Raw genomic sequence first — 70,716 nt, forward strand, 5'->3', positions numbered from 1 at the left:
TTTTTGTTTTTTTGTTGTTGTTTTTTTTTTAAGTCATCCCTGCCGGGGCCCCGTCAAAACTGTTCGAATTGGGCCCTGCACTTCCTAAAACCAGCCCTGAAAGGGATTCTGCGGGGAATGCATGGTCACCTGTGCTGCTGAGATTGCCATGCTCACCAAACAGGAAATGAAATTCAAAAGTTCCCGGAGCTCTTCCTGTGTACCTGGCTAGTGCATCGGAATTCAAAGTGCTGTCCAGAGTGGTCACAATGGAGCACTCTGGGATAGCTCCTGGAGGCCAATACCATCAATATGCGTCCTCACTACCCCACATTTGACCCAGCAAAGTCAATTTTAGCGCTACTCCCCTAGCAGGGGAGGAGTACAGAAGTCGATTTTAAGAGCTCTTTAGGTTGGTGGAACAGGGTTGGTTGTGTGGACTCATTCATTTTTAAATCAACCTATTGCGGCTAAATTCGACCTAACCCCATAGTGTAGACCAGGACTCAGTCTTGTTCCTTAACCACAAAGCCATGTTTCCCCAGCCATTGTCCCTAACATGGCCCAGTATATATGCATATAGTGTTCCCAGTGACACTAGTACAAATGTGGAGTAATTCTACTGGCTTCTGTATTTACAGCAGTGTAAACAAAAGCAAATCAGCCTCACTGAGATCTCCTTGCTCCCCTCACAGCTGGTTCCTGTGTTGCAGCTGCCTAGAACAGGAGAGGACATGGGCAGATCAGAAAACATTCTCCCTGTGGTAAGGTTTGAAACTGAGAGGACGATCTGTTATTTTGCATGCTAGTGAGGGAAACTAGTGTGTGTCCGTCAGGGCCAACTCTAGGTTTTTTGCCACCCCAAGCAAAAAAAATGTTTGGCTACCCCCTATCCCAGCCCTGGGCTCTCACTCCCCCCCCAACCCCCTGCCGCCCCAGTACTAGGATCTCCACCCCACCCCACCCTCTACCTCCCCAGCGCTGGCTTCCCCCTACCAGTGCTGACTCCATCCGCTCCCTCGTCGCCTCCAGCTGGTCCGGCGCTGGCAGGGTTGGGGTAAGCAGCGGGGCTCCCAGGCCGTGCCTCAGTCCAGAGTCCCTCCAGCCAGGGCTCCCGCCTCCAGGACCGGCTGGGACCTGGGAAGGCAGAGCTGGGGGATCGCCCCGGCAGGAGGGTGAGTCAGGGCAGGGTAGCCCCAGAGGTAGCAGAGCCCCGGAGAGCGAGACGTGGGCCCCACATGGCAGCGCCCCACCCTCTATGACCCCACTGCTGCTGCTGCTTCTGGCCACCCTGCCGCAGTCCCTGTGCGGCTCGGGCCGCTTCACCTAGCCCTGGCTGTGGCATTGAGGGGCAGCCACCCTGCGGCACCTGCAGGTGATGCCATGTGTCCCGCGGGGCGGCACCCAGCCTGAGTGTCCCCTGCTCGGAGCCTGCCAGGCCCAGCCACAAGGTGTGGGTGCTGCTCCCCCATGGCGTGAATTGCAGCAGCCCCAGGGCACCTCTGTGCACAACATGCTGCTGCTGCCATGGCCAGCTCTAGGCTTTTGCCACCCAAAACAAAACAAAAAAAAGATGGCCAGAATGCTGCCCTTGAAAATGTGCCGCCCCAAGCACATGCTTGGTTTGCTGGTGCCTAGAACCGGCCTTGGTGTCCGTTCATCAATACAGCAGGTGGCACAAGCTTTCAGGAGGCTGAACCTCATACAAACTGCCACGCACATTAATATGAGGCTTACTCTCTCAGTACTCAATGTCTAAAGCAATGATAAGGAGATCAGAAAACATCTATATCTCTCTGTGCCCCTGAATCTGGGTGCATATGCATCTCTGCCTGGGTTGGCTTCTTTCTCTCACTCCAGAATCAAGCAGCTCCTTCTCCAGACAGCTCACACTTCATTTGTGGCTTTCTACTAATGTGGGGAGCAATAATCTGATACACTTTTTTGTGGTCCATTTGATATCTACTCTTCCATGTTATACGACACTCATTTAAATTTAATGTAGCACTGAAGCTGCATTCCCATTGTTAGAGTTAATGAGCCAAGTTATTAGAAAGAAGATACATTAGAGCTAAATTTGTTGCAGCAATCTAAAAGATGTATTGGGTCTGGTTCTGGTTCTACTTTCTCACCTGATTTACCCTACGTAACTCCACTGAAGTTGGGGTTAAAACAGTGATAAGAACCAGGCCCACTGAGCATATTCTCCAATAGCAGCAGGGTATATTGATGGTGGAAACATCCCGTTTCACCCCCAATACCTTTTTATTCCTTAATGGTTCATTTTGTGATGGTTTCACCCTCTAGTGGCTGGAGGCTTGAATGAATAATTGCAATCATGAGAAAGAAACATATCCTGTGACCAACACAGCTACGAAAACACTGCAAACAACATAAATGCTACCATGGCTGCCATGCACATGGTCCATTTGCAGTATATAGGTTTACCACAAGAAATTCTGGAACTAAGGCACATGTAAACGCCTTCTCTTTATGCGGTTATGTCACCCTTCCCACAAGACAAGTGAGTAGATGTTAGAGACAGGGAAAGGGATAATTCAGGGAGAAGTGAGTGTTCAGAGTGGTTCCCCATCTTGAGTGATGGGAGAACTTCAGAAAATTACCATTTAGAAATCTTCTGGAATGGGTTTGTCCTGGCTCATACATGTATATATGTTACAGGCACAGCTGGCAGAACTTCCCATTATTAAAATTGCCCAAAACTTGCGATTCTGAGACTGTGTAAATGCAATGCCACCTCTGGAGTGCCCCCCTGTGGCCTGGGCTGGCTCTGCAGTGCCCTGCCTCACTTTCCTCTCTCTGCTGGGGTTCCTTAAAAACTCCACCCAGTCCATATCATTTTAAATATTCCCTGTCTGGAGACCAGAAGGGTTTCAATTTTTTTAATCCTACGCACATTAGTCCTCCAGGCCCCAAACTTTCCCCTAGTCAAGGGATCCACAGCCCTCCTTCCTGGAGCTAGGTAGTACTTCATACCAGATTCAGCAAGGTGTCCCCTTCCGCCACCAGTCCCATAGTTCAAATAGCTCTCTCCCCTTGAATCAAGACTTCTCAGCCCTCCTTCCCAGAGCTAGCTTCACTTCCAAACAGTCCCTTTACTCTTTCCAGAAACCAGTCTTGCTGTGTGCAGTACTCACCTGCAGCTGCTTCCTCAGGCCAGCTACATCCTCCCAGGCTTCTGAGCTACCTGGCTGGAATATTACTAGCTTTCCGTTAAGCCCCTCATTGTGTCTCAAGGCTTTCCCTCAAATAGGTAAGCCTGGCCTGAGTTAGTCACATGACCTTCCTGTCACATGACCAAAATCATTTTCCCACCTGGGGAGGTGAGCTGATCTTATCACAGGTGGGGCTGAAGTCTATCTCCCCTTAAGGGGCCAGCCACCCCATGACAAACCCTATTTTCAGTTGCTTATACTTTTTGCAAACTTTAACTACTTTAAGCTGGAATTTTCTGCGATGGATGTCTGCCTGAAAATTTTGGGGAAATTTCAGCCAAAACTGGTCAGCCATTTCTGAGAACGAGGCTAGAGAAAAATACGTTGTTTTCCCCCATGTTAAAAATTCTTTGGTGTCTGTTCTTTGAGAAGTTCTAGCATTCCCACGCTACAGAGCAGGGACTTGATATTCGGTTAGAGGGTGGCCGTTTGGTCAAGGATGTGCCTTATGCCATCCCCACGAAAATCTGCCCAAAGTTGGCTAAGATATAAGCCTTTCTGGACAAAACCCCCAAACAGTTTGCACATGCTCATGTCAGCGGGAGGATGATCCTGCTATTGTGGGGAACTTTCCTGGCTTATACACTATCCTGATGGAATGGGAAACCCAGAGGCCTGCCTGACCTCGAGGACTCCCCTTCCACTCTCCTGTCTGGCAGAGTCCTTGTAACCCCAACAAGGCTGGGCCAGGATTCCTGGGGGGGCTCAACCCCCAACCTTGTCACAGTCACTTGGGACAGGGGCAAGGGTGTCCCCATGCCGAGGTGTTCTCTCCGCTCTGGACGCTGGGCGGGGGGCGTCTCCCTGCGCTGGGCCCGCTGCCCAGGCTCCCCCTCGCTCTCCGAAGCTGCTCATCGCATCCGGCTCCAAACTGCTCCAGCCCCAGCTCCACTCTGCCTCAGCGCTGCTACTGCTCTGCCTCCAGCGCAGCTCCCTGGGCTGCCCCTCTGGCCAGCCCAGCTCAGACTCCTGCTCTCTCCTTAGCTGGTCCCCGCTCTGGCCCAGGCCGCAGCTCCCGCTCACACCGAGGACGGGACCCGTGGGCTCTTGACTCCCTCATTGGCCTGCCTGCCCTGTCAATCTGGCTGACCTGGAGTGCTGGCCTCTCCCCATTGGCCCTGGGGACTGTCAGTCACAGGGTCCTGATTTCTTTTCTTTCCCTTTTTGGTACTGGGAGATGGCCAGCCAAAAACCCCCACTATATTTCGGTAACGGGCCAACATTTCCATCATTTTGCTCTCCTCCAAAACTCACTTTATGAGGTCAGCCTTGCTCCCAAAGGCAAGACAGATTGCTGCTTGTGCGTTATGGACAGGGTTCTCTCAAGCACCTCTCTCTCACACACACACACCCCTCTTTTTAGGTCTGACATTTTAATCACATAAATGATTAAAGAATTGTTTCCCTCCTCCTTGTTCTGATGCTTTGATTCTGTTTGGTACTGAATCAAAGAGTGTGTGATCATCCCAACAGGATACACACATGCACAGGTGTGGTAAGGAATAATAGCTTCTGGGTGCTCATTTGTAGCTAACAATGACCTCCATCACATCCCGCTCTGCCACATCAAATAGCTCCCCTCACATGAGTCACAGGGAACATTTCTGTAGAGTTACAAAGTCTGAATGATAGAAACAATGGTGAGGAACACAGAGCAGATTCCTGTGGGGGGACTGCCAGGTCCAGACTTGGTGGACTCACTACAGTTCCCCATAGATCTAAACAGATATTCTGACAGGTAGGTTTCCTCCCCTCACTTTTACTGTACGTAAGAGTTAGTTGGATGAATTAATTTTGCCTAATTTTGAAAATTAGTTTAAAATTTTAATCGTGTTTAATGGATATGTTACACAGCCTGAGATGTTCTCTCCTTCTCTCAAGACAAACTGTGAAATGTTCAGTTTTTGCCACAAAGCACCAATACTTTCTCCCAGTTCTAAGTACCACTAAGATGTCAAACAGAGGTGCTGAGCAGACGTAGACATTAGAGGTCAGACGGGAACCTTTTCCAGGAACCCTAGCCCCTGCCCAAACATCCAGTCTGAGTACTATATTCTGCCTACCCAAAATTCCTTTTGCAGTTTGGATTGGATACATGATTTTTGCCACTCAGTCACCTACATTTTTTTTTCATGTTGGTGGGCAGTAGTCAACAGTTGCTGTGTTCTTCCCCAAAAGTGTCTGCATTTTATGGCAGAATGAAGTGATTTGTCTGAAGAAGTAACTGCTCTACATACAGTTCACAAAGCACTTCTAAATCCAAGACATTATAGAAATGCACATCATGAAATAATAATTCCAGCCACTATTACAGTGGTTTGAAAATGGGAAAGGCCCACACAACCTGCAGAGTTCAGTAAGGGCGGGGCTGAGGCTGTCCCTTAATGTCCTTATAACAGCAGCATGGAGGAGGATGTTACTGATTAGCTATAAGTTTTTATTGCTGGTGACTGCAATTAACAAGCAAGTTCCTTTCAGCAGCAAAGGAAAATATAAATATTAAGGTTGTGTGCATATGTCTTTGATTAAAGTGTGTGTGTTGATGCAAATAGGGAATAGCACTCAGTGTCCTGGCGGAAGGGGGATAGCATTGCAATCTTTGGTGTCACCAAACTCCACACTTACTTGTCTACACATAGGGGGGCAATCTCACCCTTTTTAAAAACAGATTAGCCCAGTAAAGGAGCTTCCTACACACTTCCTGGAACAGGTGACTCATGCCTGCTGACTCAGCATTTGAAATTGGCTGATCTTGTGGGGTGAGAAGAAATTGTTGGTACCTCTGTTGAATGTAGCTTGATTGGCTTTGGTTACTTTGCTAGCTAGGAAGAGCTTTGCTTTCCCAGTTTGCAAAACAGGCAAATGTTCTAATGTGGTGTTTGGAACGCCTGCAGAAGAATGAGCTGTAACTAAGAAGGGTGAACATTCAGCTGTCTGGAATGAAAGTCAGGAAGGGAAAATATAGGCTGAATAGCAAGAAGAAAAACCTACTTGCTACCAAGACCTCCTGGGCTGTAAAACAGCCCAAGGGAACAGATGGAATCTTCATCACTAGAAATATTTAAAATGAGATGGACAAAACAGTAGAAAATGTGCAATAATCATGCATTGACCCCAGGGAGAGTTTAATTGACTAAGACTGCTAGTGGTTTTACATTGCTAAGGGCTGGGATTCTGGTATTGTATCACACAATGAATTTTTCAAATTAAGGACAATCTTTCACTCCCTGATTCACGCTGTCCAGGTGTTGCTAGAAGTGTTAGGATTTTCAATACACAGAGAACATCCAGATATTTTCAGTATAAATGATGTGTTTTAGGTTAAAGGAAAAACAGCAAAACAAGAAAGAACAGAAGTACAGGCTCCAGGCAAGAGCAGTATGTGTGTTCCCTCTGTAACATGCTGCATCTACTCTCCTACACAAAATGGCAACAGCCACTGCAGACACCCTAGCAATGTAAAAGATGCAATACAGAGAAAATAAGGCTATAACAGCTGTAGCTAGCTACACCACATTTGGCTCTGCAACTGTGCCCTAACAAGTCTGGATTCGTTGCGCATGAAGCATTCCCATTGACGTTAATGGAAGCTTAAGGCCAGTTTCAAGAGCAGAAAATAGCTTGAAAATCCACACTGCAGCCTGAACATCCACAGTATTACTTCAAGAGCAGCATTGTGTAAAGCATCCAATACAGAGAGATACAGGCTTAATACTAACAAAACAAAACACATTAAAAGGGTACTGGGTTATTTCAGAATTAAAGGGGATGGACGCCCAATTGCTGTTCAGTTCCTTATTTCTAATTGAAGATGAGGGCCTGAAAATAATTAAATACAGTGTTAAAATAGAAATCAGACCTTCCAGAATACTGTTTACTTTCCAGAGACCAGGGGAAGGTTGTATTAAAATTCCAAGCATCAACACTTGTAGCTTTGAGCATTGCTGGCCCAGCACAATGAAGTCATGTTGCACTAGACTAGTGCACGTGATCATAACTCTCTCAGGTATGCTAATTTCTCACAGGGGAAGAAAGTCTCCTTCATTCCAAGAGGTTGAGGCCTGTCTCTTCGGTCTCAAAGGTTCCTAGGTTTGATTCCTGATAAAGACCATGTGTGGGCTCTATATATATGGCCATGGCTTGTTATCTGAACATTTGCATGGTAAACTTATGTGAACATATTGCAATCGTATTAGTCAATAGTTCTACCATAGCATCAAGGAGTCCTAGTCATGGAGTGGGACCCCATTGTGCTAGGTGCTGTACAAACACAGAACAAAAAGACAGTCCCTGCCCCAAAGAGCTTACACTCAGAGTAGAAGACAAGAGACAACAGGTGGCTACAGACAGACAGGGGAGTACAAGGAACAGTGTGGCTCAGCACGTATCAGAGCGCCAGTAGCAATACGATATAGTACTGCAGACAAAGCAATGAAAACTATGGGACCCCTCGTTGCCCATATGCCATGCCATGCAATCAAACCACTGGTTGATATTAGAGGCCTGGGATCCAGGGCCGGTGCAAGGAAGTTTCGTGCCCTAGGCGAAACTTCCACCTTGTGCCCACCCCAGTCCTGCTGCAGCTCTGCCCTGAGGCACCCCCCCTGTGGCAGCTCCCCATCCAGCCCTGAGGCGTCCCACCCTCGCAGAAGCTCCCCCCACTTTGCCCTGAGGCGCCCCCCCCCACCTGAACTCCTGGGCTGCCAGCAGCGTGCTGACTGAGGGGAACCCCTGGGCTGCCTGCCAGCAGCACCGCGCTGACCCAGGGGAACTTCTGGGCTGCCTGCCTGCCAGTGGCGGTGTGCTGACCCAGGGGAACCCCTGGGCTGCCTCTTGGCAGCGGCACGCTGACCGAGGGGAACCCCTGGGCTGCCTGCCGGTGGCTCAGAGTCCCTCTCCCTCCCAGCGCAGCGGCCGCTGAAACACTTTAAAAAAAAATTGAGGGCGCCGCTTTTTGGTGCCCTAGGCAACTGCCTAGTTGGCCTAAATGGTAGCACTGGCCCTGCTGGGATCAAAGTTCCATCCAAGGATCTGAAAACAATGAATCCACACAACATCCCTGTTGGGAAGGTTAATACCATTATGTTTAGCTATGGAGAGTCTGAGGCAGAGGTTAAGTGACTTGCCCGAGATCACATAGCAAGTCCCATGTGCAGCACTGGGAATTGAACCTGTCTCCTACACCCCTGCTCTCTAGCATCTAGCGGTCACAGCTTAAGAGCTAATGCATAGAAGCCACCCATGCTAATGCAGAGAAACAGGGAGGAGGCATGTAGACAAATAAGCTCATTTGAATAGCTAGCTTGATCGCCAGCGGTGATTCATTTGAAAACACATCATCAATAAGGGAGAGAATAGCTCCTAGGCATCTGAAGACAACTCTTTCTACAGGGGAGAGCTAGTGTTCCATGACCTGGGAATGTATATCTTATCCTACATCCAGGCTGCTGCTGTGTGGCATGTATTAAAGTGCTGTGGATGAAAAAGGGGGAGAAAAATAACACACAGAGGCTGTATCCATCTACTTAGAAAATAGAACGACCAGCCACTGCATCCTGCCATGAAAGGGAAGTATCTGGCTAAAGGCTGAATTGGAAAGATTGTGTCCAGGAGCCGTCACACAGGATTCTACCCTGGAAGGGAAACAGACACAAGAGAGGCAGCTGCATTGATCTGGTCCCATTTAGATGGACATGGGAATCCTAAAGAGGTGCTTTTGTGTGTCACGGTAAGCAGCATTGCTTTCCTGTTTCTATCTCTTTGCCCATCCAAATGCACTAAGCTGCCTTTCTAACCCTAACTGAAACAAGACAGATTAGAACCCACGTAGCCAGAAAACCCAAGAAAAGGGCCGCAGAGCCGTGCCCATCTGCCCCCAGCAAGCACCTCATCAATCTGAAGTCAACCAGGGCTTTCTCCCCAGCCAATACAGCACCATGGATCGGTTCCGGATGATCTTCCAATACTTCCAGTCCAATTCTGAGTCGGTGATGAATGGGATCTGTGGGCTGCTAGCCCTGGCTAGCGTGAAGATGTATACTTCCTTTGACTTTAACTGCCCCTGCCTGCCCAAGTACAACATGGCTTACGGTTTGGGGATCATGTGTCTGCCCCCAATGGCCCTCTTTCTCTGTGGTCTCATTCTCAACAGACAGTCTCTGGTGATGCTGGAGGAGTGGAAAAGACCGACTGGAGGCAGAAAGAAGGATCTGGCCATCATCAGGTGAGGGATTCCCATTGTAGGTCGTTTTGCCCCCTTTGTCTCTCCTCCAACCCTCTTGTTTGTTACATCTTTATCTCCCCAATACTTAGCTTTGTTCTAAACAGAGCTCCATAGCAGTTCCCTCTTAAACACCTTGAACACGGACTGCTCATTAGTGAGCTCAGCACTGGTGATTTACAACAGATCATGTGAGTCCGGGAGCACAGCGATTCTGTGAATACCTTCAAGGTAACCACAATATAAAGGAAGGCAGAGAATAATTCTGAGTCCCGGAAAAAGATAACAATACTAATATCTAGCTCTTATACAGCACCTTTCAACAACAGAGCTCAAAGTGCTTCACAATCTTTAATGTATTTATAGCACAAGCAGGAGTGGCCTGAAGCTAGGGAAGGCAAAATTCAGGCTACACAATAGAGAAGTTCTCTGCTGGCTGCCCCTAGCATCCACCGCCTTTACTTCCCTGGCTTAAAGGGAAAAAATGACACACAAGGTCAGATTCTGACCTCAGTTACTCCATATGCACACCGACGTAACTCTGCTGACTGCAGTGGAGTTACTCCTGATTTACACTGGTGTAAGCGAGAGGAGAATCAGGCTCAGGAAGCTTAATACAATTAGTGAAGCGTGCACAAGGGATAAATGATCAAAGGATGTCCAATAGCATTAAACACTCAATTGCAGCTCAGTGTTGGTAACTCCATGGATATATAATATAGACACAGAACAGCAGTTTTTGGCACAACTGGGGTTTGAGTATGATTTTTCTTCCCCTCACTGCACTAGAAAACGGCAATGTTACATTCCTGAAGCCTTTACGGGGGGTTTACTACCAGGGGAAGTTTCCCCACCTTCTGTACCTCAGAAAGTCTCACAAACTATTGTCTTGCACCAGAAGCATTTTTCCTCATCCAGTTTCCAGCAAGTCCAGTTTTAGATGCTATCCAAAAATGAGGCTAGCATGTCTAAGCCCAGACTGTGGTACCTTGACTCAAACTGAGTAGTACCTTACTCCATGAAATCAACAGGACAACTCATGGAGCACAGCGCTGCCCAGTGTGAGCAAAGGTGGCAAACCCTGGCTCCCACCCCAGCCCCAGAAATACGCATGGTGTTTTAAAGAGAAATAGAAGAAATTAACGTGGAAGAGCTTATACCATAAGGCAGAGGTGAGCAGAGTACAGCCAGTGGGCCACATCTGGCCCGCGGGACCGTCCTGCCCCGCCCTTGAGCTCCCGGCCAGGGAGGTTAGCCCCTGGCCCCTCCCCAACAGTGCTCTGGGTGGCATGGCTGTGAGCTCCTGCTAGGCAGCGCAGCAGAGTGGCTGGCTCCACCTGGGCGGCTGCCAGTCCTGCTGCTCTGAGCAGCATGATAATGGGGTGTGAAGCAGGGGGCGGTTGGATGGGGTGGGGAGATCAGGGGACAGGGAACGAGGGGGTTGGATAGGCATGGGAGTCCCAGGGGGCCTGTCAGAGGGCAGGGGTGTGGATAGGGGTCGGGGCAATCAGGGGAAAGGGAGCAGGGGAGTTGGATAGGAGGTGGAGTCCCAGGGGGTGGTTAGGGGCGGAGGATCCTGGGAGGGGGCAGTTAGGGGACAAGGAGCAGGGGGGTTGGATGGGTTGGGTGTTCTGAGGGGGGCAGTCAGGGATGGGAAGTGGGAGGGGGCAGATAGAGGTCAGGGGCAGTCTGTCTATGGAGGCACAGCCTTCCCTACCCGGTCCTCCATACAGTTTCGGAACCTCGATGTGGCCCTGAGGCCAAAAAGTTTGCCCACCCCTGTCATAAGGGCTCAAGACTGCAAATACTCCCTACCAGGCATAGTACTTCCCTCTGTGAGCAATGTTCCCACTGTGGGACTAACCACAGCAGTGAGCATTTGCAGGATCAAGCAAAGACAGCAGACAAGCAAAGACAATATTTTCTGTAGTCTTTACAGAAAGTAAAGACAACAGGAAATGGATGTCGGGGGTGGTCTTGGGGGAAGTTACTGCAAGACAATTGTATGGTCATTTCAATTAATTGTGCATGGTTTTTGATTATTTTGTTTAAAAAAATGTTTAGGGGGTGTTTATAAACTAAAGCAAGAATGACTGTAGTAATTTTTTTGCGGGGGGTTGACATGATGGAGGCAAGGAGGGGGTGAAAGAGCAGAGATGATATTTTGGGGAGGGGCTGAATGGGGGGCAGGGGCAGCTCCAGGCACCAGCACACGAAGTGCATGCCTGGGGCGGCAAGTCACGGGGGGCGCTCTGCTGGTTGCTGCGAGGGCAGCAGGCAGGTTGCCTTCGGCGGCATGCCTGCAGAGGGTCTGCTGGTCCCGTGGCTTTGGTGGACCTCTCGCAGGCGTGCCACCAAATCCACAGGACCAGGGACCTTTCGCAGGCAAGCCACTGAAGGCAGCCTGCCTGCCATGCTTGGGGTGGCAAAATACCTAGAGCCACCCCTGATGTGGGGGAGAGAAAGAGGGAAGAGAGGAGGGAAAGGAAGGGAGGAAAGGGAGTTGACAGAGAATCATGCATGGAATATGCAAGAGTATCCTTAATCAGGCACAATCCTTGTTTGTTTCTTGATGAAACCTTAAATAACAGATTCTTGCAGCACCCATGCATAATCTTAATACTTTGGTCAGTATGCAAAGAGCATTTAGGCAACGGAATAGATTCCCAAAGAACAGGGCCGGCTCTACAGTTTTTGCCGCCCCAAGCAGCGCGCGGAATTGCCGCCAAGGGCGGCGGGGGCAGTCCGTGTGCCCTGAGGGCGGCAGGCGTGTTTCTGCGGCGGCAGCAATTCAGCGGCAGCTTCTATGTTTCACTGAAGCCACCGTGGACAGCTAAACATAGAAGCTGCTTTCAAATTGCCGCCATCGCGGAAACGCGCCTGCCGCCCTAAGGGCACACGGACTGCCCCCGCCGTCCGCAGCGGCAATTCAGTGCACTGCTTGGGGGCAAACCAACAGGGACTGCCGCCCCTTGCAGGTTGCCACCCCAAGCACCAGCTTGGAATGCTGGTGCCTGGAGCCGCCCCTGCCAAAGAAGGGTCAAGACAACATCACTGCAGAGATTCAAGAACAGAGAAGACATTAGCTGGAAAAATGCTGGCAAAAGCCAAGCTGGGCTAAATGGTATTCCTTGGCCAATTCAGTTCTGTGGAAAGTAGGCGGCTTCATCTCCAGGGACATCAGGCTGACACCAGTTCATATTTCCCTCTCCTGCACACAGGTACATGTGCTCCTCCATCATGCAGCGAGCCATGATTGCTCCTGTCATCTGGATCATCGTCACCCTCCTCGATGGGAAATGCTTCGTCTGTGCTTTCAGCAGCTCCGTTGACCCTGAAAAGTTTGTGGGGTTTGCCAACATCACCCCTACCCAGACGCAGCTCTTGCTCTCCAAAGTGCCCTGCAAAGATGACGAGCTCATGAAGAACAACCCTGCCCGGAAGGCGATCTCCAGGTACCTGAAATGCTGGTCACAAGTAAGTCAGAGGGTTTTCTGGGAGCCTTTCAAAGGGTCTGTAGAACAGGTCAAAGAACCACGAGCCTGCTCCTACTCCTCTGGAGTCAGGTAGAGTTTTGGCATTGACTAAAGTGGGAGCCAGCCTGAGCTCCATTTCTCTGACATTCAGAAATACCATCTTCATGATAATTTCTGCAGGAGTCCCCCCATGTTGGGTAGTAGAAAAAAGCATTGGCACCTGGATTCTTGGGGGCATTGGTGATTTAGAAATGTGAATAAAAATGAGGATGCTCATACCAAAAATAGTGATACGCTCTTCTTCTAAAGCCCTTTTCAGAATCAAGGAGGTTAAAACTCTTTTACAAACTTTAAATCTCACAACTCCCTTATGAGGAAAGACACTCAGAGAGGTGAAGTGACTTACCCAAGGTCCATATAGTGAATCTATGGCAGAGCTAAGAACAGACCCTACGCAGCCCCAGGCCTCTGCGGAACAGGAGCAGGGGGGACTGGCCCCAAGTCTCCACGGGGGCGGGGGGGGGGGCAGGCCTCCACAGAGGAGTGGGGCTGGCTTGGGGGGCAGGGATAAACCACCCCCCAGCACTCACCAGTGGCGCAGCTGGGGCGGGGTCACTGCACTTCCCGCCGCTGGTAAGTGCAGGCGCGGTCCTGCTGCAGTCCTCAAAGGAGTGGGGGTGGAAAAGGCAGGGCGGGGCAGAACAGGGGCCCTGGGGAAGAACCAGACCAGGGGCTGGAGCAGCACCCAGCTGCGCAGGGCACCAGGTGCCCCAAATTTCCTGGTGCCCTATGCAGCTGCATACTCTGTGTATGGGTAAAGACGGCCCTGCTGGCAACCCTGTAAAAGGCTGGCACAGCATCAGGTCTGCAGGGACTAACCTTGACAAAGGTCTGTCAGACCTGCCCTATGCCCACTCTCACCCCTTTCCAGCCCTTGCTTGATTAGGAACTCCGGTTGTGCTCAACTGTAGATTAGCGATGGGTGGATAAAATGCCCTATGCCCATTAGGCCATTCAAGGATCTCTAGATGGGCTCAGTATAAACTCTTTGAGGTGTGGTTGGCTGGATTTTGTGGCTAGAATTGGGTTGCCAATTTTGGCTGGACATATTCCTGGCGATTTCATGACATGACGTAACATTCAATTAAAGATTAATCTTTAATTCCTGGAGACACCAGGACAATCCTGGAGGGTTGGCAACCCCAGGCTAGAACCTGAACTAGAACCCAGACATCTTCCCACTTCCCTGCTCCTGCTTAAAATCTCAGTTTGAGCTAAGGGTTATACAGGCAAACAGCAAGTATATTACACTAACGTCAGTGTCACCCCCGGTGCCTTTCATCCTGCCTCATTGCTTCTTTCTTTATCGCCCAGGGCCTTGGCTGGAGTGTTTTGCTGATCCTTATCGTGGTAGCCTTCCTTGCCCGGTCGCTCAGACCCTGCTTTAATCAGGCTGCCTTCCTGCAGACGCGCTACTGGAGCAACTACATCGACATTGAGCAAAAGATCTTCGACGAAACCTGCTGCGAGCACGCCCGGGACTTCGCCCACAAGTGCATCCTCCACTTCTTCGAAAGCATGCAGCAGGAAATCAAACTGCGACGTTTCAATGCGCCCACGGAGGAGGCCGACGGCGGAGAAGGGGAAGAAGATCACCTGCTGGGAATCACAGACCAGGAACAGATGAATGAGCTCCTGAAATCATGGTACTACAGCAAGCCTGCCCTGGATGTGAGCCAGGCAACACAGCGGCAGCAGTCTGCGGGTAGGGAGAGACTATCCATGCCCTGGGCAGATAGCCTAAGTAACAGGGGGAATGCACCACAAAAGGCCAAAACCTCCAGACAAACCGATGTTTAAAAGGGTCCCTGTCACACCGAGAAGGCACCAAAATGTGTCTTCCTTAAAAGCGAAGTCAGTTCCACGTAGCAACAGTGGAGGATGAGGTGACTGATAGACTAGACAGACATGCATACACAAGTGTGCAAACTGGCCCAAGCTTGAAACCTTGCAGCCCAAAAGGCAAATGTTTCAGTACGTTATGAGCAACAGAAGACAAGGTTAAAATGGAAACACTTTTGTAGGCTTATGGCAATGGCCTGTGTAGTCCATGATTTCTCATGGAATCAGCTGGGGAACCCACCCGTTGCTATTAAGCTGTACTCTACAAAGCTTTTATAACCCATGCACACTCAACATAGTGCTCTGCCCCGTCTCATGGTGGCTGGACCACATAAAGAGGTTGACCTGCTACACCACTGGCTATTAGAGATGAATCTTTCAGCTCAGGCAGTATAGGCTCTTGCTTTAAGATCCAGAGGTTCCAGGGTTGTACCCCTCTGCTGATTCACCCAGAGTCACTGTTTTACACTTTCATTGTAATAAAAAATTTCTAAAACCAGATGGTTGTGAGAAAAAAAGCTTCCCGATAAAAGTTTAATCAGTGTAGTAACATCTGCCTGAGTCTGCAGACAGCCTCCTCAAACAATAGCTTTGAGAGGTGTGAGTTGTTCCCACATATGTCACTGGAGAGTGTTAACTTTTAAAACCTAATTAGGAAAGTTAACAGTGCTGACACAAAATTATTTCACTGCTCAGTTTTTAAACAAACAAATTAACACAGTTACCCAAAACCTCCTAATGTCCTCCCATATTCTGAAAGCTCTAACTGCCCCAAAGCCAGCTGTTAACGTTTAAGTTGTCGCAAGATGTTGGCAGGGTCTGATTTCTCCCTTACCGGCCTGTTTCCCCCTTGAGTCCCTGCTGGAGGTCACTCTCCAGTTTCATGCTTTAAGGGATGGAGACAGTGGTGCTGGGGTCATCGCAAGGGAATCTCTGCAGCTCTGCTGGGTGTGTGGAGCTGGAATGAGGACACCTGGGAATCTCACACAGGAGATTCCTTCATAAACCCTGCTCCTTTGCCAACATACAGAACTCTCCCTTTGCTAGAGCAGCTAATGGTGCATCATAACCCAAGTGCCCAGAGCCATGTACCAGCAAGTCTGCATAGAAATCGCAAAGGAATACAATTAATTAAACTCACGTACTGCCAAGGAAGGTTTTGCCAAACCCCCAAATCTATGGCCTGATCCCACTGAATTCAGCCAAAACGGCCTTTGACTTCAGTGCATACAAAAGACTGCACAAGAGAGTAAGGGGGGCAGAATCAAGTCTGACAGTAATGAGTCTGCCCCTTCTGTAGCGCAGTGTGTTTCTAGCATCTCATTGTCATTTCTTTGGTGGCTTGTAATAAAAAAATGTGCCTCTAATTATGGCCTTTTCTTCTTTCACAAATTCCTACAGCCCCAGCCTCCCCGAACTTAGAATCCCTTCTCAATGCCCCACCAGGGCCGCCCAGGAGGGTGGGGGGGCAAGTGGGGCAATTTGTCCCAGGGGCCCAGCATGCCCTGGCCCAGGGCAGTCCGGGTCTTTGGCAGCATTTCGGCGGCTGGGGGCCCTTCAGTGCTGCCAAAGACGCGGAGCGACTGAAGGGGCCCCTGCTGCCGAAATGCCGCCGAAGACCCAGACTGCCGCCGGGTGAGTACAAGCGCCGCAACTCCCTCGCTTTGCCCCAGGCCTCCTGAATCCTCTGGGCGGCCCTGTGCCGCACTCCTTCCGAGCTGGCCCAACTGTTTTGCTTTACTTCCTTGTTTGTGCAGCAGCATCATTGCTCATACCAGTGAATTTCTGGGGAAGCATGCATGTTAATTACCTGCTCCTTCGCAGCAGAAGGGAGAGAGTAGAAAGGGCCCAGTGTAGAGTTTTATTTTGGGGCCTACAATCACTCAGCACTATACTACGTGGAAGGGAAGGATGCATTCCTCAGTCTCCTACTCATCAAGGAGGGGCTATGGAGGGAAGAACAGCAAACTCGTGCCTGCAGTGTATATGATCACAATAAAGCCTGTGCCATGTTACACTGTAGTAAATGAGATATGTCCTATATCTGACCAGCCAGACTCTCTTCAGATGATCATACCTGGGATGGCAGAAGAGCTGAAGGTAACAATGGTCCCAAACAGAACAAAATACAAGACCTACTTTGGACCTCATCTTCCTGTAGCACACTCCCTTCAAGTTCTGCCTGCTCTCAGAGGAGAACAAGGAAGAAGAAAGGAAAAGAAAAGAGAAAGAGATTAAGAACCCACTGACCTTACCAGCCCCTGGATGGGAGGAGAGACGCAAGAAATGGCTCATTGGACCCTGCAGTCTTCAGAGGTAGAATTCCCCCTGGAAATGGCTGAGGTATCACATCCTAAGTGATTAGTCTAAGGGAAACTCTTTATGGAACATCTTTGAACAGGCTCTTATAGCTTCAGCAAATCTGCATTACACCACAGGGACCATCAGAGCATGTGGCATCACAAAATTCCCCTCCTCCTCCCCACCCCCAGTATGTTCTTTTTCTTATTTTAATAACAAAACCACCTGAATTGCCGACCATTCACTGAACCAACCACCCCCTGACTGCAAAGCTGGCTGGAGAACATCACTGACACCTCATTATTAATATCTCCATATGTCGGTGTAGTGGAGTCAGCAGTCCCTTCCATAACTGTATGATCCAGGCCAGAATTTAGGGAGATCCCGAGTGGTAACACAAGGCAACACTAGCAGCAGTCAGTCAATCTAGAAGCTAGAGAGAATCACAGGGTTTATCTGTCCAGCAGCCCCATTAAAGAATCCCCTTTCTATTCATCACCTGCCAAGTCCTGCCTCTTCTCTACCATTTGGGACACTGCAATAAAGGTGCCCATCCCTGTAGCTTTCCCCACCTTTAAAATGGGAGTAGTAATTCTGTAGCTTGCAGGTGTGTTGGGAGGAGTAATTCAGTAATCCCTGCAGACGAGCAATACAAGACCCTCAGACCAAGGTCCTGTGGAAAGACAGAATACCATGATCATTGAAAAACATACATTTCCCCAGTTCCTGACCTTTTGAAATACACATTTCAACACTTCTGTTTGTTTGTTCTTTCACATCAACCTTTTAAAGGCCAAATATTCTTGGAATATATTTTTTAAACAAAACAATTATTTATAAACAGGGCTGCCTCTACTAATCCACTCCCCTGGCTCCCAGCTGGGCTCAGGATCAGTTAATAATAAACTAGTCCTCATTTGGGATAGAGATTTCCCATCTTAATGAGACATTTCTCTAGGTCCCTTTTGTAAATAACTGATGTATACATTTTCATTTTAACACAGAGGGGTGTATTGAACAGACCAAATTTCCCTCATGTTGCGTGGGGTTAGGGGGAGTTTCTAATTTTCCTTTAACAGAGAGAAAGAGCAAGAAATCAGAGACTGAGCATCTGATGTGTCATGTTCACGACTCTCTAGTCAAATTGGTTACTGTATTTCCCTAAGTGGGCTCAGATCAGTAGATTGGCTCAGTTTACCAGGCTACTTTGCATGCTGATTTTCATGGTCTCGTGTTTTAAACTATTCTAGAATGACAGAAAGATATAAATGCAAATGGGAGGAAAGGATTTTATGGTGGTTTATAGAAAGGGCAGAATCAATCACTGATTTTTCAACTCAGTGACCAACCTGAAAAATCTGGAAAAAAATAATCATTATGGGTCAACCTGAAAAAAAAGTTATTCATTTTGTTTCATTTTTGGGTGTCTTTTACCCCTTTTAAAAATAAATCGAGCTGAATTTCAAAACAAAAATGGTCTGAAACAAAACATTACATTCTGAAACTGTTAAAACAAAATGTTTAGACGTTTTGTGGGGTGGAATATCCATTTTTTTTGGTTGAAAATACTGTACTCACTGAATTTAACCTGAGTTAAATAGTTTTGGTTAACTTGAAACTGTATTTTTTGGTGAATAAATTGAAAAATTTTGCCCAGCTCTATTTATGTACAAGACTGGGAGTCAGGAGACCTGGATTGTCATCTCCCCTCTATGTGACTCAGCTTCTTCACCTGTAAAAGGGGGCCTGGAGTTAAAGTCTCACTGCCCCCCAAGGATGTTGTGATGCTTAAATTCATTGATGTGAGCAAAATGCTCTGGGATCCTCAGATGACATGAGCTGGAAAAATGCAAGGTTGTTACAAAGAGAATTTCCTCCAATTCTTGACCCTTGGGCTTCTGTTCATATTGGAATCATTTGAAGGTTTTCACGTCCACCGTTTCTAGATCCCGTATTGTCACATTAACGATCAGGACACTCTGAGAAGTAGACTTGACATAGCTTTAATAAATAGATAATCTAGTACATTGTGTAATAATAATGATACTTAGCAGGTGCTAAAGGGATCTTCCTTCACTGCTGATGGCCACTGGCTCTCTTTCAAGCACCAGATCAAGTTCAAATGTCTCATCCTCACCTTCACAGCCATGCATGACTCCCATTCCACCTCAGAACTTGCCTCCTTTGCGCCAACAAGAATAGCTTCACTGCTCCCTTACTTTCCTTCTCACCCTCCTGTGAAATTAAGACAGCGAACTTGCCGCATTGTTGGTGTCTCCTTCTATTTGTTCTCCTTGCACGTTCCAACAAGCATGTTTTTTTGTTCACAGAAAGTATCGCAAATGCTCATGTGGCTATTCATTCCTCCAGCGATCTTGAAAGCTCTTTGTGAGTCAAGGAATCATCCAATCAAAGAACAGAAAAAATGTCATGTGAGCTAGGGGACTACCAACCACAGTAGGTAAAATTCACCCCTGTGAAGAGTGTGAACACGAGAGCTCAGCATTGCTGAAGTCCCACTGAAGCCTAAAGACCTGGCCTAGGGACTGCGAGTTGTGCATCATTCGGGATTTACGCTGGTCCTCTGCAGTGCACAGGGATGAATTGCTCCCTCCACGTACTACATGGAGCAACAGTCATGGGGAATGTTTCACAAGCCATCTATAGACTGCAAATACAGCTGCATAAAACATCTACCCTGTGACTGTAAATAAAAGACAAACTGATTAAAAACAAACCAGTGGTTGGGGTGTGGATAATTTGCAGGTGTGGAATAAGTTCTTCTTTGTGAACAGTTTACCCAGCTCTAGGAAGTTGTTGTGCCAAATTCATTAGCAACCTGGGGTCCTGGAAGGATGATACCAACTTTGTCTTAAACTCCAAAGCGGTCAGCTGGCAGGATCTCTGAACAAAAGCCCTAGGCTATAGCACAAAGCCCCAAGAGAAGAAAGATCAAGACACTGGCTCATAGAGGGCTTTATTCTGAATCCTGCTGAGCAGCCATTGACTTCAAAGTGTCACAGGTGCTCAGTAGTCGGATCCTCCACCCACTTTTAATGTAAGGCAAAGCTTTCTTGGAGCAATCAAACAGCCCTCTGCAAATATTGGGAGGTTTTTACTAGTTGTTCATTCAGGCTTTGATGTGAACTGCCCTTCATGTTGCCAGAAAAGTCCCACACTAGGTGAGCAGAGGAGCCAGGGAGCTCTTAACCAGCACTGGAATTTGCTTTGCAAAGTTTCTTTATCACAAGCTGCCTCACCTATATTCATCCAGCCAAAACTCCATTCCTGTTTGATGAGACCATGCAATTAGCTACGGAGCAGGAGTCAGAGACAGAATTAAGGATTCCTGGTGAATACCAAAGTGCACTGTACTCAGCGTCCATTGAACAGATCCACAGTGCACAGCATCTCAGGAGGGCCATACTGTTATCACCAGTCTGTTGGAGGCTAAATGGTGAGAGCCAGTAGTGCTGTCTAATCCTGACGCCAGCAATGTCCCTCTGCCATGTACACTGGCCAAACTGGACAGTCTCTGCCTAAAAGAATAAATGGACACAAATCAGACATCCAGAATTATAACATTCAAAAACGAGTCGGAGAACACTTCAACCTCCCTGGTCACTCAATTACAGATCTCAAAGTCACAATACTTCAACAAAAAAAAGCTTCAAAAACAGACTCCAACGAGAAACTGCAGAACTGGAATTAATTTCCAAACTTGACACCATTAAATTAGACTTGAATAAAGACTGGGAGTGGATGGGTCATTACACAAAGTAAAACCTATTTCCCCATGCTAATTTTTCCCCCTACTGTTACTCACACCTTCTTGTCAACTGTTGGAAATGGGCCATCCTGACTATCACTACAAAAGTTTTTTTTCTCCTGTTGATAATACCCCACCTTAACTGATTACTCCCGTTATAGTCAGTATGGGAACACCCATTTTTTCGTGTTCTCTGTGTATATATATTTTCCTACTGTATTTTTCACTGCATGCATCCGATGAAGTGGGCTGTAGCCTACAAAAGCTTATGCTCAAATAAATTTGTTAGTCTCTAAAGTGCCACAAGTACTTCTCATTCTTTTTACTGATACAGACTAACATGGCCACCACTGTGAGACTCTGGGTTGCATTCCTGACTCGGCCATGACCCTGCTGCAAGATCTTGGGCAAACCACTTATTCTCTGTCTGTGCCTATTTATGCACCCATATGGCCCACCCTTACTACAGTAGCTGTGCACCTCACAATCTTTAACGTGTCCATCCTCACAATGTTCCTGTAAGGTAGGGAGGTGCTATTATGTCCCCCTACAGATGAAGCACAGAGATTAAGAGATTTACCTAAGATCACACAGAAAGTCTGTGGTGGACAGGGGTGTCTCCAGGCACCAGAGCACCAAGCACATGCCAGGGGTAGCAAGCCGTGGGGGGCGGCCTGCTGGTTGCCGTGAGGGCAGCAGTCAGGCTGCCTTCAGCGGCATACCTGCGGGAAGTCCACCAGTCCTGCAGCTTAGGTGGCAATTCGGCAGCAGGGACACCAATGGTACAGCACTGGTGAACCTCCCACATGCATGCCATCAAATCCGCGTTACCAGTGGACCGCCCCCAGGTGTGCCGCCAAAAGCCGCCTGACTCCCATGCTTGGTGCGGCAAAAAACATAGAGCTGCCCCTGGTGGTGAAAAAGGAAATTGAACCTAGGTCTTCTAAGTCTCAAGCTAGCGCCTGAACCACTGGACTATACTTTAGTCTCTTAAACTGCCTCAGTTTTTCTATCTATAAAATGGGGACAGTGCCACACAATTATCTTCTAGGTGGCAAGAAAGCTTAACTAATATCTGTGTACTGCTTTAAGAACTTGGATAAAATGTCCAAGAGAAGGGCAACTATTTAACAAGAAAACCAAGCTCATTTTGATTCATACTGCAGGAAATAAACAGGCCTGTACCAGCTGCAGCTGTCATGCTTCACTAACATCTGTCTGCAGTTCTGAACAGTTTGGAGGGACCTGTCTTATTCATTCTGTGCTGTCTGTCAAATACATGCAGAGCCTCAGCTTCCGGTTTTACTCTTGCCATAGAAAGCCCCAGTGCTCTGAAGGTTGAGAGTGACCTGATAAATTGATTTGTGCATTGGTGCAGGGGAGAGGATGCAAGTATACTGGCAAAGTTAAGGTGGGTTGGGGAAGTCCCCCACACATCTCAAAGGCCAGCACAGAAAAGGCTTGGAAACCTCGTCTACAACTGTGATGGTGCATAGGGTACATGTTGCTGCACACAGCAGTGAAAGGCAGGCTGCATCCACACTGCGTGGTGCGTTGCTACACATGGCAGTGAAAGGCTCTGGCAAAGGCAAGGAGCCTCTCCCTGCTGTAAATGGAGACTTTCACTGTGGCTCGGAAAGGTTCCGGAAGTGGGAAGGCAGTGGTGTAGATATGGGAGGCATTGCGTGAGCATGTAGACCGCCGTATAGATATATACCCTAGGGGTTCTGGCATGTCTATATTCTATTCACCTATTCAATGCCTCAGTGTATACATTGCCAGTTTCACCCATGCTATCTGGGTGTGCCATGTCCGTACACTGCACACCGCCGCAAGTATAGGCCTAAGTGAAGACACAAGGATGGAAGTCTTGAGATACTCGAGTGAATGGCACTGGTTAAACATGACTGGATAAAATAGCAAGAAGAGAACATGTCAGAGCACAAATTCCCTAGCCAATGCTATCCAGTGGGATTGGGTTGTTAGCAGGAGGAACTGGGGAAAAACCTCATGTGATAAAGCAAATCATTCACTTTCTTGGCAGGGGTTAGAGGACCCAAGGACAGCACAAGCTGCTGGATGAATCCCTGGATGGATGCTTTTACATATTTCTGCCTGGCTCAGTACTTATATGGCAATCTTCCCCATAGCATTGCAATCATGGGTGTTTTTTAATCATCAGAATACCCCTGAGAAGCAGGGAAATATCATGCCCTTTTTATAGATGGGAAACTGAGGCAGAGGGTAGATTAAGTAACTTGACCAAGATCACATAGGGAATCTGTTAGGGAACTAAAACCAGTTCTCCCAGGTTCCTGACCTGGGCCTTTTCCAATAGATCCCCCCCTCCACCCACACTGATTCTTTTCCTAGCACCCCATTCTTATATCTCCAGAAGCTGCAACAGTTCACATTCTGAGGGCAGGTTGGGATTTAATGCAAACAGTTATTTTGCTGGCTTATGAGACCCTAGAATTAATACAGTGAATTCTTTAACCTTTGTTTCCTTCATCCCCAGTATCAGGTCTTGAGCATATCCACTCTGCCTAGAGATTTACAATACACTGAACTGGGTCTAGCTCCCCATCTGAGCTTAATGCATCCTTTCAGAATGGACAGAATAAGACAGGGAGAAAGGAAGAGCAGGATGGGGAGGTGAGTTGCTTGCAGATTGGTCAACACAGATCCATTTATTAGCTATTCAGTCAGGGACAGTTCAGGAGATTGAGCTGTCCCTGTACCTGAGCTCGTGCCAAAGTGACAGCCTAAATGTCACACAATTTATCACTCATTGTCAAAAGAGATCAGCTGGTAAAATGTTTTAAGTCAGTAACCTCCTGTCCTTTAACAGGGCATTAAAGACTAGAGCCACGTCTACACTATGGGATAATATCGAATTAGCTAAAATTGGTTTTATACAACTGATATTATAAATTCGATTTCATGCGGCCACACTAGGCACAGTAATTCGGCGTTGTGCGTCCATGGTCCGAGGCTAACGTCGATTTCTGAAGTGTTGCATTGTGGGTAGCTCTTCCGTAGCTATCCCATAGTTCCCGCAGTCTCCCCCGCCCCTTGGACTTTGGGATGAATTCATTATTTTCTACTGGTGTTCTGGCGTAATGTCGTCAGTCATTCGCTTCCTCCGGAAACTCAGCTGATAATTCTTTCGCCCCATTTTTTCCCTGGATTGCCTGGAGACGCAGCACGCACATTGAGCCCTCAGCTTTTTTTTCCGGCACGTATTGTGTACTGGTTGCGCGGACAGAGAGGCAATACCATCCGGCTACACAGCAGCATTCACTTGCTTTTGCAATGATAGCAGAGTGTTACGGTGGTCTTTCTGTACGTCTACTGCCGGAGAAGAACTAGAATGAGATGACGGTTATCTTCTCCTCTAGTACTGTTGCTGCTATCATGAGGCTCGCTGGCTGACATCCGGCCGCGGGCACAGCGCTAAAGCAAAATTGGGATTGCTCACTTGGCTGCGTCCTCCCTCCCTTTGGTTTCTAAAATAGGTCAGCCTGCTAGATAAGAGGGCAAGTGTATTAGGGACAGCTGTATCCGGCACAGGCTTGCTCCATGTCAGTTTCCCAAGGGTGCCCTGACACCCACCCGTTGCTTCCCTCTTCCCCCTTCCTGGGCTACCGTGCAGTGTCCCCACAGTTTGTTCATGAGTTAAGAAGGCAGGAATAGAAACCGCGACTTGTTAGTGAGATAAAAATCGAGGGGAGGCACGTCCGGGGCTTGCAGTCCAGGCCGTACAGATCTTTTTTCTTTACACAGGAAAGGGAGGGGTGATGAGTCAGCCCCAGTTGCTATGGATGAAGATGGTTACAGCGTTCTGTCCATCTACTGAGTTAACTGGAGTTTCCATTTTTACCCATGCACCCCCGGCCAGTCTTCAATCTGAGGCAGCCAGAGCATCATGGGCTGGGCGAACGCGATATCAGTCCCTATTGCATATCCTCCCCGGGAGGAGAGAGAGCGGCATACTGCTCTCAGCTGAGCGATCGCGTCTCTACCGCAGCCTATTCAGCACAAGCAGTGACATGAAGAGTCAAGAAATGGTTCTTTCCCTTTTCTGTCCGTGGTGGGGGCGGGGGGGAACTGAGGAGCATTCCTTGTACCCACAGCAGACACTGTGGTTTTGAACCACGACATTGGGAGCTCGCCAGAACGCAAATATTTTCAGAGCCTGCTGGACTGTGGGTATTGCTTGGAGTCCATCAGTACCCCTCCATCCATGAGCGTCCATTTGGTCTCTGGCTTCCTGTTACGTTGTCACGCCCGCGCTGTGTATCCTGGAGATTTTTTTTCACGCGTTTTGGCAACATTTCGTGTTCTGTAACGGAGCTCTGTACACCAGATTTGTCTCCCCATTCAGTGATCAGTGTCTAGTATTTCCCGTACGTCCAGGCTGAGCTCTTTTGGATTTGAGACTGCATCGTCACCCGTGCTGATCAGAGCTCACGCTGGGCAAACAGGAAATGTAATTCAAAGTTCACGGCTTTTCCTGTTTACCTGCCCGCTGCATCCGAGTTCAGATTGCTGTCCAAGCAGTCAGTGGTTGCACTGTGGGATACCGCCCGGGGCCAATAACGTCGAATTCCGTCACTACTCGTTATCTGAATGTTCATATCGAATTTAGCGCTACTCCTCTCGATCGGGTAGAGTACAGAAATCGATTTAAGAGCCTTTATATCGATTAAGGGCGTTGTAGTGTGGGACGGGTACAGCGTTAAATCGATTTAACAGCTCTTTAATCGATTTACGCGTGTGTGCCCCGGCCTAGGTCATCTCAGATGCATCCCGCCACACACAGAATAGTTTGACAGCTTGCTTCGTGTTCTATTTAGAGGCTAAGTGTGAACAGTTTTCCTCCCTCCTTGAACCCCTTTTAGATACCGAAAACTGCTATCATGTCCCTTTCAGGTCTTCCCTTTTCCAAACAAATAACCAATTCTTCAGCCTTCCTTCATAGTCATGTTCTCAGACCTTTTATCTGTCTTGTTTGCTCTCTCTGGACCCTCTCCAATTTCTCCACATCTTCTTGAATGTGGTGCCACAACTGGACAAATACTCCGTTGAGGCCTAACCGACGCAGATAGAGCGGAAAGATGACTTCTCGTGTCTTGTTTACAACACACCTCTTAATGCATCCCAGAATCGTTTGCTTTTTTTGCAACAGTATCACAGTTGACTCAATATTTGCTTGTGGTCCACTATGACCCCTAGATCTCTTTTGCCATACTCATTCCTGACAGTCTCTTCCCTTTCTTGTGTGTGTGAAACTGATTGTTTCTCCTAGTGGGAGCACTTTGCATTTGTCTTATTGAAACTTCCATCCGTTACTTCAGACCATTCTCCAATTTGTCCAGATCATTTGGAATTTTGACTTTGTCCTCCAAAGCATCCACCACTTCTCCTTATCACACAAGATCTTTATCCTATCAGAAAAGCTTCTATTGGTTTGACACGATTGTTCTTTACATCCATGCTGGCTATTCCTATCTTACCACCCTTCAGCGTTTGCAGAGTGATTTCTTAATTACTTGCTTCATCATCTTCCCTGGACGAGTTAACTACTGTTTGTGTTTCCTGGGTTGTTTTTATTTCCCTTTTTATAGATGGGCACTATATTTGCCCTTTTCCAGTCTTCTGGAATCTCTTCCATCTCCCATGACTTTCCAAAGATAATAGCTAGAGGCTCAGATACCTCCTCTATTAACTCCTCTATTAAGATAACATGCGATAATCCTATCTCAGCTCCAGAACCTTTGACCCAAGCAAAGCAACTTCCCTGCTTAACTACACACAGGCAGCATAGGGGGCATAGAGGGCCCCCTCAGAGAGACCCTGGTTTCTACCTCACTCATAAAACCAATTTACATAGGATGGATTGTTAACATTTTATTAACAGATTTCTTCTCCTCAAAGCTTTTAGGAGCCAGCGAGACAAGTTCATGCCAGGTGTTACTCCACTAAAGGGATGGAGGAATGGGCCCCATGTGACTTGCGACTAAAGCACAGGACAGACAGGACTCCTGGGCTCTGTCAGTGACTCATTTCAAGAAAACCATTTAACCTCTATCATAATAATACTTTGCATCTTCCCCTCCAGCATCTCAAAAGTGCTTAATAAACCGTGAATGAAAATGACAAGGCTCATGATAATAAATGAGTCTCCAAAATACCAGTGTGAGGCTGGTCCCCATTTTGTACATGGGGAAATGGAGGTACAGAGAGATGAAGTGTCTTATGGGACATCACATTGCAAATCTGGGGCTGCGGGACACCTCCAGGAACAGAACCCAGCACTCCTGACTCTGACCACTGGGTTTTAACCAACATCTCGCTCTAGTCTGTAACTCAGAGTCTCCATCCCTAAAAGCCAGGGATAATACTACTTAATTACTGTACAAACTCTCATCCACCCATGGCTGTGGTAGTCTTTGTGGATTAGTGTTTGTAAAGTGCTTAGCAAACCTTGGGTACACAGCCCTGTAAGAGTCCAAAATATGACAAGTGTCCCATGTTAGGATATAGATATTCAGGCCTGTATGCAAAGGCCTATACTTTAAGAATGTAGGTGTATTTTTATCACTTAGCTAGTAACAGAGGTATAAAAGAAAGAATTAAAATACTGTCTGCCGGTGTAAGGGCCTTCTCTTACTGTGACAGTCTGAGGCCTGGTTCTTAGGCTAAGGCCTTCAGCTAAGCAGCAGAGGCAGCCACAAACTGGGAAGTGTATGGTCACATCTTCACATTCCAAACTAGTCACATTGAAATAAGGTGCTATTGGGCTGTTAGGAATACTATCCTGTCCTGATATTCCTGTCACCTCCAGAGAAAGGGAAGAGCCTAGAAGATGTGAAAGGAAACAGTTTAATAGCAGACTGTGTCGCAAGAACTCACTTATCAATAGCTGGGATGTGAAATCCTCATTTCTGCATTGTTCTATCACTGTAGTCTCCACTTCCCCATTGTTTGTCTGTATAATCTCTGCCTGGTTCTGTGATTGTTTCTGTCTGCTGTATAATTAATTTTGTTGGGTGTAAACCAACTAAGGCGGTGGGATATAATTGGTTAAATAACCATGTTACAATACGTTAAGATTGGTTAGTTAAATTTCAGTAAAATGATTGGTTAAGGTATGGCTAAGCAGAACTCAAGTTTTACTATATAGTCTGCAGTCAATCAGGAAGTAAGGGGAGAATGGGAACAGGGACTGGGGGTGGAGGAATTGGGATCATGTTTTGCTAAGGGGGGGAATGGGAACAGGAACAGGGACACAGGCAAGGCTCTGTGGTGTCAGAGCTGTGAAGGGAGACACTAAGAAAGGAAACTGGAATCATGCTTGCTGGAAGTTCACCCCAATAAACATCTAATTGTTTGCACCTTCGGACTTTGGGTATTGTTGCTCTCTGTTAATGCGAGAAGGACCAGGGAAGCGAGAGGGTGAAGGAATAAGCTCCCTAACATCCCACTGTAAGTCTGGTTGAAAGTGAGAATGCTCTTCTGTGGAGCAGAGGGGCGAATAGGACAACAGATCTATACTGTATCGATGTATCACACCCTAGAGCATGGGCAACTTTACCCCGCCTCACTCTAGAATTGCCTTAACCTTCCAACCCCACTCAGAACACGAGAGTGCGGCGTCATCACTAGTTCCCAAAAAAGTGAAAGGGGGAAGGTAAGCTGATAAAGCAATGAACCACTCCAGTTGTTTTGCTAGCCTCAATACAATTCCCCTGGCAGAGAGAGAGAGATGTGCCAGCCATCCTGATTTTTGCATTAGTGCCCTCTCATCCTTGTGGGAGACAATCCTACGGAAGTGGATCATGTGTTTTCACCTGCTTACCAATTATCTGTGGGAGGAGCATTCAGCTACCCTGTAGCATTTGCAAACAAGTTCACAGAGTCCAGCCAACTCCCTTTCCTGCTGAGAACCTAGATTGCTGTCTGGACTATATAAATATAACAAAGCTCCCCCAACAAATACAAGGGCTCAATGACCAAAGACCTGGAGAAATGAGGACACTGAGAAGAACAGAGAAGGCAGATTTACCAAGCCACGAACTAGCCGAGATTCATGGACAATACACTCTTTGAAGAGGGGAAAATAAACAAGGGATTTTTGCAAACAACGTTTATTTAATAAGCTAAAGAAAGGGGTGAGTTTGTTTGCTTTAAATATTGTGGAGGGGAAGGGGGGATTTTTCCAGGTAATTGAATATTTCAACATGAAGGAAGTAAGAGATCACTGCAGATGAGCCACAGGTCTTGAAGGAAGGGAGTAAAGACTCCCAAGGAGAAAGAATAAAGCAAGAGGAACAAGACCTTGGTCTTGGTTCAGGAAAGGAGGGAGGTAAAGGCTGTCCGTGAAGATGGATAAGTTCCGAATGATCTTCCAGTTCCTCCAGTCCAATCAGGAATCTTTCATGAATGGCATCTGTGGGATCATGGCCCTGGCCAGCGCCCAGATGTACTCTGCCTTCGATTTCAACTGCCCTTGCCTGCCGAGTTACAACCTGGCATATGGCCTGGGCATCCTGTTCGTCCCCCCCTGGGTCTTGTTCCTTCTGGGCTTTGTGATGAACAACAATGTGTCCGTGCTGGCAGAGGAGTGGAAGAGGCCCACGGGCATGAGGCAGAAGGACCCGGCTGTCCTGCGCTACATGTTCTGCTCCATGGCCCAGCGGGCCATGATCGCACCCGCTGTCTGGATCTCCGTGACACTGCTGGATGGGAAGTGCTTCATGTGTGCATTCAGCACCTCGGTGCCAGTGGAGAGGCTGGGGAACAGGAGCTACACGGGCCTGTCGGAGAAGGAGATGAGGAGGATACTGGCCCGCATTCCCTGCGAAGAGATCTACAACGGGCAGGAGCTTGTGGCCAGGGAGGTGGCGGTGAGATACCTGCGCTGCATCTCACAGGTAAGAACCGGGGGACTTATGCTACATGGACATGGTCCTACCTGGATGGGAGACTTTCAAGAAGAAACCCACAGTTGCTGCAGGAAGTTGTGCTGGTACCTCAGCAGGGGATGTTCTTTCTATGGGGTCCACAGCGTGTGTCTGAGCATGTTCCAGGGGGTGCTGTCTTTTGGATGGCATGTAAATCTGAGGCCTTGGCTCAGCATAACCATTAACTATCCCAGGTCAGGTTTTTTTGGAAGACTAGGGTTGTCAGCCTCCATGTCCCCTCCTAGCCTAATTCCAATGTGGGTAGTTAGATTGTGCCTTCCTAAATCCCTCCTGATGTTTCAGTTGGATTCAGCTTTCACAGTCACTGCCTGTTCTAAATTCTTGCATAGTGTTGCTGTGCACCATTAAATGGACAGCCATGTTCCATTCCAGAACTGGCTGCATTTCCATGGCAGGCAAGCGATCTATACAAATCCAGGGCTAAATTCAGCCCATGGCATACTTGGGGCAATTCCCTCTAAAGTCAATAAGAGTTATACCTGCCTACACGAGAGCTGAATTTGGCCAACTGCCTATTCTGACCAAAGGACCCTACTGCTACAAGATATTCTTTTATCAAAGGAGTCTGGGACTACATGGCATGGTTGTCAGAGAGCAGAAATGCAGGACATTGGCCTTCAGTGAACTGTGAACCAGGGAAGGAAGAATTTTTTTCAAAGGGTAGCAATTTCTGATGAGACATTTCTCCCACACAAGCTGGCCTGGGGAGTGAGGACCCAAGTGGTGGGTTCTGATCTCAGGTCCCTCAATGTGGAAGCATTTGAGATAGCCACTGGGTTGCTGGAATCAAGATAATTTGGTCACACTTTATATAGTGGTTCCATTTATAAAGGGTTAATAAATGATTAATAGCTGTTTTAATAAATGGCTAATCAGTAGTTTCCTAGAGTCAAACAAGTCACAGGTTGCTTATTAGCATGGCTTATCTGACCATTTATAATGATCTGCATATAAACAGTTTCAATTCTTTCTAAATGGAACCTTGATATTAAGTGACTGATCACTCCTAGTACAGCTTCCACCTGAGGATCTCAGAACACTTTGCCCATCTGAATCTCAGCCCCACAGCAGGTAAGTACCATTATCCCCATTTTAAATACAGAAATTGAGGCACATAGAGGGGAAGTGACTTGGCCAAGACTACAAGGCAGAATCAGTGGCAGATGCATGCAGGAGGCACTGTGAGGGAGGGGGAGGAGTTGGTCAGCAGGGCTGGGAGTCCTGGATATGACTTGCAGATCTCCTGGAGCAGGGGGCGCAGACCCAAGAACAGAACCCAGTCTCCAGACTGATTGGCAAACACTCTCCACCAGCTGGTGCCTCATTGCAAAAGAGACAGTACCTGAATATAGAACCGATGCACAAGCCCAACTTGGAAAGGCTGCGTTAGGCAAGTCCAGTTTGCCTTTCCTGGCACTGACAACTGGGGTCCAACAGCTTGGCAGTGCACAAGAAAGCCTGGTCCTAATGCAGGCCAGAGGTCATCCCTCTCTATTGCCATCACTGGAATTTATGAATTAGACTGCAGAGAGCCTGTCTGCTCCTGCTCATTGAGGCTGGATATTACTGAGGCTAACAGCTTAGCAAAAAGAGACAGTTGTCTGAATAAAGGCAGAATCTGCAGTTACACAGGTTGGATAACCAATTATAAGGACTATTGATCCTCACGCTTCAGGACACGCCATTAAATGGCACCGTATGAGCAGGTGTAGTAAGGACATATATGGCAATTAGCAGAGACAGGGCATTGGACTAGATGCACCATTTGGGCTGGTACAATTGATGATAATTGTCATACAATGCAGAAGCAATAAAATGCAGCTGGAGAAGTAAAGGCACGTGCTTGTAAGTGTGGAAATAACTCTAATCTAAACTGAGGTACTGGGACGAGGTTCAAATGGTCTCCTCATTTGCAATGTAAACATCCCCAAATGCCAAGTCACCCAGTGCTAAGCCAGCCGCATCAACAAAGCACTTTCCTGCTGCTGCTCTCAGCTTATTTGTTCCTCGTGGTTTAGAAAAGATGCAAATACCCTTGAGCTTTTCATTGGGAAATGTAAAGTCCACCCCACAGTCTAAGCAAGATGATTTGCCTTGTTCCTGGGGTTTAAGTTCTGGCTGCTCCACTTCATTTTATGTCTTAAATCTTTTGAGCAGCGATTCTCAAACTTTAGCAACCCGAGGATCCCCATTCAGATTTTAAAATTTTCACGGACTCCCAAGCCCCCTGCTCAGCTCCAGGCTCCGTCCCCACTCCACCCCTTCCTCCAAGGCCCCACGCCGCTTCTTTCCGCCCCCTCCCCCAAATGCACCCGATCCCCTCTAATCCCCCTCCCTCCCAGCACCTCCTGCATGCTGCTGAACAGCTGTTCCACAGCATGCAGGAGGCACTGTGAGGGAGGGGGAGGAGTTGGTCAGCAGGGCTGGGAGTCCTGGATATGACTTGCAGATCTCCTGGAGTAGGGGGCGCAGACCCAAGTTTGAAAAACCCTGCCTTAAAGCCTTTATTATTCCCCTGCTAGGAGACCAGCCCCTGGCAGATGATCCATTTTCAGGTAATGCTGTAATAAATTCATGTCAACTTCCAACTTAACAGTTGTTACTATATTGCGATGCCACACGCTGGGGGTAGAACTCCTGCTATCAAAAGAACAGGCTCCTACTAGTAGTGCAGAAGGAGAATCTCCATTAGCTGCTAGCAGTATAGAGCCTATCAAACACACACACACACCTTTCTGATTTCACCAGTAGGAGGCAATGGTACACATGCTTCCATATTGCTGTAATATAAAGTATGGTTCGGTTCCTGTCTATAGTGTCAGTATAAATGCTGAGTGGTAGTACATTTCATAAAAGGGTATTTCCTGGTATGTAAAGGACTCCATTAGAAGGTGGGCATGGTGTCAAGCCATCCTTGCATTCAGACTGGTTTTGTAGCCATTCAGAGACCAATATAATGCCCTGAGCAACTCCCACTTGCTTTTCCTTGTGGGTAGAATCAGCAGCCAAGGCAGTGATAGTCACACGACCTGCAGTCTGGCACTCTTCCCATGCTATATGAATTGCAGACCTAAACAACATGGCGGCTGCGTTAGTGTGTCATGTTAAAGATCCCGATCCCAGTGCCTCCCTAGTAGAGTCTGTCATGTTAGAACAGGGCAGCGCAAACCCAGGACATTAAACACAAAAAACTCTGGTGGAAGTGTAGGAAGGGATTAATCTTTAAAGACTACGGCCTTTTAATCCCATCTCTCTGGTACAGGTCCTCCATCACCACAGCATCCAAGCGTGGATTGCTTGAGCCAAACAGCAGCATCCTGCATGAGGCATCATCCACATTATCAGGTGGAAAACTGAGGCACAGAGAGATTAAGTATCTTGCACAAGGGGATTCTGTGGCAGAGCCATGAATTGACCCTTGCCCAAGGAACAGAGCAACAAAGCCTGGTCTAGCATCTAAATGCCAAGACCATCCTTCCTCCAACATGTTTATAGATCTGTAGAGTCTGGAAAATACCAGCATTCTAACACAAGAGAAAAAAAACCTGTAGGACTTGAGATATGAGAGACTTTTGCTTAGAAATGCATTACTGTACTCTATAGTGTTTTGGTATTAGAGCAGGTGAGGGGCCTGAAGTTACCTACAAAGTTTTTCTCCATCCCAGTCCTAAGAACTACAGCATTTAACCCTTCATAGAATGAGAAGGAAGTGAGAGCTCCCTGGCCTCCCTCAGTCCCAGCGAGACCCCTCAGCAGCATAGCAGTTTCACATCTGTGCTGCCAGTCGATACATTTTCATTGACATCTCTGGCAGAGGCTCTAGGGTAGAAACAGGGATCCGCAGCACAGCAGGGAGGGTCAGCTCTCATTCCAACCCACCTGTTACCTTTCCCATCCTATCACAGGCACCTAAACAGAGGCAGACAGACACATACACTCAGTCCTAAGGGGTACCCTTTTCCCCTCCAGATACTTCCAGTCCAGGAACGTTACAGATTTAGCAAAGAATCCTGTGGCACCTTATAGACTAACAGACGTTTTGGAGCATGAGCTTTTGTGGGTGAATACCCACTTCCTTTGCTGCTTTTACAGATCCAGACTAACACGGCTACCCCTCTGATACGTTACAGATTTAGTTATTGAAGACAACTGGGGGGAAAAAGGGTAGAGCCATTATCTAGAGAGGGTTGGCAGAGCTCAGAATCTGGTGAACCTTTCAAACAACAACATTTCCCCCCATAATTATGACCATGCTGGCTATATCAGCCCCTCACTTACCTTAAACACTGTCCCACTCACAGTTCTGTTTTCCCTGTGGGCAAATAAAGCAATTCCTGTTGGTTACGGACTTTGCAGTACGTCTAAAAAAAAAAAAACAGAGTCTTCATTATATCAGGGCCTGAACTGGTGGCATCTGAACAACCCTGCAAGGTCAAGGACATGGTTCTGGTTGAGCCCAGACCCACCCTGGTCTTTCTTGTTGTGACTAGTTTGGTTTCCCACCCTTTACCCCTGCAGGCTCTGGGCTGGTCCTTCGTGCTGCTGATGACCATGCTGGCTTTCCTTGTCAGGGCCCTCCGGCCCTGCTTCACTCAAGCAGCCTTCCTGAAGAGCAAGTATTGGTCCCACTACATAGACATTGAGCGCAAGCTGTTCGACGAGACCTGCACAGAGCATGCCAAGACCTTCGCCAAGGTCTGCATCCAGCAGTTCTTTGAGGCCATGAACATACAGATGGGCCTGGGGCACACCCACTCCCCTGAGGCCGCTCCCTCAGAAGTAGGGGAAGAGAAAGAGAAGCTACTGGGCATTACAGACCAGGGGACTATGAACAAGCTCCTGAAGAGCTGGCACAAATGCAAGCCGCCTCTGTGCCTCCATCAGGAGCTGTTACAGAACAGGAATGGCTGGGTGGAGGAAAATCAGCATCGCAATCACATCAGTCTGCCCAAGAGGGAGATTGTCACCTACTATAGTAAAGTGTGAGGATGGGCTACAGGAACAGAGATCAGGCATGGCCTTAGAGAGGGCCACCTAGGGCTCCCTTTCCAAGGGGTCCCCCAGTAACATTGGGACCATTATGGTCACTCCAGTGAGGCCAGTTCAGAGCACCTCTTCCCCACCTACCTGTCCATACTCCACGCAGCTGAGCAGAAACAAAAAAACACCCATTTGGAGGAGCAGGAGCTGCAGACAAGGGATGGGGTGGGCTGTTGAGCTGAGTAGGGAGAAGGGAAAATGAGCCCCAGATGCCACCTCCAAACAGGCTGGCATGACAATCAGGTTTGCAGGAAGGCCCAATGGCAGTGCAATTTCCCTCTAACACGCTTTGTATACTCCAGCCTACAGTTCATAGGAGGTTTGCCTCTGAGCTGAGCAATAGAGAATGCCCGCCCCCAGCATTTAGTTCTGCAGCCAGTAATTTCAATTTAGAGTCTAACTCCACCATGACAATGATTTCTTCTTACAAAGGGCACCTACTGAGGGCTTGTCTATACTGGGAGTTTAAACTGGGCTGAATGGAGTTAATGCAGTTTGAAAACGCTTGCATGCGCATGATGCATTTCATTGTAGTGCACCGACTACACGTTTATCACAGGACTCTGTAGTCCTCTTTCAAAGTGAACTAATTTTGTTGCGAAGCCAGTTAGTCCAGTCTATTGTTCAAGTACACTCAATGCCGACATGCATTACTTTGGCAGTTCTCCAACGGCGAGCAACCATTACTGACCTGTCTGCTTACCTGCATAGCCTCCCTAGCTTGGGGGCTGAGTTGACTGGACAGCTCCTCCTGTGTACGAGCTGGTGTGCAACCAGATTTTGTACATTCACTCCTGGATTCCAGTTTATCACAATAGCTGCAATAACACACCTCCAGCAGCCACTTGGAATCGTGCCGAGACCCTGGATCTCATCACCCTCTGCGGAAGACAAGGCACGTTGCGGTCAGCCACCAGGACAAAGACCTTCTTGTGAACGTTGCAAGTCAGATGTCTGTGAGGGGCCATGACTGGGACGCCAAACAGTGCCAAAGAAATAGCAAACAGCTCAAGAACACCAACATTAAAACGAGGAACAAACAGGGACAAAATATCCAATGAGGGACATGTAACCTGTCCAGTTCTTGAAGAGCTGGATAGGATTTTACATAACCACACGATCCTGGCCACTTTCTTCCCCATCTTCCCTCCCTCCAAGCATGAGCAGCGAGACTCATAGGACGAGGAGCCTGGGGAAGAGATCTTCCTGAAAATCCAGGATCTCTTCAGGACTCAGGACCCTGATACTGCCCAGGTAGAAGGCAAGCCTGATTCCCACCCTGCAGCAACCAACCCCGATTCCTAGGCAGCAATCCAAACTGGGACTGATCCTACGCAGGGAACCTCGGCATGTAAGTCTTTTTAGAATAGTTATGTTCTAATTTATTATTATTATGCTACACTGTGTTGCTAGCTTCTGTTCCAGGTGCCCCATGGCCATAGCCATTGTAGGCAGATGTGAGCTAAAAGCTTCTCTGAGGCCAAGGTCCCTGCCTCCTTCCTTTCCCTCCATCTGCCCACGTTGTCCATTCCCCCTACTCCCATATACCTTTCCAAAATGGCAGCTACTCCAGCAGAGCAATCGGCCTCTATCTCATGCTAAAGCCCTGACCGCCAACTGTTTTCAGACCAACGCCATGGCAGGCACATGCCCATGTACCCATTTCCCTTTTCCCTTACCTCAGCTGTCCTGCCTGGCAAACACCCTCCCCTGCCAACCTTTTGGTGCACCTCAACATGGCAGCAGCCAGCATGGCACAGCCATAGCCTCTCTCCCACCCCAGATTGGAAGAAGGAGGGGAGGGATATCTCAGTGGTTTGAGCATTGACCTGCTAAACCCGGGGTTGTGAGCTCAATCCTTGAGGGGGCCACTTAGGGATCTAGGGCAAAAATCAGTACTTGGTCCTGCTAGTGAAGGCAGGGGGCTGGACTCGATGACCTTTCGAGGTCCCTTCCAGTTCTAGGAGATAGGTATATCTCCAATTAAAAACATTCTTTTGTGAGAAATGCAGAAGTTTAGTGAGCCAGTGGCTACAGAAAAGGAAACTTGGTTAGTGTTCTCACGTTACATGAGGTCGACAGGAACACTGTATGCCCATAAAGCTAAAAAGGGCACAGCTCCCCCTGTAAACACCCTGTGACATGCATTCTTACCAACCAATAACAGCGAATGTTCAGGCAACCACTGCAGAGCGCTGTCACTTTCTGGCTGCACTTTCAACATCTCTGCAGGGGAGAGAAAGCAAATGATAAGGCTGAGAAATAGCTCCATTTTTGTTAGGAGATTATGAGAAACAGCGACCTGATCTTTCCTTCCCCTGGCCCCTGTATAGCTCACAACTCCCTTCCACTCCTGCAACACTTGTGGGGGAGGGGGGTTATCTTGGTGAATAACTTCACATATCTCGCTGGTGCGCTCTTGGTGGTTTTGAATAAGGCCATTCTCCGCCTCCTCGTCACCTGTCTCAGTGTAACATCATAAGCACCTCCAAGGCAACAGCAAAACTGCCTTGAGCAGGAAACACAATTCCCACTCCCCCAACCAGAAACAAATTCCCAACCCCCCTCCCTCACCGCCTCCATGCATAGGTGCTGGGACTAGCGATGCTGGGGGTGCAGCAGCACCTCCTGGTTTGAAGTGATTTTCATCATATTCAGGGTTTACAGTTTGGTTCAATAGCTTTCAGCACCTATAACTCCTCAGCACTACAGCAAAGCTGAATGGCATACACTGCACAGACCAAAATCCCAAAGCACATGCCGCTTACCAGCCCCGAGGTTCCCCAAGTGTGGGAAGGATCTCAGAGAGGTGAAGCCAGAAATGCATGCAAGAAAATGCTGTCACAGCCTCCTTAGAACATGAATAATAACTGCTGGTCTTTTATGTATTTTTAATGCTCCCCAACAGCTGCAGCACCTGCACTGGCCAGCCCCTCCAGAACAGGGCCCTTCTCAACAGCTGAGTGGCTGGCAAAGCTGAGGGGGAGAAAACGGAAACCTGCGATGAAATGTTTGCAGACATCAGCGTCCCCAGAGAACTGAAGCACACAGGGAGGTGGAGGCTGCATCTAAAGACTGAGGGAGATCGGTGCAGTAGAGAAGGACAGCGTAAGAGTTGTCGGGGAAAGCCTTGCCATGGCCAAAGGCAGTATGAAAAAAAGACAGGGAGATGCCAAAATGCTTTGTTGCAGCAGCACATGTCACTATCAACCAATACTCAGCCAGGTTCTGCAGCCCTGAACAACACAGGGTACTTGGAACAACAACTCCTCCGCGCTGTACCTCAGCAGCACTGCTCCCTGAGCCATTTGCCTCCCAGATAGGGTGACCAGGGAGCAAGTGTGAAAAATCGTGATGGGGGGGGAGTAATTGGCACCTATATAAGACAAAACCCCAAATATCAGGACTGTCCCTATAAAATCGGGACATCTGGTCACCCTACTCCCAGTCCTGAGCTCAGGGCACCTGGAACCCCTGCTTTTTTGAGCCCTCTATCATCCCTAGTAACTTTGAGCCTCAGCCCTCAATACCTGATGTCCCATGAACCAGAAGAGGCAGAGCCAGGACGTATACTGGGTCCTTGTGTCGTACCCTGCCCTGTTGTACTTTGCTGTTTTGTTTCACTGCTGGTTTATAGTTAGATAGATTGTTTTGTAATACATTGTTTCAGAATTAAAAGCTGTTGTTTCATTTTCAAGCGAAGGTTCGCTTCTGTTTCTTTATTTTATAAAAGCCTTTAAAATTTCATTCATAAGGCGCCAACATTTGCAACGAAAAATAATTAAGTTTGCACTGATTCATTGGGTTTTATAACCACACCAGGCATCGCCACAACATTGCACTTCCACTGTCCATAAACAACGCTGAACTGCACAAAAAATGCCTAACCCCCACCCTCCCTGGGTCCCGCTGACAAGATTGCCTCACCTGTTTGCATGTTGCATTGGATGCCTTGCTGGCTGCTCAAACCCCTGAGTGAGTCTCTGCCCCTTGGCTTCCCACCCAACGCTGAGGCTGGCTCAATTACTCATAAATATTGGGGCAAAATTTTTGCAGATACATAATCTTGGCAGGGAGGGGGGCCAGGGTTGTTGTTTTTTTTTTTGGTTTGGATGCTACTTCCAACAGAGTCCACAAACAGCGCCACCTTCCTTTCAAACAGCCAAATGCACACTTGGCTTTCATTCTGCAGCTGCTGAGGCAAGAGTTAAGCAGTTCCTCCCTCCTGTCCAAGCAGCCTGTGAATGGCTTCATTAAACAGGGAAACAGATGCAAAGCTGGGTCTGCCATGATAAACAGACCGACCCTCCACACCATGAATATCCAGAGTGATCCTCGGGGAAACAGTCCTTCCTCCATTAAGGCAAAGGGAGCTCAGTTTTGAAAGATTCTAGCATCAGGAATCCTTCCAGACCAGCCTGTAAACCCACCACGATGGTAGCACATGCTTGGAGCACCAGGGAGAAAAACCCCACTTCTGTTTATGAGTTCTGAGCCCTGCTGGGGGTGGAGGGACAAAAGTTCAGTTCAGGAACCCCATGTGTGCAAAGCCATCAAAAACCTCGTGAACACCAACAAGCTTTATAACCTGGTGCAACCGTACCAGGCATCACACACCTGCACGACAATAGCCCCAACAGTCAAGCTCCATACTGGTTGGCTATGGACTGGGGGGATTCTGAATGGACAATGGTGACCTGCTTGTCCACAGGTATAGGGTGCCACATGTTGGTATGCTGCCGCTGTGGGGCTAGCTCAGCACACAACTCCAAAAAGGCCACCTTCCCCCATCCTGCAATTCTCTCGCCACGGCTGGTCATCCCAGCTCTGCAGGACAATTCGTTCCCTCCGGTTGACACTGGTTTCCCAGGCCCAGAAGTAGCACTGCTGCTGTGAAGCTGCTCCAGGAACCAGTCCTCTGTTACGGTAGTTCTCCACCTTTTTTCATCTGCAGACACATAAAAAATTTCAAGTGGAGGTGCGGACCCCTTCAGAAATCTTAGACAGTCTGTGGACCCCCAAGTGTCCACAGAGAGACCTCAGGTTGAAAACCACTGCTGTATTAGCAGCTTGGCGTCTTCCTCTTCTGGGTCCTGGTTTCACCGCCATTGAAGGAGCTGCTGCACCATCACCTGCTTGGTGGTGAAGCAGACAAAGTCCAGTACCAATTCCTCAGGCTTTGAGTGCTGACATACAGCCCAAGGAGTGTGTGTGTATTTGAGGCTGCCAGCATAGCGGCATGAAGCATGGCGGGGTCACTACTGACAGACAGCAGCAGGCCCAGCCTACCCAGAAAGGAAGTATGGAAGGAGACAGACGAATCATGAGATTTTTAAAATATATGAACTGGTCTGGCTTTTCTATGCATCCCACAATGCATAGCAAGTCAAATCCCAGAATGCACAGTGCTCAGGAGCGAAACCTAGGAGCATGGCATACCTTCGGAGAATGCTGCGAACTGAGGATATGACAAACGGCCACCATGTGTGCACAACGATGCATGCTGTCATCCTGTGTACACACCATTACTGCGGCTTGCGTACTGTGAATTACCCAACCAAGGCCAGCTTTAGGCCGATTCCCCCGAATCAGGCCCTGCGCCTAAGAGGGTCCCGCACCCTAAAGAAGGGTGCCTAACTTAGGTGCCTTTTTAATTTTTTTTACTCACCCGGTGGCAGGAGTGGCGCCAGGGCTTTTGGCGCCCTAGGCACAGGGCCGGCTCTAGCCATTTCGCCGCCCCAAGCACGGTGGCACGCCGCGGGGGGCGCTCTGCCGCTCGCTGGTCCCACGGCTCCGGTGGACCTCCCGCAGGCGTTCCTGCAGACGGTCTGTTGGTCCCGCAGCTCCGGTGGACCTGCCGCAGGCTGCCTGCAGATGCTTCACCGGAGTCGCGGGACCAGCGGACCCTCCGCAGGCACGCCTGCGGGAGGTCCACCGGAGCAGCCTGCCATCATCCCAAATCCTGGCGCCCTAGGCAACCGCTTAGGTCACTTAAATGGAAGCGCCGGCCCTGCCCGGCGGCAGTCTGGATCTTCAGCGGCGTTTCAGCAGCGGGGGGGCCTTCACTCGCTCCGGGTCTTCTGAGGCATTTTGGCAGCAGGGGATCCTTCACTTGCTCTGGGTCTTCGGCAGCAGGGGGGTCCTTCAGTGCTGCAGAAGACCTGGAGCGAGTGAAGGACCCCCTGCCGCCGAAGTGTCACCAAAGACCTGGACCGCCACCAGGTATTCGAATTGGGCCCTGCAGTTCCTAAAGCCGGCCCTGTACCCAACATGCAACAAAAAGCTGCAGATTAACACCCCCATGTAGACAAACCCTTAGGCTATGTCTGCACTACAGACCCTACCGCAGATTAAACATATTCGGTCAAGGGGAGCGAGTGACAAAAGTTTTACCCACAGAAGTGCCAGTGTAGACATAGCCCCAGGGGTGCTGGAACAATGTGTATAGTGGGGAAGCTGAGAACCATTGAACCAAACTGAATATGCTGGGGGGGAGGGGGGTGCTGCACCCCTAGTTCCAGCACCTATGCACAGCCTTAGTTTCCAAGTACACAAAACTGCTGGAGAACCACTTTCATAGACACTAGAGGGCACCATATGCCAGTGGAAACCTTTGTTTGGGTACCCAGAAATAGCAAGCAGGGAGTAGTTTTTGTCTCTTGCTAAGGCTCAAGCTATAGGACATGGGCAAGGCTTCCTTCCTCATATGCTATTTCAGGGCTAAGAGCAGCAAGAATCAGCTGAAGGATTTTGTGGGGCAGGCTGAAAGAATCTCTCATGCACTGACTAGGTGCTATTGTAAACCTGATGGAGATACAAGCTGCTCTGGAAAAGCACCCTCTCTTGTTTTGAATCACAAGCCAGGGGAAAGCATCTAGTCTTCCCTACTAATCTCTTTAGATACTATTCAGATCGACCTCATGGGCCACAGGAGGTTTTAAAATAACCCTGACCAAAGCACCTCTGGACAGTGCAGTGTGCTCACTAATGTGCACCACTGCCCTCTACTGACTGGAACAAAAAGATTGCTCCATTGTGTGTCATAAGCCCTACATTGCTAAGAGATTGTGGAGATTCTCCTTTAAGTCTAGTGATCTGGATCTGTTTTTTCAGCAGGAAAACCTCTGCTATAGCTGTGAAGCTCTGGGTGGCCATGGCATAGAACATAGTGACAGCCAGGAAACCCTTGTTGGCCATTCATTATTATTTTAATATTTTTTTACAATCTGATTTACCTTGAATTTTCACCTAGACTCCTCTCAATCTTAAAAACTTCACACGGACTGGGTGTTCATTCTAGAAGGAGCCACTGTCAAGTCAATCGCTTAGGCTCAAAATTTCAGGCTGTGGGGTTTTTTTGTTTTGTTTTTTAAAAAGAGAGATTTACAAACTCCGCTGTGAATAAGAGTTGGGAGTTATTTTTGTTTCAGGTCATGAAGACAGATACATATAAGTAACCCCCTACAGAGCTGGAACTGCACACACAAGAAGCAGAGTGAAATATAGACAGCAAAACCTATGACAAATAGCACCTCGGGTCTCCAGTTTTTAAAGCTACCTAAGGGCTTTGTCTTGTGTCTTTATACAACACTAAGAATAGGAGGAAGCCACATGACACAGCTGGATTCCAAATAACCATGTCTACTAACTTGATACAAACATATAAGGCTCAGATATGGATCTGCTCTGGCAGAGTATTGGTGGATTCTGCAACAGAAGCCAACTAGATGGTTCCCAAATTATTTAAAGGGATACAACCCAATTCCTATGCACTGCAATCTGGCTACCCAATTCCCAAACAATTTGATTGAAATTAGGCATTCAAATCCTCTACATGGCTTTGAAAAGCTCAGCCTTCATTGCCAGAATTCGCACCCTGATAACTGTGGTTTTCTTAGTAATGTATGAAAGGAAAGTATGTGGGGAATATTTTTACCTCAGTCATGTCCCTTAAACCACATATCAAATTATCAATAGTCTGTTTCTCTTTCTCCTGCACCTGCTCTTTTTAAAGAACCCAGTTTTGGCCCAGCAGGAGCCAAGGTGATTGCAGTTAATGTAAAGTTTAATTACTGGTTTGGGGTTGTTGTCCCTCCCTGCCCCCGAAGTCAATACCAGTGAAATTCTAAAATCAAGCCAGAAAGACTATTAACGAAGTTGTATCCAAGTTCATGATTAGTCAGGCTGACTGTGGGGAGAAGGGAACATATCACAAATTTAGCATTAATATTCACACTTAGCTCTTTAATCAAGGCACCTGTCCAGAAACTAATAGGAACAAAGCTTGACTTACAACACAAAGAAGATTAAAAAGAGATAAACACTGTTTCCAGTTTTATCTTTTTTCAGTTCGGCACAGTTATGATCCACCAAAAAGGAGCCTACTAACTAGTCTCAGAGCTATTAACATGAAGACTCCTGGGCCGATCCATTAAGAGACCAAGAACAGGCTTCCATTTGCAGAGAGAAACCCTTTGCCTTTTCCATTTACACTTTGGGATCAGAGCCTGACACCAAATCCCCTTTGTAACAAGAGGCTATCCAGCTCCTTTACAGCAGGCAAAGAGATCGAAGACGCAGCAGGGGGCAGCCCAGAGCACATAAGAACATAAGAACGGCCGTACCAGGTCAGACCAAAGGTCCATCTAGCCCAGTATCTGTCTATCAACAGTGGCCAATGCCAGGTGCCCCAGAGGGAGTGAACCTAACAGGCAATGATCAAGTGATCTCTCTCCTGCCATCCATCTCCATCCTCTGACGGACAGAGGCTAGGGACACCATTCTTTACCTATCCTGGCTAATAGCCATTTATGGACTAGAGAGCAGCATTTGAGTCACCAGGTGAGGCATTTCAAATTCTTGGATCAAGGGATCATTTTTAATTGCTTTTGGGAGGAGATTCCAACGTCCTCTCACCCCAGACCTCAGACACCCCCTATTTCAGCAACCATCCCTCAAGCTAAGAAGTCATAAAAGGGTGAGCCCTCAGTGATATCCCCATGAAGACAAAGGCAGACAGATCCCCATTTACCAGATTCCTCACAGCTCCCTAATCATTCTCCTAAGCACACACAACCTAACCAGCTGCAACCTCATCCTCCAGAGGATCTTGTCCCTCCCAAGGCCTTTGAAGTTGAGACAAGACTCAGACTTCACAGATGAGTCATCTGACAAGGATCTGCTCTGCTCTGCTCTGCTCAGCTCAGCTTCAGCTATTTCTGTGCACTTCCTGCAGTCTGTTGATTGAAGCAGCCCAGGGTACGCTCCCTCTTAAGGGGCAATGCACAACACCCTGCAGTGATTGGCTACATCGTTAATATAATTATAACATAAGCATTATTAACAAATAACATGAGATTCAATGTGGATGAGTGCATCTGGGGAAAAGAATTGGATGCCCAGACATGCAGGAGGAGGGACAAGCTTGGGAAGCAGTGATGGCCAGAAAAGGGAGCGAGTGATAGGGGATAGCAAATTAGGCATGAGTTTACAATGGGATGTAGTAGCAGGAAGAGCCCAGTGAAATTTGGGCTGGCACATACAGAGCCATCGTGTAATGCACCAGGGGCTACATCTGAAAGAGTGAATTCATTGCTGGCCACCGCATCACCAGAACAATACCAATAAAGTGGACGGAGTTCAACAAAATGCAGGTACAATTATAAGGGAGCTGAGGGCACCAGGGCTGGATCAAGGCCCAGATATCACAGGCCCATACCAAAGGCCCCAGCTCCTGATGAGATCAAAATCTCAAATTTCATTTTAAAAGAATTGTGTTTCTAACCCTCATGTAACTTGAGTTTGCATAGAGCCTGAAACAATAGCTCCAAGAGACGTATGCTGCCCTATTCATCTTAACTCTGAAACCTGCTGCTACACCAGAAGGGGCAGGGCCACAGCCTAGGGGCGGGCCATACGGGACCTCAGCATGGGATGTCCCTAAAGTCCTTGATTGCCTTATTTTACCACTAGGAGAGACTGATATATAAAATGAGATTAAGGCTCAGATTGTGACTAAGTACCTAGGTTGTAAGGGGAGGGCATGAGGAGCCTTCCCCACCCACTGCTGCACTGTGAGTGGAGAGCGTAGGTCAAGTGCCAGGTTCACTCCAATGGTGGCACCAGCCATTCCAGCAGGGGAAGGGATGAAGAGAGGGCAGGAGAGTGGCCTCCCCCACTTCTCACTGGCCAGCAGTGCTGAGGAAGGTGCACTCCGCATCCTTTCAGGGGAGAAGTGGCTGCTTAAAATGCCTCTTGAGGGTCTCTTGGGCTCCCTTTGGGCTGTGCTTTGAAGGCCTAACCCAGCTCTGGAAGTGCGATATCTCTGTCACTTGGCTGAGGGGGATAGGGACATCAGGAGGGTGGAAACAGCCAGGCCAGGGGTTAGGGTGGCACAAGAGAATGTGATTGGGAGCGATGGGGTGGGGTTAAGGAGGCTGAATAGCAGCAAACCCTTCCTGCAGAGAGATCTACCAGTTGGCCCCGGGGTGTGGCAGAAGCTCCGTTGCATGGGACTGTGAAACGTATGTTGAGCAAAGCCCTGGAGGGGGACAGTCCTGGCCCTGCCCCTGGGTGAGGGGCTGGGTCTTCTAACAGGCCTATCCCATCCCCAATTTCTGTGGGGAGTCCTTAGCGTCCAAAATGTGGGTGCCTAGCATAAATCCTCTAAGCTTAATTACCAGCTTAGATCTGATAGCGCTGCCACCAGACAGGAATTACAGTGCCTGTCTCACTCTGGTCTCCCCAAAACCTTCCCTGGGGGACCCCAAGACTCAGATGCCCTGAGGTCTACAACAAAGGGAAATAACCCCCTCCCCTTGTCTCCTCTTTATTTCCTCCCCAGCTTCCCCTCCCTTTGTTCCTTAGCCTTACCCAGAGAAAAACTCAAACAGGTTTTAAAAAGAAAGCTTTATATAAAAAAAGAAAGAAAAAGACATAAAATATTCTCTGTATCAAGGTTGACAATATACAGGGTCAATTGCTTAAAAGAAAAATGAATAAACAGCCTTATTCAAAAAGATATCCAATTTAAAACATTCCAGCAAACTACACACATGTAAATACAAAAAAAACAACATAAAAGTCTATATTGTTTTTCTACCTGTACTTACAAATTGGAAACAGAAGATTAGAGAAGCCTGGAGATAGAAATCACTCTCATAGCCGAGAGAGCACAGACAAAAGACACACATCCAAAAATTCCCTCCCTGAGCTTTGAAAAATCCGGTTTCCTGATTGGTCCTCTGGTCAGGTGTGTGGGTCCCTTTGTTAACCCTTTACAGGTAAAAGAAACATTAACCCTTAGCTATCTGTTTATGACAGGCCCCAACGCAGAAGGGAGGGGCTGCTTCCTGTGGGAGCTGGACCCTGTCAACTGCTGACCCAGTCAAGCCCAATATCATTGTCATTGGTAGTGCGGTGGCAGCTAAGATCAGGTCCCCAGGGCACCAGGCACTGAGCAGACAGACGCAGTTCTGCCAGCCTCGAGAGATCAGAAATCATGAGACAGGCCCCGACGAAATCACAAGATTGGCCCCAACTATCATGAGATTGGCTGACAAAATCAAGAGGGGTTTTTTCCCCCTCAAAAGACAAGACGGTGTTTTTTAAGTTTGTCTGTTTATTGCTGCACTCCCCTGCCCAGCCCCAGCATGTGCAGGTCACACTCATTGTCGCCCTCTCTCCCAAGTGTATCTGCTGAGTGATTTTGGTCCCATCTGCCTGTCCCTTGCCCTGCAATTTATTCTGCTCCTGCTCAGCCTCTCTCATCAGTGCAACTCCTCAGCCTCCTCTCTGCTCCTGGGGCTCTCCGCTCCCTTCTCCGAGGCCTGGAGGGGGCTGCAGCTTGGTTGCCTTTCTCCCTTCCAGGATAGGGGGCAGCTCCGGGAGCTCTTCACCCCCTCTGCCCCCTCCCAGGCCAGGTGCTGCAGGAAGCAGGTGCAGAAGAACCGTCTCCCATTGCTCACAGGAAGGAAGGGGGGAGCAGAACTGCCCCGAGCAGGTGGTCTCTTTATCTCTCCCCTTCCCGCCTAGGAGAACGACTTTGGGGCGCTAAGGGGAAAGAAAGCTCTTCCTACAGCAGCTCGGATTGGTTGCTCAGCCCCAAGACGTGGAGCAAGTTGGGGGCTCAGCCAATCAGAAGCAGATTTCCCCCAGGCAGGGCTACATTGACCAGAGGGTTGGAGCATCTCTGGTCATTGCAAAGCGGGCACTGGCCTCGGCTGAAATCCCATCCCTGAGAGAGCTGGTCACACGGGTGACAGGCTGTGCCCCAAAGAGCTTAAGTCCTAAGTAAACAAAGAGTGGGAGGGGAAACAGAGGCACAGGGAAGGGGTGTGACTGGCCTAAGAGGACACAGCAAGCCTGGCTGAGCCAGGATTAAACCAGTAATAAGCAGAGACAGGCCCGCACCAGAAGTCCAGATCTGAACTCTCCTGAACTCTGGGGAGGGGCAGAGTCAAACCCAAACCCAGCTCCAGATTTCCCACTGGGTGGTTTCTGTAGCAGGAACCCCAAATCCATTCCAGATGCCCTGAAATGGAAAATGCCCATATGGGCCTCTCTCCTGCAATAACACAGGGCCTGGGAAGAGTTTTGTTCCGTTCCGTTCCGTTCCAGGGGCTAGAGGCTGTGCAGAAATCAACACGGGTGTTGCTGTGAGTTTCTCTCTGCTAACCTGTCCTCTGGGGGCTTGGGTTTTGTTCCAGGGCACAGCATCCATGAACCATGAAGGGAAAAAGGGCTGCAGCAGGCAAACAGGAGCAGGGAGCCGGCCAGCTGTGGCGGGGGTGGGGGGGAAGGAGGAGGAGGAAGGGAGATGGCCCGGCCTCCTTCTCTGCCTTCATCTCATGGCTCTGGAAAGGAAGTGGAAAGCGGAAAAGCAGAGTCAGGAATGAATGTGCTGCCCCAGCCTCTGGCCACACCCCGCTCTGCCTGGGTAGGAGAGAGGGTGCCTGGACTCGCAGCCAAAGAGCCACTATTTCCCCACCCACTGTGCTTCCAAAAAAACTCTCGGCCACAGGCACTTCACTGCCATAAGACAGTTAGTCCCCATTCATGTCCCTGACTGTCCCTTTGCATTAGAAACAGGCCAAGCTGCACTGCTGCATCCAAATGACTCCATTGTTTGGATCAGTGTCCAGGTTGTCATGCTGCTGGGGTGTGGCACAGAATCTAGCCATATCTAACCCTGGGGGAGGATCGGGTCTGCCAGCCTCTGCTTCTAATTAACCCTAAACCAAACACCTCTCCATTTCCAATTCAGTTTGGAGTGTCCAAGAAGCGAGAGCAGAGACAGCCCCCTGCACAAAGAGCCTTCCCCGTGCTCCACAGAAATCAATGGGGCTTACTCATGGCAACAACTCATGGGAGTTGCAGGAATTTGCTCCAGATCTGCATCACCCCTGTTATTATATTCCTAGGGGGGGACACACACCCCAGCCCTGCCAGTGCACATCTCCTGGCTGCAGCACCTCCTGCTATTCCAGTCCTGAGGGTGCCCACAGATATAGCCCCTCCAATGCATCTCAGTCCTGACCTGCAGCCCCCTTGCATCCACCTTTCAGATGCAGGCTGCCAGTTGTAGTGGACTGTGTGAGGCTCCAGAGCTGCTGGCTCTGGCATTCTCCTTACTATGGCAGGGAACCCCAGTTAGAGCATCCTTGAGCAGATCTTTCACAGGGCTCAGAGCAAGCAGTCTCCTTTGGGGCAGTGGTGACAAAAGCTCCAGACACGCCCTAGACAGCTGCACGCCACATTTCCCTCCGCAGCCTGCCGCTGCCATGTGATCACATTCTGGTTTGGGGGCGGATTATGCATTTTTTCCACGAACTAGTTTTTGTGCCTTTTTTTTTTTTTCTTTTAAAGGCACAATGTTTTCTTAGAAACAGACAGAAAGTAACTGGCCGGTTGCTGCCTGTACAAGCCCCACCCTGATGTGAGGCTCAGACTTTCCCCTCCCATCACAAAACATCTAACAACAGAAGACCCCTTGGCACATGGAAAGGAAGTTGCTGAAAATAAACACTATTTGGAACTGTTTTAACTTCTTGCCCTGGCACTTTCTGAACTGGATTCCCACTCCCCCTACACTTGGACTGTAGCCGAGAAGGCTCTGAAAACGGATTTAACAACCCCTTAAGTAAGTGGCTTAGTTTTCTTCTTGTCTTTACATTTGTTCCGGGGGTAGCACTGAAATTAGAGGCTGCTTACAAATAAGCACAAACACCACCCTCACTGGGCATGACATCCATCAGCGAGGGGAGACTTATCCCCAAGGACAGAGCATTCCTGCTTGTCACCCAAACTTAGTTTTGCTTGGCCTGTTGCTAGCTCCAGCCCTTGAAAGGATGGGCTGCATGGTTTTGGTTTTGTGCAATCGTTCTGTGCTCCCCTGAATAACGGTCCTGGATTTGTATCATCCCATTTCAGGTTTAGAGTCTTTGAGGAACACTGCACAACACAAACTTTATGGCAGTCAAGATCATGAGTCTGATTCTTCACATAGATTCTCTAGTGTAAGTCTGTTGATCAGTGAGTTTGACTGGTGTGGAACTGGGGTACTGCAGTAGGGAATTAGGGGCCTAGTTTTTTGTGTTTAAACCCATAGTGATTTTACAGAATAATTGTAATAGACTCATGAACGGATAGAAATAATAGAGAGCACTGGACTGAACTCTGAACTCACCCCCCGTGCTAACCCATGGACTTGAATAGGGCTACACAGGATAAGTAGGGTGGTAACTGACCCATCGTGAACTAGTGATCTCAGGCACCAGGTTGGACTAGCTCCCTGCCATAATCTCACTAGGCTCACTCAGTCTTCCAGGGGCCTGTACACTAAGTACCAGATGTGTGTGGGTCTTTCACAGGAGACCTTAAAAACTGGGCTCTCTTTATCTGATTGGCCTGAACATGAAAGATCCCCCGCTACTTTTCAGAGAAGCTGGGGTTTCCATGGCACCAATTTTACATTTGCCATCAACGTGCAGGATGTGGGGCTGGCCCCTTCACAAAAGTCGTAGCTAGGGATCTATCCAGGTGGCACTTGATCATGCCCCTTTGGAGTCTGCCATGATTAGGAGGAGGATGGGTTTCCACAGCCAGACCCCAGAGGGCTGTGTGCCATTCAGGAGATGCAGAAGGCTATGCTGTAGGTATTGATACAAACTCCAGGGCATGTTCACCAGCCTCTCAGATGGGCCTTTGTCAAAGCTCTAGCCTCAGTGAGGTGAATCATCTCCCACCTGAAACCTTGGCGCTTGATGGGTTTGGCTGACGTTCATGTCAGTTAAACTTGGCATGCGACACAAAGTCCAAGGGATTGTGGAACCCAGCCTGATGAACCAGAACTGCTGCCTTTTCACACAGCTCCCCACCCATTTCCCCCTGCAGAGGTGGCCACACTTTAGTGCTGCTGGGCTATATGAGAAGCAGTGTTGCTTAGTGGATAAAGCACTGGACCAGGAACTCAGGAGACTTGGGTTCTATTCCTGGCTCTGCCACTGATTGCTGGGTGACCTTAGGTAAGTCACTTTGCCTCCCTATGCCTCAGTGTCACCATTTGTAAAATGGGGGTAATGATACTGACCTCCTTTGTAAAGCGCTTTGCAATCTACTGATGATAAGAGCTAGGTGATAATATTGTATGTATTCCAGGTTCCCATCCTACAAGCCCACTGAAATCAAGAGGTTTCCTTGTCTGAGAGCTGCAAGATGGGGCCCATAACTAGCGAAGTGCTTTGGGATCCCCAGAAATGATAGGTGCAATGCTATTCTGGTGTAAGGAGCCCAGAGATGAAACCACACAAGCTGCTTGGGAGTGTCCTGCGATGGGATTTCACTCAGCTCAACTCGAAGGCTGGTGCCCTGTCTCAGAATCTAAGCTGGGCCCTATTGCACAGCAGCGAGGCGGTGAGAGAAGGAAGCAGGTAGTAACTAAGCCCCGGGTAGTGGGTGAGTGTAGGGCTGATGCCAGCTGCATTGATACAAACCCTATGTACAGATGTGCTCTCCTAGGGGCGATACATTGCACCCCCTTGGATTGGCTGTTTGGTGAAGACAGACAGAGGCCTGGGAGACTCGCTGCTACCAGAACCCCAGGCTTCGTTATCGTTCCGTTCTCCGAATGCCAGAACAACCCACTCTGGTTTCTGGGTAGTGCAGCTCAATGGGCCTTTCCTGTACAAATGAATACTGTCATCGGACCTGCCAGCACAGGGCCATCCGTTGCTCTCTATGCACATCGCCACATCCCACAGGAAATCTGAGCTGCACAAAGGGCTTATCTTCGCTGCATTCAGTTAGCTCAAGTTACTGCACTCCAGTGAGCCTAGTGAGAGAGACCACACTGCAAAACAATGCTGGAGCTACCCAGAGTGATTGGACTGGCAGCACAGAGTAACTGGATTAGCTGCAGACGAGTTGCTGTAAATGGAGCTGTTGCATCCCCATTATTAGCTTGAGCATCAGCAAGTTACAACAATGGAGCTTCAAGCCATCCCTTCTAGCAGGCGAGCTAGCTCCTGTTTAAACCATCACTTCACTTGGAGCTAGAGATTGGTGTGTGTGGATGTGGGTCAAGTTAACGGTAATTTTCAAGTATAGCTGGAGCTAGCTATGCTGTGAAGACACACCCTAAGACACTGAGGGTGTCCATGCTACACGGTAAGCCCAGCTTTAGTAGAACTCAAGTTAGCAGACTTGGGTTTGTTAGTCTAGGGCTTGAGCGTCTACACTCATTGGTAACCCCAGGTTAGGAATTGTTGAACCCTGGGTCCCAACTTGGGGGTCCAGCATCTACACTGCATTATGTGGACCCAATCCACAACCCATATCCCAGAGTTCCTTCCACCCTTCCACAATGGGGCCATTCTAGCCCTTTGTTCGTGGTACAGTGTGGGAAAACTTGACTGTCCTCCAAACTTGACTGTCCAGGGACAAAGAAAGACAGCACATGGGATTGTAGGATACTTTTAGTGGACTCCCAGAGCATGTGTCCAGTGGAGCCGTGTCTACACCGCAAAGGAACAGGACTTGAACCCTGGGTCCTGGCTTGACCCAGGCTCAGACCCTCCAATCCCTTAGGGTCCTGAAACCCTGAGTCCAGGGCCAGCTCCAGGCCCCAGCACGCGCTTAAGGCGACATGCCGCGGGGGGCGTTCTGCCAGTTGCCGGGAGGGCGGCAGGCGGCTCCGGTGGACCTCCTGCAGGCGTCCCTGCGGAGGGTCCGCTGGTCCCGCGGCTCCGGTGGAGCATCCGCAGGCACAGCTGTGGGAGGTCCACTGGAGCCGTGGGACCAGCGAGTGGCAGAGCACCCCCCGTGGCATATTGCCATGCTTGGGGCGGCGAAATGGCTAGAGCCGGCCCTGCCTGAGTTCGATTAGTACGAAGAAGGAAGAGAGGTTGGGGTTGAGCCTGAGTTTGAACCCTGGCCTTACATCGCAGTGTGGACATACCCTGAGACTTTTATGCAGTTTAAAACACCCAGGGAGGCACCTTTCCTTGTATCCATTCTAGGAATAGGGACTCGTGTTAGTCACAAGACACCCATCCATTCATCATCAACAGTACTGGCCACTGGCAACTAATAGTTCAATCCAAATCTACCACACTACGCTTAAATATCTGGGATTATCATCAGACCCTGCCCTTCTGCAGAGCCTTTGGCCCAAGGATTTCCAAACTGCTGTTACTAATACTCATTCATTAGGTCCAGAGAGGCAGAACACTCAAATCAGAACCTGCAAATGCTGAGACAGTAAACCTGACCTAGGAGGAAAACCTCACTCCTACTGAACTCCCAGAGAAGTGAGTGTGATTTGCGCCAGAGTTACATAGCAAAACAGTAGCAGAGGTGGGAATGCAATCTAGGAGTCCCAGCTCCAAACCTCTGCTCTAATAATTAAATAACACTGCCTTTCTTTGTTGCAGATTTACAGGAACTTCTAGTATGGAATAGTAAAGCTCATGCCAGTCTGCTAAGGAAGGTAAGGAAGGCTTGACTGGGCTCTCATAGGGTGGGAGAGAAGAGGCAGCCAGTCAGAGAGACAGAATCAGAGGGAACAGATATATATATATATATATATATATATATATATATATATATATATATATTTTGGAATCATCTCTGGCAGATACTGTTTTGAGGAATTCAATGGGAAACGGAAAAGTCTGAGGTTTACTCCCTCACCAATCCCTTCTACTCCTTGTTTCTCACTGTCATCTGAAAAATACTTTTCATTCAATAATGTTCATGGATAGATAAGTGGCTGTTAACTCTGAACCCTAACTATTAAACTTAAAATGTCAATATTATCAACTATTTCACTGTGAATCATTGTAGACGGAATGTGTCACTGCTCTGAGATTGAGGGTGGGGTTTGGGTACTAATATTTCCACTCCAAAAGTGAGGAAGAGCGCAGAGCTGTGAACTTTGGAGTGTGTATGAAGGAGTGAATTCAGAGAGGGAGGATGGCCCACTGGTTAGGGGACTTGCCCAGCACTTGGGAGAGCCAGGGTCAAGTCCCTGCTCTGCCACAGACTATTGGTATGAGCTTGGGCAAGTCACTTAGCTCTCTGTGTGTCATATATTAAAGATTCAAGTGTCAGAGGGGTAGCTGTGTTAGTCTGGATCTGTAAAAGCAGCAAAGAGTCCTGTGGCACCTTATAGACTAACAGACGTATTGGAGCATGAGCTTTCATGGGTGAATACCCACTTTGTCGGATGCATGTCACTCATGAAAGCTCATGCTCCAATATATCTGTTAGTCTATGAGGTGCCACAGGACTCTTTGCTGCTTTTATATTAAAGATTGAAAGCTGTTCAGTTACTATGGTGATAGGGGCCCATAAGTACAATACCATACACTCAATTGTGTCTAACAATCTTGCTGAAGCATAATTTAAATTTGATTGTGGTTCTGCAGGATCCTCATGTACTTCAGCCCCACCCCCACTAGCTAGCCAAAGTCGGCATATGGACTTCTCCAAATGAACTGGTCTTTCTGGGGTAGCTCTCATTTAGCAGGTGCTGTCTAAGGCTCTGGTCACCTTTAAAAACGTCAGATTGTGACCGTTCGTCAGAAATGGCCTACAAAGGAGAAGCTCGCCAGAGGTTGTTCCTCTCTCTCCCTTTCTCAGGGCCAGAGGCCAAAGGGGAGGGTATAGCAAAGGGGGGCCAGCTGCCATCCCCTGGAGTTGCTCCACTCCCATTAACAAAGTGATCCCTACCTGAGTCTGATGCCAGGGAGCAAAGAAACTGGCTGATGTGGAGCCAGGTCCATCCCACCAAGCCAGACCACCTTCCTACTTCTCTAGACTCCCACTGTGACCCCTACTCCAGCTGGGTATGACAGCACTCAATTATGAGTTCCCCCAGAGTCGCCAGGCGAGGTCTCTGGGAAGCGGGGCAGCCATCAGGGAGAAGGGTGGGGGTGCAGCACCCTATTGCTGCCTCTCGAATATTGGCTCTATAATTCACATTTCCCAGTGCTGTTGTTGTTGTTGTAGCCAGCGTGAGGTGAGAGGACCCAGGCTGCTGTAGGCATCTCCTATTGGATGCTCCATCCAAGATGGCTGCCCTCATCACTGAAAACTTCCGCTTCCTTTCTCTGTTCTTCAAAAGCAAAGATGTGATGATCTTCAATGGCCTGGTGGCCCTGGGCACGGTGGGCAGCCAGGAACTCTTCTCTGTGGTCGCCTTCCACTGCCCCTGTTCTCCGGCCAGGAACTATATCTATGGACTGGCTGCCATTGGAGTCCCAGCCCTGGCCCTGTTCCTCATCGGCGTCATCTGGAACAACCACACCTGGAATTTGGTGGCCGAGTGCCACAAGAGGGGGGCCAAGAACTTCTCGGCCGCAGCCACCTTCCTGCTCTTTGGCTCCATCGTAGGGCGGGCTGCCGTGGCCCCTGTCACCTGGTCGGTCATCTCACTGCTCCGTGGAGAAGCCTATGTCTGTGCCCTCAGTGAATTTGTGGACCCTGCCTCCCTAGATAAATTTCCATCCAGATATGGACCAGAGACCCTGGCCAGGTTCCCTTGTAACGACATTCCAGGGAACTTGACAAGTTTTAAGGAAGAAGTGATAAGAAGACTAAGATACGAGTCCCAGGTATTCATTTATTTGTATGTCTGGGTGTGGAAGGAGTATTGACAAGGGGTTAGAGGGAGCCAGGTTTCCTGTGTACTATTTCCGGCTCAGGATGAGTCTTGGAGTTAGAGGAGGAGACTGGGAGCCAAGGCTCAGAGACAGAAATTGAAATCCTGGCCCCACTGAAGTCAATGCGAGTTTTGCTATTTACTTAATTGAAGCCAGGATATTACACAGTGTTGTCTAGTGGTTAGAGGAAACCTGGGCTGTATTCCTGACTCTTGGGAAAGTTACTTCCCCCCTCTGTGCCCATTATCCTCCTCTCTCTGAGGGAAATAATACTCATGTTCCCCTCTGTGGCTTAACCTACGTCCCATAAATTCTCATTGAAACTGCAGCATTGGGAAGCCAAGATAAGGAAAATGGGGAAAGCGGCCCTGAAACACCCAGTGCTGCTCTGAGCTGTGACAGGGCAGGATGCCACTTCTGTCTCTGTTCAAGCAACAACCGCTCAGAGCTCCGTATTTACAATATCGCACACTCCTTAACTCACTCGGCCAAGGAGTGGGGAGACAAAGGGTCTCTTCCCCATCAGAAGTGGGAGTGAGGGGACTGCAGCATCAGGGCACACTCAGGCTCCACCTCCTCCTTCCTGTGCCTTTTCTACTTTCTGGACTGAGTTAATTAGCCCTGTACCTTTCTCCAGCCCATCCCTAGTCTAGCAGTTAGGCACAGCTTTGCGCCTCAGGTTTACTCCAGGGTGATTTAATTGATGTTCCCATGATCAGAGTGCTGGTAGAGCTGCTGTTGCCCAGCACTCTGTCACAGGGTATGTCTACACTACGGGATTATTCTGATTTTACATAAACCGGTTTTGTAAAACAGATTGTATAAAGTCGAGTGCATGCGGCCACACTAAGCACATTAATTCAGTGGTGTACGTCCATGGTCCGAGGCTAGCGTCGATTTCCGGAGCTTTACACTGTGAGTAGCTATCCTGTAGCTATCCCATAGTTCCTGCAGTTCCCCCCCCTCCCACGATTGAATGTCTCGCGATAACTTGTTTCTCTCCAAACATGATTCTTGTGCCAAAAAACAGATGTCGCAGCTGATTCTGGTAAATGTCGTCACTCATCGTTCCTCCGTAAAAGCAAAAAGGTCACACAAATCATCCGCCTTTTCCCTGAATTCCCGTAGAAGACACCAAGCATGCAACCAGGTAGCCCGTGTTGACCGATTGTTCCTGTCACCTGTCAGATGTACTGGATGCCTGCAGACAGAGTGGACTGCTGATGCTAACAGCAGATTCACACTTGCCATTGCAAGCGTAGGACAAAGTTACCAGTCATTCTGTATGTCTGCTGCCATTGGTAAATTGTGTGATTCAGCTGATGGTTGTTCTCAGTCGAATTCTGTACGTTTCTGGCTCTGTCATGGTGCTCTGGCTTGGCCTTGTGAGGTCAGCCAGTGGGTTGGCAGACAAAATGGGAATAACTCCCGAGTGCAATCGTCTCTTAATGTTTACCTTAATAACTAGATCCAGTCTGCCTAGAATATGGGCCAATGTGTTACTAGAGAACCAGGTATCTACGAACCGAGAGCAACAGGCGTCCGGACTCCGCTATCAATACGCAAAAGTGATGAGGTGACAGTATTGCCATCACGGGGGTGCGCCCTGCAATACCACCACCCATTGATTCCTTCTCCCCCACCTTTTCTGGCTACCATCAGTGTCCCCATAATGTATATGATGCCACTATAAAGTAATCAGAATAAGAAAACACTACTGTAGTAAATAAAATAGAAGGGAGGAGCCAGCTCCCAGCTGCTATGATAGTCCACGCATCGAACATTAAACGGTGAGGAGAGGAGACCCAGCGCATCCCGCTGCTCCACTGATAGTCAGCATATCGAATCTTTTCTTTAGATAATCATACATTAAGTGGCAGATGAAACTCAGCGCCCATTCATTGAAAGCAGGTACCGCGACCATCTGTTACCACATCTCTGAGTAGCGTGTCTTCCTATTTTACCCAAGCGCTCCCCGCCGACCTCACCTGACGCCCAGGACACTCACAGCTGATGATGAGATGGGATAGCATATATATGTATTCATCTGCCAACCGGGAGGAGGATGATGCTTTCTACATCCATGCCGCCACCGGTTCACTCAGCATGCCTAGTAACATGTGAGAATGGATGAGCATACCAAACAAGTCAAGAAAAACGATTTTTCCTTTCTTTCACGGGGGGCAGTGAGTAACATTCACCAAATATACCCTGAACCACCCAGCAATGTGTTTGACCCTACAGCATTGGAGCTCAGCACGACTGCAAATTGCTTTGTCGGAAGACTCCTCGCAACTGTCGGATAGCTGCGAGTCACCACTACCCCCTCCCTCCCTCCATATTATGACGCCTCCATTTGATTCTTTGGCTTTCCGTTACGCTTGTCAGACAGCACTGTGCTGTGGCCTCTGTCTGTCATAGCCTAGAGATTTTTTCAAATGCTTTGTCATTTCATCTTTTGGAATGGAGCTGTGATAGAACAGATTTGTTTCCCCATACAGCAATCAGATTCAGTATCTCCCGTACGGTCCATGCTGGAGCTCTTTTTGGATTTGGGACTGCATCGCCACCCGTGGTCATCAGAGCTCCACGCTGGCCCAACAGGAAATGAAATTCAAAAGTTCGCAGGGCTTTTCCTGTTTACCTGGCCAGTGCATCCGACTTCGGATTGCTGTCCAGAGCAGTCACAATGGTGCACTGTGGGATACCGCCCGGAGGCCAATACCGTCGATTTGCGGCCACACTAACCCTAATCCGATATGGTAAAACCAATTTCAGCGCTACTCCTCTCGTTGGGGAGGAGTACAGAAACCAGTTTAAAGAGCCCTTTATACCAATATAAAGGACCTTGTTGTGTGGACAGGTGCAGAGTTAAATTGGTTTAACGCTGCTAAAATCGGTTTAAATGCGTAGTGTAGACCAGGCCACAGAAGCCTGTGTCCTATGCCTGCGAGCACGTGTTCAGACAGCTGGAGTGATTTACACCTAATCTGAGGTGCGAGTTGTCCCAAGACCAGGCTTAGCTATCAGAAACCAGTACAGTTTTTATGTTAATAATCTGCTTTGGGGGAAAATCTGCTTTTAAGACACATGTTCATTGATTTGTGAGGACCTACCAAAAAAAGAAAGAAAAAAGAGCAGCATTTGTTAGGTGCAAGAGGACAATACATTATCCAGACACCGGGAGATCAGTTATCAGAACCAACTCCACATCAGCTGACCCAGGGCTTTGCAGTACCATGTTGGATCTGAATTAGACAGACTAGTCTGTTCACTCTGCAGTGATCTGCCTGTGGCCCAGTCAGGAGCAGAAGTGATGGGGTGTCCCTGAATTAGAATAGAACAGGGGTTCTCAAACTGGGGGTCAGCACCCCTCAGGGGCTTGTGAGGTTATTACAGGGGTGGTCATGAGCTGTCAGCCTCCACCCCAAACGCTGCTTTGCCTCCTGCATTTATAATAGTGATATAAATTAAAAACATGTTTTTATATATTTAAGTGGGGATTGCACTCCAAGTGCTGAGTCTGAGAACTACTGGAATAGAAGGAGTTGCCCAGGTCCGAGTGCATTGGCCAGGCTGTGAGGGGTTTCAAATCTGAAGTAGATGGGGAAGGTGCAGATCAAGACTGAGGTTCATCAGCTGAGCTGTCTTGGCTCCAGTCTGGAAGAGCAGGAACTGTTGCTGGTCAGGACTGAAGGGCATCGGCAGAGGATTGCTGGGAATCTCACACAACACCTGCCTATGCTCTAGTCAGCGCTATCAGTGTTGCATCACGTTCACAGAGACAAGAACAAAGAATCCAAGCGCTGGTGTCCTCATGAGCCAGCATGAACTGGGGCAAACCCCAGTACGAAACGGGGCAGGTTCTTTAATCAGAGATTGGACTGATGAGCTGTTCTGATGTAGCTTCCTGTGTCTCTCTCTCAGCTCTTTGGCTGGCTGCTCATTGGGGTCATCGCAGTCTTGGTTTTCCTCACCAAGTGCCTGAAACACTGCTGCTCGCCGCTCAGCTACCGGCAGGAGGGCTACTGGTCCCAGTACCGTTCTAGCGAGGCCAAGCTCTTCGAGCGCACTGCCGAAGTCCACTCCAAGATCCTGGCTGCCAACAACGTCAAGCAGTTCTTTGGCTTCGTGGCTCTGAATAAGGAGGAGAAGGAGCTAGTGGAGGAATTCCCAGTGGAGGGCGTCCAGCCAAGCCCGCAGTGGAATGCCATCACTGGGGTCTATATCTACCGGGAAAATAAGGGCTTCCCACTCTACAGCCGGCTCCATAAGTGGGCCAAAGGGGTGGAGGGGAACGGGCCAGGGCCTGATGGTCAGGAAATGGTCTTCCTAGCCACATAAGCGAACCAGCAGCCCAGGGAGATGACAGAACCAGTTCCCCACACCATCTTTATTATATGGAGATATACCTATCTCATAGAACCGGAAGGGACCTTGAAAGGTCATCCGGTCCAGTCCCCTGCCTTCACAGCAGGACCAAGTACTGTCCCTGACAGATTCCCCCCCCCCCCCCCCGATCCTTAAATGGCCCTCACAACCCTGGGTTTAGCAGGCCAATGCTCAAACCACTGAGCTATCCCTTCCTCCTCTCCACCCAGACTTTCCCTTCAGACTTTGCTTCACTGTATGTTCAAATAGGTAAATATGGCACAGTAGCACGGCTAGTCGATTTGCTGCTAATTCTCCTCCAAACAGCTGTTCCTCCTGGGCACAGCAAGGGAGGAAGGATGAACAGCTTCAGGATAAAGACCAATCGCATCGTGCCAGGAACCCATCTCTAAGACACAACCATGCACTGCTGCTCCCACACAGAGGACACGGCACCTAAAGCAGGTATGTGCACCCTGTCGCCAGACTATCAGTGCTGCAGCCCTACTGTTCTGAGGCACAGAACGAGCCCCCAGGTCCTGCGTACACAAAGACATGTTAAAGATGGGAAACCAGCTACAATACACTGCCAGGATTTCCCTATCTCAGCTACGAATGTGGCAGCCTCTTTGCTCTCCTTCATTTCAGGGTCAGGACAAGACAACCCGGCACAACTGCCTATTTTATTATTAAGACTTTATCTTGCAGTTCTATAGCATAAACAAATTCCCAGAGGACCTGATGGGCAATTGCATCTGGGGTGGAACACAACAGCAGTTCATCAATGCACAGAAAAACTCCAGAGTCTAAGGGTTTGTCTACATGAAGGAAGGGAGGGGGTTGTATGCCCTAACTTGGATTGGTGCACATTGAAATGACCTGTGTTCACACAATGCAGACCCTGAAAGCACAGTAGCTCCATAGTTAAAAAGGTATAAAGTTCACCAGGCACTGAGTTAATACAAACCCATGTTCGTGTACGCACATTTCTCATTCACACTATTTTAGCTGTCCTCTAAGTGCCACCCCACAGTGCATGTCCCCACGATTGACCTGTCAGTTTCCCTGTGTATCCTCCCCCTCCACTTCTCTGGGGTCAAGTTGACCTGATGCCAGCAAGTAGGCCACTGGTATTGCACATGGAAATTTAATGAAGTGGAATGTAATTACCCAATTGGAAACTGGCCAGGACACCAAAGACCCTTTTTCATGAGCACATATGGTCATCAACTTGGTTTTATGTATCCGGAAGGCAGCACAGTCAGCAGACCTGCATCCTGCTGAGCTGGCTTGGGACAGGTTGAGTCATCACCACCACTTCCTGCAGCACCTTGGGCTTCTCATCCAAGCACTGACCAGCTTTGCCCCTGCTTAGGGTCTGAGACATGGCAAGCTCATAACCAGAATTAGTTATAGTGCACACGCTTAATTGTATGAGTTAAGCATCTTTCTCCTACTGGAAGGAGGCCAGAAACCAGCCAGCCAAACGACTGCATTATGATCACGTCTTGTGCCTGTAGAGACTGATTTGCACTAATTGGAATTGGTGGGATTCAGCTGTGGGAAGCAGTGACCACTCCTCCCTTCTTTCATTGGGCTTTTTAAACTGTTTCCACTGCCTTAAATGGCTCCTGAATGAGATCTTCACGGATTCTCGCTCAAGAGCCAAGCTCCACTCTGAGAAATGGAGAGAGGGGAGGTTTAAATATAGCACTGTCATTGCACTGTTGTGTTGTCCACTGGCTGGAGAATTGATTTGTGTTTATAGCACTGCACAATTCACCTGTCTCTAACTGCATGTTGAATTAGTTACACACAATTGTGTCTGTTTCAATGGTTGGCAGCATATTGGAGTTGGCTTTTCTTATTTATAATGCTCCTTTATATATGCGCCTCGTTTTTATGCACTTTTGCTGTGCCTTTCATGGTACTGTCAACCCCAAGTGTACAAATAGCATGTGTCAGGCACTTCAACCTCATGCAACTCAATTAAAAATGGAGTCTTTTTAACAAATAAGTAAACTTGAATTATTTTTCTTTGCTTCCCGATTTCTGAACATTTTGGGTGCAGCTGGGCCAAAGAAAAGCTTGAGAATGTGAACATGAGGGCCAGAAACTTACTTTGTTTTTTTAAAGTCCCAATTCTGTCACGTTCACACAACTCCAGAAGGAGACGGTTTAAGCAGCGCACCAACTATCAGAGCCGACTCTAGATTTTTTGTTGCCCCAAGCTCCAAGAGCGCAACTGTCCAAGCCAAAAAAAAAAAAAAAAAGCCCACGGAGCATAGGAAAAATTGCTCCCACCGGCAGCTCCACGCCCCATACCAGCTCGCCTTCACTCTGCCTCTACCTACCCTGAGCTGGCTGCCGTGTCCTACTTCTCCCCTCTCCCTCCAGCACTTGTGCCACCATACAACTGATTAGCGCAAGCCTGGGAGGGAGGGGTGAGGAGGAGGAGGAGGAGGAGAAATGTGGTGTGCTTGGGGAAGAGGCGGGGCCAGAGCGGGGATTTGGGGAGGGATCCAAAAGGCAGTGAGGAGGTGGGGCTGAGGGCAGGGCCATGGTGGGGATTTGGGGAGGGAGAGGCAGAGTCAGGGTGGGGCTGGGGTGGAGTTGGGGCGGGAGGCACAAGCCCCCTCTGCCTGTGCACCAGAGGGCAAAATATCGAGACAATTTGTGGTACAATATCAGGACAGTCCCAATAAAATCGGGACGTCTGATCACCCTACGCCCCAAGCGTCTTGTGAGTAAAAGAGCAGGAGCATGGCTAGCAACTGGAAACGGGCACTGGGGGACATCTCATGGACTGCTAGTGCTCATACATCACATGCTGGCAGGAAGAGAAGCGATGGCAGCCCCTTTGCTAAGGTGTTTGAGTTGGGTTTTTGAATTCTCCTTCGGGACGCAGACATTCTATGCAGCTCTCCGAGGAGATCTACAACAGACAACAACCAAGACGCTTATAAAAGCATGACAAATAGAAAGAAGTCAGGATTTAGCATAATGAGTAACTGCTATTCATGCCTATCAGCTGAGTCAGGAACTCTGGCTATCACAAGCAATAATCCCACCACTGCAGCAGCTTCTAGCCATGGGCTCTGCTGGTTATCAACAAGGAATTCAGCATGGATTTTGTAATGAAGGAGGGAGCCCAAAACTGAGTTAGGAACAGCCTGTTCCTCTCTCGGGAGAGGTCCATAAACTGGGCAAAAATTAAAAAAAACTAAGCACTGTAGCCAAGATTCATTTCCACTGCCTCTGTAATGGCTGAAAAGAGCAAACACAAATTTGCTTTAAAGATCACAGATTAATCTTAATTACTACCCACACCCTTCTTACTAAAGGTTAAGCAAAAGCTTCACAAAGTTAGCTTGCAATAATTTTATAACATTTTGAAGGGCCCATAATCCCACACCTCAGATTAACCCTCCTGACCCTGAGGCCACAGAACCAGCCTAAGAAGATGCTGCTCAGCCTGTCACCCCAGTGACAGCCTTCTGATGCTCATTCCTTCTCTACACAAAAAGGAAGGGATGAAAGAGAGGCAGAAGGCGCGTAAAAACAGAACGTAAGAACAGCCATACTGGGACAGACCAATAGTCCAATTAGCCCACTGTCCTGTCTTCTGATAGTGGCCAGCACCAGATGATTCAGAAGGAATGAACAAAACAGGGAAATTATGGAGTGATCCATCCCATTGTTCAGTCCCAGCACCTGGCAGTCAGAGGTTTAGAGATACCCAGAGCATGGGATTGCAATCCTGACCATCTTGGCTAAAAGCCATTGATGGACCTATCCTCCATATCTAACTTTTTTGAACCTAGTGTGACAAAGTTCCTCCTCTACCATGGTGGGTCCTGCGCTTATTGGCAGATTTGCTCACCTCAGTGATCTTCCCCACAGTCTCGGTCAACTTCTCCTGTGTCTGATCAGGTGTGGGGAGGTTTGGGGGGAACCCGGGCCCACCCTCTACTCTGGGTTCCAGCTCAGGGCCCTGTAGATTGCAGCTGTTTGTAGTGCCTCCTGTAACAGCTGCATGACAGATACAACTCCCTGGGCTACTTCCTCATGGCCTCCTCCAAACACCTTTATCCTCACCACAGGACCTTCCTCCTGCTGTCTGATAACGCTTGTACTCCTTAGTCCTCCAGCAGCACACCCTCTGACTCTCAGCTCCTTGTGCCTCTTGCTCCTAGCTCCTCACACGCACTTCCTGTCCTCTGACTCCTCCCCATCTGACTGGAGAGAGCTCCTTTTAAAATCCAGCTGCCCTGATTAGCCTGCCTTGATTGGCTGCAGGTATTCTAATCAGCCTGTCTGCCTTAATTGTAATTGGTTCTAGCAGGTTCCTGATTACTCTAGCGCAGCCCCTGCTCTGGTCACGTCAGGGAACAGAAAACTACTCATCCAGTGACCAGTATATTTGCCTCTACCAGACTCCTTGTATCCTACTGGCCTGGGTCTGGTCACCCTAGTTATACTTTTGGCCTTCACAACATCCCCTGGTAACACGGTGATGGGGCATTCTGTGAAGAGGTACTTCCTTATGATTGTTTTAAGCCTGCTGCCTATTAATTTCTTTGGGTGACCCCTGGCTCTCGTGTTATGTGAAAGGGTAAACAACACTTCCTTATTTACTTTCTCCACACCAGTTGTGATTATCTAGACCTTTATCATATCCCCCTTTGTCATCTCCTTACCAAGCAGAACAATCCCAATCTTTATCATCTCTCCTCATATGGAAGCTGTCCCATACCCCTAATCATTTTGTTGCCCTTCTCTGTACTTTTAAAAATTCTAATATATCTTTTTTGATATAGGGCGACCAGATCTACATTCAGTATTCAAGTTGTGGATGTACCATGGATTTATACAGTGGCATTATGATATTTTCCGTCTTATTATCTATCCCTTTCCTAATGTTCCTAAGATTCTCTTAACCTTTTTGACTGCTGCTGCACATTGAGATGTTTTCAGAACACTATCCACAATGACTCCAAGATCACTGTCTTGAGTGGCAACAGCTAATTTAGACCTCATCATTTTGTATGTATAATTGGGATTATATTTTCCAATGAGCATTACTTTGCACTTATCAACATTGAATTTCATCTGCCATTGTGTTGCCCCATGACCCAGTTTTGTGAGATCGCATTGTAACTCTTCACAGTCAGCTTTGGACTTAATTATCTTAAGTGATTGTGTATCACCTCCAAACTTTGCCACCTTGCTGTTTACCCCTTTTTCCAGATCATTTATGAATATGTTGAACAGCACTGGTCCCAGTACAGATCCTAGGGGGACCCCGCTATTAACCACTCTCCACTGAGAAAACTGACCATTTATTTGTACCCTTTGCTTCCTGTCTTAACTAGTTACTAACCCCTGAGAGGATCTTACCTCATGACTGCTTATGTTGCCTAGGAGCCTTTGGACCATACCCAGATTCGGAAGGGAACAACGAGAGATCCTGCTGGTGGATTATTCACCAGTAAAGGGGAGAAGTCACATTTTCTTTCATGAAGAAGGGTGTAACATTTGGCATTAGGCTCTTCAAGTAGATGTACAATACCTCAGCTGGAGCAATACAAAAGAACCAGTGGCTCCCTGAAACTAGTGGCTTCTAACAACATTGTTCATCTTAGAGAGTTAAGTGGATTTAAAAAGAGGAGTGCGCAGGGAGGTTTTGCTCAAAACTTGCTGGAACATGTCCTAGACAAATATTAATAAACAAAAGAACTGGTAGGAACCTAATGAGGCTTGGGAAGTCACAACTTCCTTTGCAGCTGGCAATGGGGGTGTATGGAGATATGTTTCTTTGTGTAATGATCTAGTCTTTGGCCCTTTTGGTGAAAATTGTTCTCTAAGAGTTACCATTTGCATGGAGCCTCTTGGACTCCACAGGATGGTCCAGGATGATTGCTAAGTCATAGAATATCAGGGTTGGAAGGGACCTCAGGAGGTCATCTAGTCCAACCCCCTGCTCAAAGCAGGACCAATTCCCAACTAAATCATCCCACAGCCAGCGCTTTGTCAAGCCTGACCTTAAAAACCTCTAAGGAAGGAGATTCCACCACCTCCCTAGGTAACCCATTCCAGTGCTTCACCACTCTCTGAGTGAAAAAGTTTTTCCTAATATCCACCCTACACTCCACACATGCAACTTGGACCATTACTCTTATTCTGTCATTGGTACCATGGAGAACAGTCTGATCATCCCTTTGGAACCCTTTAGGTAGTGAAAGAGCTATTCAATCCCTCCCCTTCTTCTGCGGCTAACAACAGTTCTAGCTCTCTCTGTATGGCTCCAGCCCCTATATTTTTGCTCTCCTCGCTGGCTGTCTTTCAATTTTTCCAATCCTTGTTGTGGCCAAACTGAACAGTACTCAGATGAGGCATCACCATGTCGATAGAGGGAAGTTTGATCACATCCCTCATCTGCTAGCATGCCCTATGGTATACTGCCGAATGCATTAGCTTCTTGGCAAAAGGGCACTGTTGTGACTATACCAGCTTCTCGTCACGTAACCTAGTCCTTTGCGAACTGCTTCTAGCCTTTGGTCCTGTCTGTAACGTGCAGGATTTGTTTCCTAAGCGCAGGACTCTGCGCTTTCCTTGTTGACTCATCGTTTTTTGGCCTCCTTAATTGTCTAAGTCCTCTGTATACTATCCCTACCTCCAGCTATCTATACTCCTCCGTTAGTAATCTCAATTGCCGACGAGTGCAGTCCCGCATCTCAGTCATTCTGAAATTGAAGAAAGACCGGTCCCGGCCGACTTGCACTCACTGTGAAACAGCTTCAACTAGACATGGAGCTTTTTGATCACTACCCGTTGAGCCCGCATTAGCCCGCTTTTCTGTCATCCCTTATTGTCCATTCATCCAGCCATACTTTTAACTTGCTGCAAAATACTGTGGGACTGCATCAAAAGGCTTTGCTGAGTCGAGGATAACACATCCTGTTCCCCTACAGAGCCAGTTATTCTCATGAAGGGCATTAGGTTAGTCAGGCATGACTTGCCCTTGGTGAATCCATGCTGACTGTTCCTGATCACTTTCCTCTCCTCTAAGTGCTTCAGAATTGATTCCTTGAGGACCTGCTCCATGATTTTTCCAGGGACTGAGGTGAGGCTGACTGGCCTGTAGTTCCCCGGATCCTCCTCCTTCCCTTTTTTTAAAGATGGGCACTACACTGGCCTTTTTCCAGTCATCCAGGACCTCTCCCATTCGCCATGAGTTTTCAGAGATAATGACCAATGGCTCTGCAATCACATCCGCAAACTCCTTTAGCACCCTTGGATGCAGCACATCTGGCCCCACGGACTTGTGCTCATCCAGTTTTTCTAAATAGTCCTGAACCACTTCTTTCTCCACAGAGGGCTGGTCACCTCCTCCCCATACTGCGCTGCCCAGTGCAGCAGTTTGTGAAGACAGGCAAAAAAAGCATCGAGTACATTAGCTTATTCCATATCCTCTGTCACTAGGTTGCCTCCCGCATTCAGTAAGGGGCCCACACTTTCCTTGACTTTCTTCTTGATGCTAACATACCTAAAGAAACCCTTCTTGTTACTCTTAACATCTCTTGCTAGCTGCAACTCCAAGTGTGATTTGGCCTTTCTGATTTCAGTCCTGCATGCCTGAGCAATATTTTTATACTCCTCCCTGGTCATTTGTCCAAGCTTCCACTTCTTGTAAGCTTCTTTTTTGTGTTTAAGATCAGCAAGGATTTCACTGTTAAGCCAAGCTGGTCGCCTTGTTTGAACAGTGTGAATTGGGAGAGCTTTGTTCCAGGTGGGCCTTGAGTGGGCCTGACTGCTATAAAAAGGCAGTCAGCAGCGAACCAGCTGGGCGGCGAACAGCAGAGGCTAACAGAGGGAGTTCGCCTGGGATCTGTCTGTGAGGAGGTACGCCCCCATCAACAAGTCTGGGATTTAGGAGATTAGGGGTCAATTCCCTGTTTTGCCACGGACCCCCTGTGCGACCTTGGGCCAGTCACTTCACCTGTGTCACAACTCCCCAGCTGTACAAACGGGTAACAGCACTGCCCTACCTCAGTGAGAGGATGTCAGGATAAATTCATTAAAGACTGTGGGCTCGGACACTACGCTGATTGTAGCCATATAAGAACCTTAGATAGACAGTCCTATTCCAAGTATGAAAGGGTTAAAATGGGATTGGTTATTTTTCAGCAAGTAACACTTGGTTTCTTCTCTCAGTTGAATGACCTCTTAGACAGTTGCTGCTGAGGCACTCTCCTTTCTAATTACTGTCCATCACAAGCCATGTTTGTTACCCTAGAGTTGCTCATGAGCACCGGAGCAAGTTTAATCGGATGGCCGTAGGCTTTTAGAGGAATCATTCACGCAGGTGGTTGTGTTAAATTGCTGGCAGCAAAAAGGCACTGGAGACAAATCTTGAAAGACACCATAACAAGTGGAATGTGAGAATATTCTGAGGCGATGGCGGGGGGGGGGGGGAGGAGAGAGAGAGAGTGTGTGTGTGTGGGGGGGGGGGGCTAAGGTAGGAAAGAGAAGGGAGCTTATGTCAGATCATCGCATTTAATGATGGGGAGTCACTAATTTCCCCATTTCGACAGGAAAGCAGTACAGAGGACAGCGGTTTCTACCCATTATAAAACAATCTGCACTTAACTAGATTCAAAATCATCCACATGTTAAAAAGTCTGTTGTGTAGTGGGGCAAGATGGAAAGCTCCTGTAAATGTTTACTTCTTTCGGCCTCAGTTTGGTCCTGGATAATCCAGCCGGCTGCTGGTACTCTCAGGAAACGCACTAGTTATGGACACAGGCAGCCCACTACAGTGGATCTCCATCTCCAGCACTACATACATGGAGTCTGCAACATGATTTGAGTCTCTCTGCTCTGGGAGTTAGCTCTCGGCAAGAGAGCTCTTGGACTCTACGTACTCCAGCGCTGCTACTTTCACAGCCTGGATGGTTTCCGACGTGCCGTATTTCTTCTCGTAATCCAGGTAGCGCTTGAAGAAAAACTTCATCCTCTTTGCTGCCAGGCTCAGGTGAATGACTCGCTCGAAAATATCCCTGCAAGAATCAAAAACCCATTCAGAACATGGATCAGCACTGGACCCGCAAGCCTGATATCCTGCCTTTGAACAATGGGCAGGACAGGTCATACTTCAGGGGAAGGCAAAGGAAACACAGTACATGGGCTCAGGCTGTTGTAGAATGAATGGTCAGAGCCCTGTGAATCAGCAAACCCCCTTCCTGTCTGCATGCACGGTTACTGGTCAGATTATACAGCCGTTTCTCTAAAATCGAGGCACAGTATTTAACTGAGCTCAGGGAATGGTCCCAGATTGCCTACACACTGTGCAAAGCAGGATTTCCTTTTGCTAGCTCCAAGCTCATGACAATGAGAAGTCCTTCTCGCCCCCAGGGTAGACTTGGCAGAATTCAATTTTTTTTTTTTTAATAATTTCAACTGATAATATTGTTTACGTAATTTTTCCCATTTTTATGTATCTAAATTTTTACAGTTGTGCACAGTTATGCTTTAAGCATTTTTTTTTTTAAATATTTTATCAAGTTAAATGTTCACAGTTGTGGGTAATTATGTGGGGGGAATCAGACAAGGGGCAGGGTCAGACAGTAGTTATTTAATGACAGTAGATGTTGAGATTCAAAAAGTTAAAGCTTTATAACTGTTAAAGCACAAATTGTCAACATCATGTCAAAATGTATATACAGTAATTACTTCATATTTGTTCATAAGCCAAAATATGTTTGGTAAGAACGTGACACATCAAAGAGCGGGGAACAGCTTATAAATGGGTCTACACCAAACTTTGATGGGGATTTTAAACTCCATAGAATCACTGAATATCTAATACATTGCCGGTTTTGTTTACCTGAAGCGTCTGCAGGCATGGAGCCCCTCACCTCCCTGTGGCCCCGTTCCCAGCCAATGGGAGCTGCGGGAAATGGCCAGAAGCTCCAAGTAAACAAAACGATCTGACCCGCCAGTGGCTTACCCTGACGAGCCAGGAGCCAATGTTTTCCACTCCCTGAAATATAGAGTCGGCTTATGAAAGGGTCGTGCAATTTTTGCTATTTTTACCTATCCATTTTGAGGTGTCGGCTTATAAACTAACGGGCTAATGAACGAGTATATATGGTAGCCTTAAATGAAACTCTAATAAGTTTTCAAGCAGCATTTTTCTTACTCTATCTGGAAATTTTGATCATCATCCATGGAAATATTTTTTCATTGGTTTGTGTGTGTGGTGAAGCTGATGTTTATCAATATCTACCAACAAAAATCTAATCCCTCGAAGACTAACTAAGGGACCATGTAAAATGGAAGAGCTGATCAGCTTTCGCTATCACTTTGCATATGAAGGAGCAATCTCATATCCTTGCTAAGGGGCAACCCAGCCTGGAGGCTGGGAGATGAATATGCTCATCTGTGAGCCACACGCATCTGGAGAAGAAAGAGCGGCAGCATTAAATAAAGAGATTGACTAGGCTCTTGCTCCTCAGCTAGTTGTGGCCTCTTGCTCTCAGCCTCGTAGACATACAGAATCTGTTACTGGAGAAGCAAGGATTAAAAAGAGGTCAAGAGACACGCAGAAGTACTTCCCCACATGCTGTGTAGATCCTGCTGGGGTCCTGAAGATTTAAATCAGATTTGCTAGTTTCTGGATTCGGCACTGCTGTGAAAGCTCCATCCAAGTCTGCCTACTGGGCCCCTGAAGGTCTCCTCCTTCCCAGCAAAGATGAGCCAAGAGCCATTTGCCTTCCCCATGTAACACAGATTTGCTGTTGCTCTGGGATCCTCCCTACTGCCCAGTACTGCAGGGTATCCACACTCCCTGCATGGGGGCATTTTAAGTCCCCCCACCCCCCCCACACACACACACCTGCTGCCCTGTCTCAAGCACTCACCGTACTTCCTTCTGGCTGCCGTGTTTGATCATCATGTCTATGTAGATGGACCAGATGTCCGTGCGTTTTGGGTAGCTGCTCAGCGTGCTCTCAAAAATGGCCTTGGCATGTTTGGGGTCCCCAAAGTGGAACTCCAGCTGAGCAAACTTGGAAATCACATCCACATCTATAATGAGAAGACACCCCTCAGGACACTGCACACACCAGCAAGGGTGCCTGCCCCTCTCCATCCCCTCCCACCCATCCATCCCCCAAACACATACAGACAACTGCCAAATAGCCAAGCAAGAGGCTGGCACAGCTCCAAGGACAATGCTATCTGCGGCCAACCCTTTAGTCTCTGCT

General features: G+C 48.3%; 4 protein-coding genes across 7 annotated transcripts in view; 3 read left to right on the top strand and 1 right to left on the bottom strand.

Moving 5' to 3' along the window:
* The first annotated feature begins 9,044 nt into the window (after positions 1–9,044).
* CALHM3 (calcium homeostasis modulator 3) lies at positions 9,045–15,580 on the top strand. Its single transcript, XM_032786101.2, has 3 exons — positions 9,045–9,438; positions 12,657–12,912; positions 14,286–15,580. Exons 1-3 carry the CDS (start codon positions 9,152–9,154, stop codon positions 14,769–14,771), a joined length of 1,029 nt encoding a protein of 342 aa, XP_032641992.1. The 5' UTR covers positions 9,045–9,151; the 3' UTR covers positions 14,772–15,580.
* A 13,693-nt stretch (positions 15,581–29,273) lies between these two features.
* On the top strand, positions 29,274–34,874 carry CALHM1 (calcium homeostasis modulator 1). The gene is made up of 2 exons (XM_032786102.1): positions 29,274–29,822; positions 34,392–34,874. Exons 1-2 carry the CDS (start codon positions 29,274–29,276, stop codon positions 34,857–34,859), a joined length of 1,017 nt encoding a protein of 338 aa, XP_032641993.1. The 3' UTR covers positions 34,860–34,874.
* Positions 34,875–54,344: 19,470 nt separating this feature from the next.
* On the top strand, positions 54,345–61,696 carry CALHM2 (calcium homeostasis modulator family member 2). The gene is made up of 2 exons (XM_032786103.2): positions 54,345–55,027; positions 59,003–61,696. Exons 1-2 carry the CDS (start codon positions 54,485–54,487, stop codon positions 59,417–59,419), a joined length of 960 nt encoding a protein of 319 aa, XP_032641994.1. The 5' UTR covers positions 54,345–54,484; the 3' UTR covers positions 59,420–61,696.
* A 6,295-nt stretch (positions 61,697–67,991) lies between these two features.
* Positions 67,992–70,716, bottom strand: part of PDCD11 (programmed cell death 11) — a 45,191-nt gene continuing 42,466 nt past the window's right edge. For all 4 annotated transcript variants that reach the window (XM_075072942.1, XM_032786081.2, XM_032786080.2 and 1 more), the window contains exons 35-36: positions 70,372–70,537; positions 67,992–68,508 (exon numbers count right to left, since the gene is read on the bottom strand). In XM_075072942.1, coding sequence (XP_074929043.1) covers positions 68,337–68,508; positions 70,372–70,537 — 338 coding nt within the window. In that variant the 3' untranslated portion in view covers positions 67,992–68,336. The remainder of the gene's footprint in view (positions 68,509–70,371; positions 70,538–70,716) is intronic.

This window comes from Chelonoidis abingdonii, chromosome 16 (assembly GCF_003597395.2).
Source record: "Chelonoidis abingdonii isolate Lonesome George chromosome 16, CheloAbing_2.0, whole genome shotgun sequence".
Classification (NCBI taxonomy): Eukaryota; Metazoa; Chordata; order Testudines; family Testudinidae; genus Chelonoidis; species Chelonoidis abingdonii.

Bases quoted from the DNA above. Each gene is read 5' to 3' on its own strand.
- CALHM3 (XM_032786101.2), top strand. From the start codon at position 9,152: ATGGATCGGTTCCGGATGATCTTCCAATACTTCCAGTCCAATTCTGAG. The intron at 9,439-12,656 runs GTGAGGGATTCC...TCCTGCACACAG, and splicing joins AAGGATCTGGCCATCATCAG to GTACATGTGCTCCTCCATCA. The intron at 12,913-14,285 runs GTAAGTCAGAGG...TTTATCGCCCAG, and splicing joins ACCTGAAATGCTGGTCACAA to GGCCTTGGCTGGAGTGTTTT.
- CALHM2 (XM_032786103.2), top strand. From the start codon at position 54,485: ATGGCTGCCCTCATCACTGAAAACTTCCGCTTCCTTTCTCTGTTCTTC. The intron at 55,028-59,002 runs GTATTCATTTAT...TCTCTCTCTCAG, and splicing joins GACTAAGATACGAGTCCCAG to CTCTTTGGCTGGCTGCTCAT.
- CALHM1 (XM_032786102.1), top strand. From the start codon at position 29,274: ATGGATAAGTTCCGAATGATCTTCCAGTTCCTCCAGTCCAATCAGGAA. The intron at 29,823-34,391 runs GTAAGAACCGGG...TTACCCCTGCAG, and splicing joins ACCTGCGCTGCATCTCACAG to GCTCTGGGCTGGTCCTTCGT.